The 70,612-nt window shown below is 49.8% G+C and overlaps 2 protein-coding genes across 2 annotated transcripts; one reads left to right on the forward strand and one right to left on the reverse strand.

Moving 5' to 3' along the window:
* Positions 1-4,013: 4,013 nt before the first annotated feature.
* Positions 4,014-7,802, forward strand: Btg2 (BTG anti-proliferation factor 2). Its single transcript, XM_028876604.2, has 2 exons — positions 4,014-4,244; positions 5,456-7,802. The coding sequence occupies exons 1-2, from the start codon at positions 4,103-4,105 to the stop codon at positions 5,788-5,790; spliced, it is 477 nt and encodes a 158-aa protein (XP_028732437.1). The 5' UTR covers positions 4,014-4,102; the 3' UTR covers positions 5,791-7,802.
* Positions 7,803-36,333: 28,531 nt separating this feature from the next.
* On the reverse strand, positions 36,334-47,015 carry Fmod (fibromodulin). Its single transcript, XM_028876603.2, has 3 exons — positions 46,714-47,015; positions 42,943-43,928; positions 36,334-36,979 (listed from the first exon to the last, which is right to left on the reverse strand). Exons 2-3 carry the CDS (start codon positions 43,919-43,921, stop codon positions 36,828-36,830), a joined length of 1,131 nt encoding a protein of 376 aa, XP_028732436.1. The 5' UTR covers positions 43,922-43,928; positions 46,714-47,015; the 3' UTR covers positions 36,334-36,827.
* Positions 47,016-70,612: the final 23,597 nt, after the last annotated feature.

The following is a 70,612-nucleotide window of genomic DNA, read 5'->3' on the forward strand; positions in this document are numbered from 1 at the left end:
AGTCCTTGGGTTGGACGAAGGAGGGCTGTTTTGGGATGTCATGTCACTCTCCAAGGGGCCACACAGGTAGGCCAGACAAACGGATGGAATGGCCAACCAAGACCAGAGGAAAAGCAGGTCTGGGGTCACAGGGCACTGGAGTTTCTGGTGCAGATGAAGCGCAGACTGACGCGACCCTCACCCCTGCTATCACCCAGGCACCGGTGACAGCGTCTGTGAGTCACAGTTAGCACAGTGTGTCAGCGCTTATGTTCACCATCCAAGCCAAGGATAAGGGAGAAGAAAAGGAAGAATGTCAGGAGAAAGAGGGGGTAAGGGGAAGGGGGAGCCATTCTCCTTAGGCTGATGGTCCAAACACCCCAAGGACAGGAGGCGAAGGGGGCCATGAAAAGGGGAGGTCTACACACGCCTGTCAACTTTGGTGGCTTTTCCCCTTTGCTTTGTTTTCGTTGATGTTGTTTGAGACCAGATCTCACTATGTAGCCCTAGGTGGCCTAGAACCTTCTATGTCTAACAGGCTGGCCTTGAACTCACAGAGATCTGCCTGCCTCTGCTTCCCCAGCGCTGGGGTTGAAGGTGTGTGCTATTTATTTAAACTTAAGGGCAGTTTAAATAAATTTAAAACAAAATCAGGACTGATGTCATGTGTCTGATGCTATCAGAAATCAATCCTAAGACTGGATGTGATAGCAAACACCTTTAATTCCAGTACTCAGAGAGGCAGAGGCCAGCCTGGTCTAGGTACGGAGTTCTAGGCCAGCCAGAGCTATATTGTGTTCAGTGTGGCTGTTTCAAAACAAACAACAGCCAATTCTAGAACCTAAATCCTTATTTGGAGATGCTGCTGCTGCTGCTGCGCAGCTGCAAAGTGACCTAGGGATGTTACTGTGAGATAAATTAAGTTCCTTTATAGACTCAGGAGTACAAAGAGAAGATGGGGAAGGAGGGGATCTTCCTGTTGGTTCTTACAGAGCACTGTGCGCTACAGCCAGGATACGATCCAGGATGCTGAGGTGTCTCTGAAGAAACACACCTAGGTAACACTATGCAGCAGTAGCATCCCCAAATCAGGATTTAGTTTCTAGAACTGTTTGCTTATTTTGAAACAGGGTCTCACTGTGTAGCTCTGGCTGGCCTGGAACTCCGTAGGTAGACCAGGCTGGCCTCTGCCTCTCTGAGTACTGTAATTAAAGGTGTTTGCCATCACACCTAGCCTTAGAATTGATTTTAGGGTTGGGGCTGCCTTACATTCCTGCTCCTAGCCTCACATTTGGGCTCCTTCTCTGGAATCATGGCATCACTGTCAAGAGTGATTGCTCTGTGGGCCCCGTGGCCAGAGCAGCAGCAGCCCAGGAACTGGGGGATCTACCAAAAAGAGCACCACGTGTGTAACCTGCAAACTATGCCCTGTCCTGGCTCTGCGGAGAGGTCGCTGCATAGCCTGCTGGGAGATGTGAACCTTTACAGAAGGGCAAGTTTGATTTCCTAAAGAAAACCAAAGCTGGCGCTTTGGTTTGCAGAGCACCTTTCTCATCAGTCTGCTTGTAGGATGTCAGAACAACAGACCCAAGCCAAAGACACTGGGAGATGATGGCAAGAGTGTCAGATTCAGCCGGGCAGTGGTGGTGCAGCCTTTAATCCCAGCACTTGGGAGGGAGAGGCAGGCGGACCTCTGTGAGTTCGAGGCCAGCCTGGTCTACAAAGTGAGTTCCAGGACAGGCTCCAAAGCGACACAGAGGAACCCTGTCTCGAGTGTTAGATTCAGGGCACTGAACAAGTCAGCACAGGCCCGTGTGCTCTGACCCATTCTGCTCACTTCCTTGGTGGCCAGCCTTGGTCGGTGACACCTGGCCTCTTTGGTTCAATGCATCTAGCTTATCTTTTTCCAAGGTCAGCCCGGTTTCCTGTTAAAAACTAATAATTCCCCTCAGTAAGCAGAAGTAATCATCTCATGTATCCAGCCCAGCCCCTGAGGAGGAGGAATGAAGAAGAAGCGCTCTCCGGGGGACACGAGGGACACGTTCAATGCCAAAGCACTAGACTCCCAGGCGCTTTGATTCATCCCCTGAAACAGAAGGGAAGAACATACGAAATGTGGGTCGTCCTGTAGACGGGAGGCATACAAACATAGTAGCCTGCTTCCAAGTAACTAGTACACGGATGTTGGGCCAGGGGAGGGGGATCTTGCTTGTGAGGCTGAGGCAGGAGGATTCCCAACTGGAGACGAGCTATGTGACTGTATGGGCAGCATCGACTTAGCATTGGGAGCATGGTCAGCCTGTATTTTCAGGACGCTTCAGGAATCTGGGAGAGTATGAATTGGTAGCTAAGCAGTAGTGGGTTAAAGACATGAGCCATGGTGCACCCAGGCCAGCGATGTGTGAGGTAAGGACCATGTCATAGAGCTATGAATAATGGGAAAAATTTGTAGGACCTAGGTGGCAGAGCTGTCATGTTATTTAGAGGACAGTGAAAGAAGGGACCCTACAGCACAAAGTGATAGAAACCTTCAAAGGTAGGTCATACAAAATGATGAAATGTCTTAACGGTCAGGCAAATGAGTCCAGACAGTCTAGCAAATGGAGGAGTTGTCTCATGTTCTGAGCAAAGGAAGAGCAAGCAGCCTGGATACTTTAGGAAAAGGACAGGGAAGGTCATTTGGGGTAGGACTGGAAAAACCCACTATGATTATGTAGATAAGAAGCCATCGGTCTCGGGACTAGGTCTGATGACGCTAAGAGAGGGTCGCGTGCCATAGGGGCAGTGATCAGTAGCTTTGAAAGAGGACTGGGAGGGAGGTAGCTTTAGAGGAGGCGCTGGACATCCCCAGGGAGGGACAGCATGAAGACGACATCCAGAAGTACGGACGCGGAAGTCCACTGGAGAAAAACAAATAGCAAAAGGAACAGCTCGGGATAGAAAGTGGAAATAAGAGGGAAGAGGGACACTGGGTGGGAATGGGCACGGAGGATCCAGGCAGGGACCCAGGTGGCTCAGGCAGCGGACAGGTAGAGAAGCCTGGGGGCACGGCTTCTTGAAGGTGGCGGAGAACTCAAAAAACAAAACAAAACAAACCAACCAAACAAACAAACACGGGCTTATTGCAGGCCAGATGCCGTGCTGGGCTCAGAGGTGTGGGTGACAAGTTGCCCACTCAGTAGTCTCTGCCTAGCTTCCTGGCACCAGTCCTTGAGCCCCAGAGTGTAGTCTAAGCCAGAGCCGAAGCCTTTCTTCTGGGGAGCTAGTGTTTACAAAAGCCTCCGTCCACAAAGAGGAAGGAAGACGGATCAGAGAAAAGGGAGGAGCAGGGAGCTGATGGGAAACTTTGTACAGTTCACATCAGACTACTTGGGGGGGGGGAGCCATTTAAAGGAAAGTGAGAACTGGAAAAATAACTCAACGCACAGAAAAGTTTCTCCTCGACATCCCTGCCACCGCGCGACACCAAACCGTGAGAGTTGATTGCTTTTAGGCAATTGCTGAAGGGGAACAGCAGAATTTGTTGGGGGAGGTGGAATTATTATGGAAGCAAACGGAATACATCCCCATTGCTGAAAACTTGAGGAGCCGGTTCGGACTAGCTAGGAGAAAGAGTAGCAGAGATGACCAGGCGCCAGGGTGAACGACTCTGTGGGTATCACGGGACGTGGGAGAAGTAGCATCCTGGCGAGGGCATCCTGGAGGAGGCGGCAGGCAACCGCCGCCTTGGCACTGTGCAGAGGCGACGTCCGGGCATGCCCGGTGTGGCGCGCTTCCTCTGCCCAGGTCCCGGGCCCTCTCCCGCCCGCCTCCCACCGCTCGGGAGTCCGGCGCTGGTTCCCAATACTGACGTCAGCGAGCGATGACCTCAGCGCCCGGGAGGCGCGGGCCAGCAGGCCAGCGGGAGGGCGGGGGCGGAGGCGGGCGCGGGCGGAGGCGGGAGGCGTGGCGGCGGGAGAACACGCCCCCATCCGCCAGCCTCAGCCAATGGGCGCCGTCTGCGGCTCCCCCGCCTCCGCGAGCGGTATGAAAGGCGCAGCCCGGGGAAAGTCCGGGCAGAACCCCGAGCGGCGGCCGGACCACCCTCGACCTAATAATACACCTACTTCCCCAGCCGCCCGGCATGAGCCACGGGAAGAGAACCGACATGCTCCCAGAGATCGCCGCCGCCGTGGGCTTCCTCTCCAGTCTCCTGAGGACGCGGGGCTGTGTGAGCGAGCAGAGACTCAAGGTGTTCAGCAGGGCGCTCCAGGACGCACTGACCGGTGAGCACACGTCGGGGTCCCGAAGCCACCGGGGCGCGGCCCCTCCTTGCCTGGGGTGTCTTTCCCCACTGTTTTTGGGACGGAGACCACCCCCCTCCCATACGCGAGCAACTCCGGGTCTCGGATGCCTCGCTCTAATCTCCGAGACTGCCTGTGGTCCTCTGTCCCTTCGGTGAGGTCTCTGCCTCCCTGCCCTCCAATCCCCGCCTCTCTCCCGGGGCGCTGACCCTCTTCCTTGGGTATATTCTGAGGCCCTAGCAACACCACGGGAATAGCCAGTGTCTGTGCGCAGAGTCCAAACTGAGATCTTTCTCTGAATCTTGGACCTCCAGGACCCCCCCCCTCCGGGGGATGCTGTGGGCCACGAAGCCAGGCCAAGCTATGCGACTTTTATGTGCCACTGAACTTTCTCGACAACTCGAGTCCCAGCCACAGTTGTAGCCCTGGGCCTACCATTGTACAGGACCATTCTGCCGCTTGTTTACCCGCTGGAAGTTGTAATCTGGGCCCCCTTTGTATTTTTTCTTTTGGTCCCTCTTCGCCATCTGCCACCTATTGTAGTACAGAAAAGAGCCCAGTAGTCTAGCCTGCTGGGGGTGCGGGGCCGTGTTACGGAGGCAGGGTGTGAGGCCAGGAGGCGGAGGAGTGATAAGCAGCCCTTTCGCCTCTGTCCCCAGCTGTTAAAGCTGGTTGGTTGCCTTGGGCAGCGATACCCATCTCTCAACATGTTGGCACAGATCTGAGGACCAACAGCTGTTTCATCAAAACAAAACCATTTTTATTCCTTTACCTTTGCAAAAGATCTTATAACTCTTCTGGTGGGGGGAGGGATGGGAGGCCTGGTGACTTGCTGGACACCCAACAATGTTGGCCTCTTACTGGGCTTTGAGATGTCAGTGTCTGGGTCCTCAGAGGCCCTGCCTTTTCATACCAGCCCTAATTTCCTTAAGATGGATTGTACCAAAAATATCCCTGACCACCGGGAGAGCACCTATCTGAAAGCTCTGGCGCTGCCTTGCGATGTCCACGCACTTGGAAAGGGCCCAGGGATCTTTCTAAGTGGCAGGGGAGTTTAAGGAGAGGCTCTGAAATACTGTCTGTCGCTGAATCCTTCCTTTTCTCTGGGCCCTCTGCTCTCAGCCTCCCCTTGTGGTAAACATCAGAGACAATGCTTTCTAAGCAGGCATCTCTCTCTTGTTCTTCCTCCACAGATCATTACAAACACCACTGGTTTCCAGAGAAACCATCCAAAGGCTCTGGCTACCGCTGCATCCGCATCAACCACAAGATGGACCCCATCATTAGCAAGGTGGCCAGCCAGATTGGACTCAGCCAGCCCCAGCTACACCGGCTGCTGCCCAGTGAGCTGACCCTGTGGGTTGATCCCTATGAGGTGTCCTACCGCATCGGAGAGGATGGTTCCATCTGTGTCCTGTACGAGGAGGCCCCGGTGGCTGCCTCCTATGGGCTCCTCACTTGCAAGAAGCAAATGATGCTGGGCAGGAGCAGCCCCTCGAAGAACTATGTGATGGCTGTCTCCAGCTAAAGAAGAGCCACCCTATCCCGGCACTCTACTGTACTCAAGCCGCCGTGACAACAGGCCACCGTATACCTCAACCTGGGGAACTGTATTTTTAAATGAAGAGCTATTTATACATGCTATTTTTTTTTTTTAAGAAAAGAGGAGGAAAAAAAACCAAAAGATTTTTTTTTAAAGAAAAAAAAATCCTTAAAGGGAGCTGCTTGGAAGTGGCCTCCCCAGGTGCCTTTGGAAAGAACTGTTATTGAGTCCATGAGCCAGTGTTTGCCTAGGGGAGTGGTTTGGGGATTGGCCTAGCCAAGGTAAAGGGGGGATTCAAGGCTGATCCCCCGGGAGGTGGGAAAAGGGAGCAAGCAAGGTTAGCAACTGTGAATGAGAGGGGTCAGGATCTGCCCTGGGTTACTGTCCCAGCCGGGATGCCTGTATGCCTGGTTCCTCTCTCACTCAGGGGCAGTCAAGCCTGGTCTGAAATAATACTACATTGCCTAATCTCCTTTTGTTTTTCTGCTGAGATCCTGGGTAGAGTGAAAGACGTCTCCTTGTTCCTTCTGTTCTAAGCAGGTTTTCTTGGAATCTTGTCTCACTTCTGATTCTACCCTCAGGGGCCTGGAAAGCTTGTTCCCCAGCCAGGAATCTATGTGGACGTTTTTGGAGGGTGGGATGTAAGGCAGATGTGCAAAGACTTTGGGTGTAGATGGAGGGGAACCGCACAAAACCTTTGCTCTGCGCTACGCTGCTTTGTATGGATGGATGGCGAATAATTTAGGGGTGATTTGCAATGGAATTTTGGGACCCAAAGAGGGGTGGTGTTTTCCCCCCCTTTTCCTAAACCCTCCTTTTGGGAACCACATGAAAGTCCGAATGCTGCTACCATTATTCCTTTCGAGGTGGCTCAAAGCTCCAGGGAACCCCAGGTCCTTTCTTAACTGCCTTCTCTTCAAGACTCCTCCTCCTTCCCCTCTTTCGTGTGGTTGGGTCCTGGAAGGCCCTATTTCCTAGGACAAGAGTTCTCAATCACTGTGCAATAGTCCCAGGAAACTCTGAGACTGGGCCTCCCAGCCCCTCTTGGTGCCCTGGTGGGTTTTAGAGACCTGCTTTTCCCGTTCTCCAAGGGGTTCTGGCTGGCCGGTGGGCCTTGCAGAGATCTTCCTGAGCTGCCGAGAGAGTGCCTGTGCACGGCGGGCCTACCTGACACTCTTGTAGGGCTGCCCCTAAGAGCCAAACTTTGGGCACAGCTTTATCTCCTTGGTGCTCAGAGCACCCGTGGAGGAGGTTGTCTCTCAGTAAAATCCAAATTTATCTGTAGATGTGTGCAATATTTACTGCTCTGGGTTGGAGAAAATGGGAGAACTCTGGGAAGAAATGGCTTTCCTTCAGGTTCAGTGACTCTGATGAGGGGTCCTCAGAAGGCCTCCAGTCTCTCAAACTGAAGGACAGAGCCAGAGTCAGCCGATCACCCTCTCCTTAATGAGGACCCCCCCCTTCCCCATTTCTCTCCACCGCCATGGCATCCCATTTCCTGGATTTCTTAACTCCTCAGTTTCTACTCAAAGGTGCTATTTACCAAACACTCTGCCCAGCCTGCTCTGGCACCCCCAGCTTCCAGCTTTGCATAGCCTTCCCAGGCGGCTTCATCTCTCTTGCTTTAAAGTTAACTCTGGGCCCACAGACGCGAGCTGTGGGTTCAGACAAAGCTGTGAATTGCAACCCATGGTTCCTGTGTCTTGTCCCCAAACAAGTCCCTGCCTCTGTAGAAGCAGCTGCCTGGTCTCGTGCTGAGATCTGTTCTTTCTTGTCGATGTTCACTTTAAAAATGACAAAACCCCCCAGAGCTGGACTGTTGAGCAGGCCTGTCTCTCTTATTAAGTAAAAATAAGTAATAGTGGTAAGTTTGTAAGCTATTCTGACAGAAAAAGACAAAGGTTACTAATTGTATAATAGTGTTTTTATATGGAAGACTGTACAGCTTTATGGACATATGTACACTTTTGTTTTTAATAAAAATGTAGCAGATCATGTATTGTGTAGAGAAGGTAACATTCCATACTGCCGACAGGCATCTCCCTCTCCAATGGAAACCCTTTCTTTGTGTTTTGTGGTGTTTTATTAGTTGCCCTGGGTCAGACTGTAGCCTGTGGATGTTACAAAAGATAACCTAGGTGTACAGTGACATCATTTCCCTGCCCCCCACGCCCCCACGCCAGGAGGTAGCTCCCTACTTCTGTCCTTTCGTGAATATTCTCACAGGTCTCTAAAAATATGCTGACTGAACATTCTGCCGCCTATTCCATCGTTTCATCCTTAGTCATTCAGAACATTTGTAAAGCTGGCCTTCTGTGTCCACATCTGTGGAAGCAACCAACCATGGCTGGAAATTATACAGGAAAAAAAAAAATCAGGAAGTTCCAGAAGACAAAAGTTTGATCTGTCACACACTGAGCACACCAGTCCATGTGATGTGACTGCAGTCATACACAAGCACACTCCGATGTCCCTTCTGGCTCTCCACAGGTCATCTGTGAGGCCCTCCTTTGAGCACATCCGGTTCCTATGCTGTGGCCTTAGGCCTCCAGCAGCAGCATGTTTACCTAACATGTACAGATTTTCCTTGCCATTCCAGAAAATAGTTTAATTATTTCCAGTGTATTAAGCATTCAAACAGCCTTATCATTTAAACAACATGGGAGGACCCTCAACTGAAAGCTGCCAAGTTATCTTACAGAGGAGACTTGGGTATCTCCAACAGTCTTGGAGCCAATCCCCTTGCAGGTACCCAGTGACCAGACTATATCGTCAACGAATACTAAAAATAATCCAAACACACCCTGATTTCCACAGACCTCCAGTGGTGAGCCGAGGATGACCCTCTTCACAGGTTGAGGCAAGACTGTCTACCATTCCTAGCAAGGGCTCCTGTCACCTAGTCTGCCATTTATGAACTACCATTCTTACCCTGTGAGACAGGAGAAGTAGAGGCCCAGGATCTGTGCACTGGGGCCACATGTGGCTGAAAGCCAGTGGTACAAGTGAGCAAGAGAGCAGTTATTTCTGAGAGCACACGGTGTGAGAACCCTTGGCTTGTTACTCATTTACAGCTACCTTTGACCTCACGGAGAGGATCTATGCAAGAGTAATAATTTGTCATGCTTGATTTGGGGGTTTTTTCCTAGGATTTTGATAAAAACTCGGCTCCCCACGAAGGCTCCAGAAACACTTTTGACCCACGTTGGATGGGTGAAAAGTGAGCTATTCTGAAAATTGTAAGCATTCTCATTTCATTTCATACCTCACAGCTTTGTACACAAACATGCAGTGTGTCCTGGGTGTTCTTGGTCCGAGTTAGGCCAGGGATGCTAGGTGCATATGTCTGGATTGTGTGAGGAGAGAAGGGAGCCATGGCTGGGCGGGGGACGTCAGTGCCTCTGTGTTGTGAATAGACTATTGGAACCCACAGAAATAGTCCTTTCATTTGTTCCTCTCTATTTCGATGCAAGGACAGGGTTAGAACCTAGGAGTGTTTGCTCATCCTTGGGGTTCTATTCTTTTGGGTTATTCAGCTCAAAATATGCATCTATCTTCTTGTTTCCTAAAAGATCCCAATCCTAAGGGACATTTCATCATTTAGTGGAAGACTGAATGACATCCAGAGAAGGTTGTCTGGAGGCCAAGGGGACAGACAGGTCAACCCCGTCTCTGTCAGGGGAACCCCCAGGATGGTAGATTCCTTTTGGAGGTGCTTTTGGTTCTTGGTAGGCTAATAACGGCCACTCCATTTATACAAGAGAGCTCTGTGACCCAGGAAGATGTTACTTCGTTTAGACCCGACCAGTAACAATAGGAGCAGACTACACCCACTGGCTGCTGGGTGTCTTGGGACTCTGAATGGAGTAACAAGTAATTGCTTTCCCAGGCTCCAAAGCTAGGCTTTCAGCTTCCCTGAAGCTTGGTAAACCATGGTGGCCTAGAGTTCTGTGCGTGGTCAGCTGTTTGGTGATGATAATGTCCCTCCCCAGAGAGTCTGGGCAAGGCGCTGGCAGCTGTAGATTACGAGCCCATCCTTGCTTCTGATAAGGTTTGGGTGGAGGAGGCCTTGATGCTGCCATAAACAAGCCCTAGGAGGAAGAAACCACTTCTGTGGCTCTGGCCCTGGCTCCTGTACCAGTCTTTGGTAAGAAAGGATACTGAGGACTCGAGCGCTCTGCTGCCCGGTCAGCACCAGCATTCCTGACCCCGTGAAAGTTTTGCAAGAGAGTTTGTGGTTGAGAGGGAAAATACATGGTTTATAGTTCTGGTTCTTTTCTGCAAGTAGCTGGGGAAGTTTGGAAAAATCATCCAGTTTTTCCTGTCTTAGAAACCAGCAAGGTGAGCTGAGCATGATGAATTATGCTTATCATCCAAGCTCTTGGAATGCTGAGGCAAAAAAGATAACCATGAGTTTGTGGCTAGCCTGGGCTACAGAGTAAGATTCTGTCTCAAAAAGGAAAAGAGATGGAGAGGGGAGAGGAGAGGGAGAGAGATAGAAAGGGAGGATTAAGCAGTGGATTAAATGTCTCCGAAACGCCCCTGTCCTTTTCCTCAGCCTAACCATCCTCACCACCCTGGCAGACACTGGAGGTCAAATGAGAACCATTACTATTATTCTTCTTAATTAGTTGAACTGAAAGGTCATTTAGGTGGGGATGGAGAAAGGAGTTCACCTCTAGCTTGCGTCAGACTCCTACTTGCTAAGGTTTCCATCCCTAAAGACAATGAGGTGGACATGCAGGAAGTCGAGGATGGAGACATAAGTGCCAGGTGCCCTGGGGAGGTCTATTTCCGGTCTACTTCCTGCCTACTGACTTGAACAACCTGGGGCAGGTGGCCAGCACAGCCTAGTCCCCCCAGGTTTGGAGTGGGATTTCAAATGCAACCCATTTCAACAAGATGAGATTTGACTGATCAGTCAGTTGCTTAGCCTAGTTCTAGTACTCAGTGAATAAGAATTGCCATTATAGTGGAAGTTAGCCTCATCTTTTCAAGGGCCCTGAATTGGTCTTGAGGGCAGTGCCAAATAAAGAAAGTAATAGAATCTGCTAGTAACTTCAGGAATTGTTGCAGTTCATACTATTCTGTAGTCTCTCCCTCGATCCTTTAAAAAAAAATCCACCTACTTCTAGAACCCTGGCAAGGGTCATATGAAGGTAGGCACACTGACTGAATGACCTCTGTCATTCCTGTGGAAAATACATGGCGTTCTTGCTATTTCCTAGGCCCCTGACTGTGCTGGCTCTATGGGCCTGCTTGTGGATTAATATCAAACCAGCTACGTGCTAATTCACACACAGAGTGGGTGGGGGAAGGGGTTCTCCAATAGCAGCCTTCCCTGTGGACTCACACCCACGTGCCCTCCCTTCCCAGAAGTGAAATAAACGGGGAAGCTAAGAAGGGCAAGCCTGCGCTCTCTGGCTTTGTTTTCATACTAGTTCTTTGCAGAGTTGGCAGAGACACCATTTCAATTCGGTGGAAGAGGCTGCCAGGCCCTGGGATAATGATCTCTAGCGCGACTGTGCCCTGGATGCACGGCCTTTCCCCTGCTTTCATAGCCCGGTTCCCCAGAAGCGCCAAGTTATTTTGTTCCCAGCAGAAACCTGGCCCTACCACTTGCCACCCTCGTTCCCACAAACAAGGGCAGGCCTTAGTTCAACCCTTGTCCAGTAAGCCGGACAGGCTGTCTGGAGTACATCAGATAAGAGGCAGTAACAGCTGGGCGGGTGGAATAAGCGCTGCTTTATTTACCAGCACTCGGGGAGAGGGCGTTTAAACGCTGATGGACATCAGGCAGTAAATGAGTGAGGACAGCTGGGGAGAGGCTGGAATGAGCCTGGAGAGTGAGCCCAAGCCTCGGAAAAGGGCCTCTAGTCCTTGGCTCTAGTCCACTGTCATCATGCCTAAGAGACCATGACACAAGATACCGTGGCTTTGTTTGTTTGTTTGTTCTTGAGACAGGGTCTCGGGTATCCCTGGCTGGCCTAGAATTCGCTGTGTACCCAAGAATGAACTTGAACTCCAGATGCTCCCATCTGTGTCTCTTAAGCACTGGGATTATAGACATCATGCTGGGAATTAATTGGCGGGGGGGGGGGGGGGCGCTTTGTTCATGCTGGCCAAGCACTCTGTCTTCTAAGCTACATCCCATCCAGTCCATGGTTGTTTTTTTGTTTGTTTTGTTTTGTGTTGGACAATACATACACTTAGAGCCCTGGGGTGTGGCCTCTGATGCATCCAGAAATGAAGAGGTGGGGGTTCCTTCTCCAGCCCTCACAGGAGGAGGAAGGTTGTGTATTTAGGACATTACTGGTAGACTGTCAGGCCCTGATCTCTAGGGAGGAGGCACATGCTGACTCCTTCCTAATGGAACTGGAGGTCCACAGGGGTCTGCCTCTGCTTCCCCCAGGAAGCAGGAAGCAGCTTCCTCCATGTTCGACTGGTGCCTATTCACCTGTGTAAGGGACTGTGGATCTCTGCCCAAGGAATGTCCCGCCCTCTCCTGTCCACCCCCTGTTTCCTGGTGAACTCACACCTTCAAGATTTCAGACCACCAGGCAACTTTGCTGTGCTATCTCCTTGGTAGGATGTGTGGCCTTCCTCTTGAGTTCTCATGGTGTTCACCTCTCACCACTGGTCCTTGTAATTTTAAATCTACACTAAGCTAGAACCTGGGGCAGGTCCTTGCCTGAAGGGTATCCATCTGGTCCTTAGTAGGTGTTGGTGAATACTGATCCAGTGAATGAAAGTTGTAGGCGACCAGAGTGGAAAATGGTAGATGAAAATCATTTAGATCAGAGATGATCTTTAAAAAAAAGAGAAAATTAAGTCCGTTCAGGATTGGTTATTAATAGTGCATTTCAGCTCAAAACAGCTGGGACTTACTGGGAGCCTGTGACCACATCTTATTAAGAAAATTTAGGGCTCTGAATCTTGCTGGCTCTCAGGACTTAAGAACCTGCTATTACTGACCCATCATCAAAAGCCTCAGTTACTCATTAACTCCCTAAGTGCATTTACACACTAATCACCAGGAGAAGGTAGGGCAGCTCCCGGGAGGGGCTCTGACTTTGGCTGCTGGAGGCTGAAGAGTGGCAGACCCCTGTTCCCGGCTGATCTGGACTAGCCGCTGGGCAGTGGGAATAGCATGGGGACGTGAGAGGCAGTAACTGGCAATACTGATGAGGTCTTTGACATCCTGATCCCATGCTTTCACTGCTGTGAGTATCAGTGTGCTCAGTTTTGAGACAAGCCCCTGCAGTAAATCATGTCTCACAATTCCTTTGCTGTTTCCAGATGGATGGGTGGAAAAAAAAAAATCTCCGAAACTCATTTCCCGATAGCACATGGTCCAGATCTTGCCCCCGTTGCCCCCAAGTACCCTGGCAGCCTCCTCTGTGGCTCCCCTGCCCCACTTCCTGCCTGGCCAGCATCTTGGGACAAGCACAGATTCTATTTCACTGTCCATTTTTTTTTTCCTGTTGCCCTTCTTTGCCCTTCCAAACCTGTAGGATGGAACTAAGTCCGAGGCCAGGTCCCGTCACCTGGTCACATTCTTTCCAGCTTACAGTTCCCTAAAGCAGTGATTCTCACGCTGCGACCTTTTAATACAGTTCCTCATGCTGTGGTGACCCCCAACATAACATTATTTTTGTCCCTACTCCATTTTGTTGCTGTTATGAATGGTAACGTAAATATTTCTGGAGATAGAAGTATGCCGGATGGGTTGCAATCCACAGGTTGAGAACCACTGCCCCAAAGCCCTGCCCATGTGTTCTTTTTTATTTTATTTTGATTTGTCAGGGTATGTGGGGCACAGGAGCGCTTTCTCATGGGGTCTGAGCACCCACCCTGTGTACTCAGGCACTCAGCCTGATGTCTTGCAATGCGATGGTCCCAAGCTCTCTGGGGCACAATGCCCTTGACCACAGAGGAAGAAAGCCACGCCCCCGTGACCAGAAGGGGAGGGTGAACATGATCTGAAAGCAGGGTGTGTGCTTGCTCCTTCCTCTACTGTCTCTTCTGTTGCCTGCCCTGAATAACTCCACGGTCTGCCGTATACGTGTTCTTACCTCAGGGCTTAGGGAAAATGCTTAGGTTTCGCTCCAGTCCTTGATGATGCACACACGTTTCATTATTGTTTAAACTTACAACAGATGCAATTAGTACATACATTTTTTTGGCAGGTGGCGGGGAGGGGGCGGTGACAATCTCATGTTGCCCTGCCTGGCCTTGAACTCACTATGTAGCTGGAGATGACTGTGGACTTAGTCTCTTGCCTCTACCTTCTGAGTGCTAGACTTCATGTGCGCACCGCCCCTCCCAGCTTATGTGCTGGGAATTCAACCCAGGGCTTCGTCCACGTTGCCAACTGAGCATTGACCAGTTGAGTGCTCTACCAACTGGTCTGCACCCCCAGCTTCCGGTAGCACTTCTTATAGTGTTGTGTGTGGCTGTCTGGCAGGTCTACAAGCATCTCCTAGTCTACCTTGTGCGTTCGCCTACCACTTTGTGCAGAGCAGGCCTAAGCACACCGGCAGTGGCGCGGCGGCGGCGGCGGCGGCGGCGGCGGCGGCGGCGGCGGCGGCGGTGGCTGAATGAAAAGACCCAAATACCTGATGTCAACAGGCACTTGCAGGGCTTGCTCCAGTTCCCCTGTCCTCCCATACCGGAGCTAAAAGGGACTTCCTCTTGGGGATTTTTCCAAGGAGGGTGAAGGAGCTCCATCAGCTAAGTCTGTGCGCATGTGCACATAGGGTGCACAGTCTCACGAGCTAATATCTTCTGGGTAGACAATGATGGTAGAGCGTCCTTTGATTTTCTCAGTTAAGACTGCTCCACCCTGAACCACAACTTGAGATAACAAGCAGTGAATAGGCGTATCTGGGTGGAAATCTAGATGAATAAGTGTACAAATAAATGGATATGTACTCCCGAAAGGAGCTTTCACATAACATGGGCTCAGACCTCCCTTACGGAATCTGTTTCATGCTGGGACCCCTGTTTCCCATTTCCTCGGTGTAAAGAGGCTCAAAATCAGAGGCTGGGGGTGAAGAGATGAAAAGCCCTCCAAGGAGTCTTTCTGTATGATTATTCTTGTCCTGGCACCATGAAAGCTGGTGCCCGAGAGGGACGTTCTGTGTGTGTGTGTGTGTGTGTGTGTGTGTGTGTGTCAGGGTGGGTGTGAGATGGGGGCACTTGAGCTGTTCAGCTGTCAGTTCTCAGCAGCTGGTGGATGCCAAGAGCACTGCCATTAAGCACTTGTCCCCTCCCCCAGCTCTCTGTCCCCAAACCCTTTCTTCTCTCAGCCGGGGCAGGCGGCACCAGCTGCCCTCTCCTCCAGGTGTTTCCTGTGCCCTCTCTATTTGCTGGCTGGAGTGAGGAGGGATTCTGGTCTGGTTTCTTGTTAGCCAATGACAGCCAGCATAGGAGGCCCGTGTGTTGCTGTATCTGGGGAGAAGAGACCACAAACAGCAGCTGCCTCTTGACACCTGACTTTCAGAGAGCATGTAAACAGTGATGGATAAGAAGGACGAACAGGGCAGGGTTGCCGGTGAGTCACCGGGAAGGGAGCATTCTGTAAGAAGCGTGCTCACAGCTCTGGTCCCCAGTTTCCTTCTCTAGAGGGAAAGGAGGGGTCAGGGCCTAAAGTGGGGGTTACCCCCAAGGACTTTGACATTTATTAAGTCAAATCCCTCCCTATGTAAGAAACTCAGGGATCTGACTAAATAAATACCAGGTCACCCTCCCCATCCTCCTGCCCTGAAATGGATGGAATTGCCTGCAGGAGATCCTGGCAAAGTCTCAAGAGCCTTAGCTCATGCCTTGAAATATCTAAATACTGCCTACCTCAATTCCCAAACTCATATCCCAGCCACAGGCAGCTTGGTGTAAAACTAGGATGTTTTGTGTCTCTGCCCAGCCATTCACCCAGGCAGGCAGCGTAGTGATTTCGGTGCCGTTTTCCTCGTTTGAGTTGAAATGATACACATATCCTCATGCAAGTTCCACTTCCGCCTCTGACCCTGCGGGACCGCTAACTACGAGCGATCAAGGCTGTGGGTCTGGATGCTCTGTTGCGTCGATAGTGTTTGCAAAGGGCCTGGCATTTAGTAAGTCCTCAGCAATGGGAATGTTGCTGCCTTTCTCCTTTTCTGCGGTCATGTTTGTAAACATACTTGTAAACATCACCACAGAAACCATAGGAACGAATGACATTAGTGAGATGCCAGCCATCTCATTAAACCCTCAGCGCGACTCTGACGTTATTCTGTGACCATCAGTGAGGGGACAGAGGCTCAGGCTGAGCGAACTGTCCACAGGCAGACTGCTGGTAAATGGCGGGGGACTCAAATGCAGGGCTTCCAAAATAAACAGAAGCGGCAAGCGAGGAAGAGGAAGAAAGGAGAGGAGGCAGAAAGCAGGAGGATACGGAGATGAAGATGAAGCATCGTTATCATTAGCAAAGCCATACCGAGTCCAGGCTTTCTCCCATTTCCCCCTGCTGCTCTTAGCCTTCAGGTCGGAGTGGCAGGGGCCTTTATCCACAGTGCAGTTTACTCTCTGCAGGCAGTACACAGAAGGCAAGCAGTCGGGAATCTAGATCCTACATATCTACTATGCCCAGGCTCAGACTGCTTCTTCTTGTAAAATGATTTACCTTTTTTTTTTTTTTTAAATTGATTTTTATCTTGATGCTGGGGATTGAACCCAGGGCTTCCTGAATGCTAGGCAAGCTCTCTACCACTGATCTATATCCTGGGCTCTTTAGTCGTTTTGCTTGTTTGTTTGTTTGTTTGGGGGAGTCTTTCGAGACAGGGTTTCCCCGTGTAGCCCTGGCTGTCCTGGGACTCACTTTGTAGACCAGGCTGTCCTCAAACTCAGAGATTTGCCTGCCTCTGCCTTTTGAGTGCTGGATTAAAGGTGTGAGCCACCACTGCCTGGCCCTTGTTTTTTATATTATGTTTTAAAATCTTGCCGTTTTTGTTGTCTTTCTTTGTTTCTCTCTTCTTTTGAATCAAGGCCCCTGTAGTCCAGGCTTGCCTCAGACTAGCAGTGGCTTGGCTCCTTGAGTGCTGGGATTGTAGGCATGTACCACCATGCCTGGCCTTGCCAGGTTCTTAGAGTCAGAAGCCATTGCTTCCTCCCTCAGCCAGGTCTTTGGTAGTGGCAGTGGATGCTTGTGTATGAGTGAGTGTGCCTGTGTGTGTGTAGTGTGTGTGTGTGTGTGTGTGTGTGTGTGTAGTGTGTGTGTGTGTGTGGTGTGTGTGTGTAGTGTGTGTGTAGTGTGTGTGTGTGCGTGTGTGTGTGTATGAGTGAGTGTGCGTGCATGCGTGTGCATGTGTGTGTGTGTGTGTAGTGTGCCTCTGTGTATGTGTGAGTGTGTGTGTGTAGTGTGTGTGTGTATGTATGAGTGAGTGTGTGTGTGTATGTGTGTGTAGTGTGCCTCTGCGTGTGTGTGTGTGTGTGTGTGTGTGTGTGTGTGTGTGGTGTGCACATGTGCACGTGTTCTCCATAGAGTTGTCTTTGTTTATCTGTTAGAACTCATCCTGAACAGAAGGTCCATGAGATCAGCTCTGACATTGCTCAACACCTTCCACAGTGTCTGTGCCGAACACAGGTCAGAGCATGGAGCTGAGGCAAGGACTGTGGGGAGCAGGCTGACTGTTCCAGGCCTGTGAATAGTCTCTCCTTTGCCCTTTGACTCATTCCAGTTGGAAAAATCCTAGTCCACTACAGACCAATCAGCCGGACGGACTGATTGCTTCACTGCAATCAGGAATTTCAGTTCCTGACTTCCTGGCCCTAATGCAAAACACAGAGGCTGCTGTGATCCTCGTGACCCACTTCCTTTCTTACCAATCTGCTCAGGGTGGAGGCTTAGGGCCCGGTGGCTTCTCTTGTTTTTACAAAAGGCAAATTACCTCCCTGTCATTACTACTGCTTGGCCAATGGGTTTTCCTGCTGGCATCACCCAGGGGGAGAATTGGAGCACTGCTTATGTCCTAAGACAAGAGTCAAAGATCCCCAGAAGGGTTCAACAGGATGTAAACGTACTTGTTAAGATCCCAGTGCTATGTACATTTGATGAGGGTTACTGTCAGCCTCGGAGTCCGGGATCTATACATGGCTGGGCACACATGACGACTTGAAAGACCATATATGTGGTTTTGAGTTTCCATCCTTTATCTGGCAACCACAGGATAAGAGATGGATCTTTGCACAATCTGGGGTTGGCAGGGAGAGAGAACCCAAGGCTTGGTCCTCAGGATATTGCCAGTCAGAAGGAGGTGGCAGGATAATTACACATAAGAGTTCTGTACCCAAGACACTGACTCTTCAGGGTTAAATGCAAACTAATGGAATAACACAGAATGATGTGCTCTAAGTGCTGCCTGCCCTCATGGCTGGACCAGAGGATGATCAGGGTCGGGTGAGGTTAGCTTGAGCAAGGGTTAGGAAAGAGATGTCTTGAAAAGTACCTTTGCAGGAAACATCTTTACCATCCTGATGCCGAAGACTAGAAACCCAAACCAACTTAAATACCTCCACCTTGGTCAAAGCAAACGATGGCTGGTCAGTGTGGGCAGAGAGAAGGACACGATGCTAGCTCAGAGGACAGCGATGGTGGAGCTTGCATTGAGGGAGCACCAGGCTGTGCCCTCAGCCGTCCTCCCCTGCCCCCCCCCTTCACTCAGTCTGCAGAAGGAGCAGCCAGGCTATTCCAGCCAGAGCTCCCGGGCATCCAGATGATAACTCTGGCACACCTTCGATCTGGAACAGTCTCATCTCATCATGGTCGTTTTTATTGATTTTCGGTTTGGGGGATGGAATCTTGCATGTGTTAGGCAAGCTCTCTACCACCAGTGACCATGCTAGACTAATGTCTGAAGGCAGATAGAGGTGGAGCTAAGGATCTGGGATTCAGGAGCCTGGTGCAAGGTGCTAGCTCTACCTGAGCTCTCTACAAGATGATTCCATCTCAGTCACTTGACGGCGTGGCCAGGGATTTCGAAAACTATTTCAAGTGCCATACCTATTCCAGGATAATGTGGATGTGTGGACACTGAGGGTAAAGACTTGTATTCCCACAGCCTCTCTGCTGTTTACAGGATATTGGATAGCATGTGTTTCCACCACACTGGGGGGTATCAGTGGTGGGTGTTGCTACCCCAATTTACAGAGGAATCTACAACAAGAACGGCCTCCTGAAGACTGGTCTAGAATTATGCGGCAAGCAAGCAGAGGGTGAGCTGGGAAGGAAGCCTTCCACTCCTGGCCTTCTAGACCATTCCCAACAGCTCACGCTATTAGTTAACCACAGAGTACAGCTCTCCATCTGCCCCTCAGGGCTTGGATTTTCCATTTAACCTATTTCTGAAGAGGCAAAACAATGCAGGTCAAGGGATTTTCTCTCAGTGACAGCCTGAGAGCACAAATCTCAACGATTGCGGCTTAGTGAGCTGCCCCAGACCGCGGCCTCTCTTCCCAGAGGCCCTGGCTCTGCTTAAGGCTGGCCAGAAGCCGAGGAGGAGCGTGGGGGCAGAGCTCCCCAGAGGCGCACAGATGGGCAAGCTGGGCCCGTCCCCGGCCCGGCCATTCAGCAACCTTTTTGTCTGGCAGCCAAACAGCCAGCGTCAGCTAGCCTGCCTCTCACCTCCGGGGCCTCGCCCTTCCCCCCCAACAGGGTGGGGAAAGCGAGGAGCTCCTGAGCCACCCGGCCTTCCTCCTTTATGGGGGGTGGGGAGGAGGATGAAAGCAGGCCTGCCACCGGTGCGGGACAACTGTTGCCATCTGCCTGGTGGGACGTCACCAGGGAGGGCCTTTGCCCATTCACTCTTCACGCACCGCTGCCCCCCCCCTCCCCGCCTTTTGTCGTTGGGCCGGGTGGCTGCGGGAGGGAGGGCGGGCAGCCGGAGGGAGGCGTACAGTTCTTTTGTGTCTAGACTAAACTTTGCGCTACTCACCAGGGTTATTTGCATGAATGAGGAGGCTGACCAAGCCCCACAACCGCTCAGGCGATTGACAACTCCTAGTCTCCCTGTGGCTTAACCGAGTGGAAGGCAGTGGTCGTAGCTCCTCCGCGGAGGCTGGGCATGCTGGTCTCACACCCTCCCTCGGTCTTTGGTCCCGTCCTTTTCCGAATGTGTAGTGGATCTGATGGCCTTCTCCCTACCTACGCATCACCCCCGGCCCGGGACTGTGCTTGCTACCCATCACCCCCAGCCCCGGACTGTGCTTGCTACCCATCACCCCCGGCCCCGGACTGTGCTTGGCAGACAAGGGGGTGAAAGCAGGAGAAAAGCCCTATTAGCCATAGGCCGGCAGCTGAGGGGTGGGGGGTGAGGGGAGGGAGCTGAATAGAGGCGATGGGGTTGGCAGCGCTCCAGTCTAGCTCCTGGGCTTTGAATAACACCCCAGGCCTGAGGCTGGGATCAATGCAGGGGAAGCTTTGGGGCATTTAATTATTTAAAGGTCTCAATAAAGGACCTAAGTCCCGAGGAACGGGGAGGGCAGACAGATGGTGTGCCCCATGAGCTGGGAAAGGGTGCAGGCTGGACGGGGTGGGGAGGGGCATGGGAGAGCAGGGAAGGGGGAGGAGAAGGAACAGCTTGAAAAATGGCACTGCCTGCCAAGTTCTCAGGCGCTCCTGGTACCTTTGCCTATCACGCCTCAACTTCCAAGTTGGTGTCTGCCCCTATTTTGGAAGCAGACCACAAAGCTGTGAAGTTTAGGGGAGGATTTCTGAGGCTTGGAGATGTTCTAAACTGGTTCAGTCGACCAGCACTGTACACGTGGGTGAGAAGATTGTCTTTGGGCCGTTTCTTCTTCTTTTATAAAAAATCATGGTAAAATTCACTAATGGAAAAAAATCCCCATTTCCTTTAGTCCTCCCCCATCTTTCTTCCCCCTGCTCCAAGTGGGGCTGGACCTAGTTCCTAGGGACTCCTACAGAGGTAGAGAATGAACTACATGTCTGTCTGTCTGTCTGTTTCTCTCTCTCTCTCTCTCTCTCTCTCTCTCTCTCTCTCTCTCTCTCTCTCTCTCTCTCTTTCTTGAGAAGGGTCTCTCTTTGCAGTTCTGGTTGACCTGGATCTCCCTATGTAGACCAGCCTGGTTTTCAATTCACTGAACTCCGCCTGCCCCTGCCTCCAGAGTGCTAGGATTAAAGGCTTGAGCCACTGCCTCTGGCTGAGCCACACCTTCCTGGGCAGAAAGGGCCCCCCCCTTTGTGGGGAGGCGGACAAGGTCTCTCTAAGTAACCCAGGCTGACCTCAAATTCATAGTCCTCCTGCCTCGGCCAACCAAGAGCTGATGTTACAAGACTGCACTACCACACCTGTCAGGAAAGTAACAAGTTGACAATCAAGATCAAGATTGAAAGGGGTCAACAGGAAAAGACATATTACCTACATTCACCTCCTGCTGTGCCACTTAGAGCTCGGTGACAGTAGATAACTTACACAGCTTCTCAATGGCTTTGATGTGATGATATAAGTTTCTCTACCTAGTTCTGTTGTGGGATTGGCTGATAGATATAAAGAACCCAGAACAGTGCTGGCTCATGCTAAACTCACGATAACGGCTATTAAATATTGATTTATTGATTAATTTATTTATTTTTGGTTTTTCAAGACAGGGTTTCTCTGTGTAGCTTTGCGCCTTTCCTGGAACTCACTTGGTAGCCCAGGCTGGCCTCGAACTCAGAGATCCACCTGGCTCTGCCTCCCGAGTGCTGGGATTAAAGGTGTGCACCACCACCGCCCGGCTAAATATTGATATTATTACCATCACTGGGACAGGGTGCATGTATATAAGGCTAGGCAATGGAGACTGAAACAAGGATTTAGGAACAGGGTGTGAGGCCAAAGGAGTATTTTGCAAAGGTATAGAGTTGCCTGTTAGGGATTGAACTATGGTTGGAAGCACACTCTTAGACTATCCTGTTCAGTAGCCCTCTTCTTACTTTGGTCCAGACTCTTGCTTTGTAGCATCCTGGGCATTGCTAGTCAAATTTTTAGATGGGATGGTCAGCTTAACTGGTTAGGCACCTTGCCATTTTAGTCTTCTATTTCCTGAGGGGTCGCTTGGTCGTTATGAGGCTCACCACCTCAAGACAGGATGGTCTTCATTTCATAGTAAGAGGGGACCCAAACATGTGAGTTGGTGGAGTCAACACCTCCCTGTGGAGTTCTGGCTTGCTCGACGTGAGGTGGCGTCGACGACGCTTGTCAGCTGGGACAGCTGGGCACCTGGCGATCCCACCACCGGTTGCTTTGAATCAGATCTGCCCAGCGAGGGAGGGCAGAGGGGAGGAGGGCGAGGGCTGGCTGGGGCGGCGAGAGCAGGCAGGTGTCTGTTCCCTGCCTCCAGGCTATGGAACTAGGGTGGAGCCCGCGGCCACCCACCCGCCCGCCCACCCTCCCTCCTCCGTCAGTCCCCACGCTAGCATCTGGCTAGGATTTAAACCACTGAACGAGCTTGCAAAGCTGCTTCCTGCTTGGCAACAGCACCCGGGCTTGAGCCTCCGCCCAGTCTGGGGAAGCTCCGCCTTGGTAACAAGCTTCTGACTCGCTGGCCCAGGGAAGAAGCGGACCAATCAAAGCTTGGGGGGGAGGTGGGTGGGGACCCTAGGTTTGAGAGCCGTGTGAGTCTCTCTCGGCCGGGCAGTGCACAACAGGACCTTTCAGGAAGGGCGGCGGCTGCGGTGCCTCCGGTGCGCACCCCCCCCCCCCCCCTGCCACCTGCTGCCCGAGTGGCTAAGTCCCTGAAGCTTTGTACGTTTCCACACTTTCTGACTCTCCCCAAGCTTGATAGACGGCCGGCCCCGCCCGTTGCGAGCAACCCGGAAGCTCTGGGATCTGGAACCTCGAACAGTTTCCACTCCCCCCAGTCCAGAGTGGCCCTGGACTTGGCATTGCTTTCCCAGGTTCCCTAATTGGGCTCTCTTCGCGGTCTTGTACATCGGTGGTGTTGGTGGTCACCTGAGCACCTCTCTTATTACTGTTAGTCACCCTCAAAGCCCACTTAAGGAACTCTGCATCTGTGGGCGCCCGCTGGGATCCTCTAACAGTGTAGGACATGGGTGGGCAACTTTGTAAAACAAAGTACCTCTCCCTCCTTCCTCTTTAACAAGGACCCACCAACACATGTGCCTTAGCTCCGAAACCAGGAGGAAGGTGGTCTAGGTCACCCGAGGAACACCAGACAGCTTGGACTTTCACACCTGGACATCCCCTTCGCTCACAGCATGAAACTCTGCAGCAGAGATGGGCCTTTGTGCCACATCTGATGAAGGTGGCCCAGAGACTCTCGTGAACCACATCTCCATCAGACTGCGGGAGAGGGAGAGAGGACGGAGAGGTCCTGATGTTCCTGAGATCCAAGCCTAGAGTCAGGCCGTCACCGAGGTAGAGCCTGACACCAAAAAGACACACAGAAGCTTTGGGATTTGGGCACATTGTTCTACCTACTGGTCACTCAGCCGGATGAATGTCAAAACACCACAGGGAGCCGTTTGAATCTTTCCAGGTGTGTTGTAATATTTTCAGTAAACCTGGGATAATGACAACAAGAACAGCTTGCGGATTCCCTAGCCCTATCCTACATAAATACATAACACCTATAGACTCAGTACTTAGCACCATAGCATCCAGATAAAGATTTGAGAAACAGGTGACCAGGATTTGCTTGCACCCTCCGTCACTTACTGGCTGCGTTATTACCCTAAGCAACATTTAACCTTTCTGAGCCTCGGTTTCCTTCTGGGTCAAACTCTAATAATGGCACCCATCCTCTAAGAGTATTGTGACGAAAGGCTTGTTACCCAGTGGCCACGTGCATAAAGATCTTACCTTAGCTGGTGATAATAAAGAAGACAATTTTCCTTTCTCACATGGAGTCAGCCTTTGAGGTTTAGGGTTTGGGGGTGAGACTAGATTCTAGGGACATTAAAAACTCCTATTAATGAAGTAATTAATATAAGATCCAGGACAAAGTGTAGTAAAATCTTGACACATCTACATTCTAGGACAGGTCCTGCTTTGAGCATATCTTGGCAAGATAGAGTTCCTTTTCCTCAAAGACTTTTGTTTTCTCCAATTCTTCCCTCTCAGATTTTTTAGAAGAGCATTACCTAACAACTTAACAATTCTTCTCCTCTAGTTGTCCATTTTCAGTATGCTTCATGGGCTGAGACCTCCTGAGATCCTCCTGGCTCAGCCTCCCCAAGTGCTGACTTCATTGGTATATCACATGCCTTGTTTATTATTAGTTATATTATTTTATATAGTTTAACTTATTATTTATTATATTATTTTAATAGAATTTAACATTGTCTTTTTATCATTGACCCCAGAGTGTCCTCCCTGAGCTGTGTGTGTGTGTGTGTGTGTGTGTGTGTGTGTGTGTTTACCCTGGCACCAACATATGCTGAGCACCTGTCCAGAGTCCTTTCTCACCTGGAGACTTACCCACTACGTTCTTTTGTCTGTTCTGAAACAGTACACAGACTGTCCTCTGTGAATGTAGAGACTGGCCAGACACAGCTCCCAAATCCCTGGCAGCTCTCCAATTCTGTTACCTGCCAGGCTTTGCTGATGTCAGAAGTGGGCCTCTGTTGAGGTTTTGTATTATCAGAACAAAAGCCAGGATGTGTTTGGGGTACCTGGTAAGCCTGGGTGACTGGGGACAGGAAGGAGAACAAGGAACACACAGCGGTGGGACAGAGTTCCCGGGGAGCCAGTGGACCTGGGTTTCAGGGTTCAGTCTGTCTTTGATGCAAGTCAATTAAACCTAGGAGATGTGGATTACCATTTCTGTAAAGTAGAGTGAATGTACTGGTTTCCTTAAACTACATTGACATTTTAGGAAAGACCTGGGCCACAAAATTGAAGGCAGTTTGTATATACTTGAAAACATATATATATTTCAAAATGTATGTGGAGAGAAGCTAATGGGCTAGTAAATCCATTTACTAGTCATTCTTTTCGTGAGACCCAAAAGAATATGATCCCATGGGAGTTATTAAAAACTCATGAACACAGCTCTGTGCTAACTGTTGGGAGAGCATTTGGAGGACTCATATGACATGATTCCTACCTTTAAAGAATTTACAATCCAAGTTGCTCAGCTAACACATGAAACATTGATGTGTGGTATTGGCTGCAGCACTACACAATGGCTCTCCAAGATAGCTTGTTCTATCCTCCAGGGAAAGGATCACCCAGGAATGTGACCATGGAGCCCTCAGGTGGACGCGCGCCACACTAATCATCACAGTCCTGACCCTTTGTCTCCTTCCTGTCCTTGGCTGAGCATGGACTTTCCCATACGCTTCTCAAGTTTTGGACTTGAGCAGTCTCGACACACTGGCCCTCGTCTCTGGCTCACCTGTGAGGCTGCCTTCCTCCTGGGATAATGTAGATACCTGTTTCTGGTGTTTGCTCACCTGCACCTGCCTGCCCCCGGTGTTCATGAATGCCATTGTATTGATTGTAGCTACAGCAGCTGCCCTCAGGTGGACCCTGGGTTGGACACTAGGGGGCTACTGCCCCCCCTCACTGGGGAAGAAGGGTCATCGCTCTTTCCTTCTACAAGAGGAAGCATGCTGTGGTGCTTTCTAATCTGTGCATCCCCCAAGGGCAGGTCCCCAGAAAAGGTGCAAACCATTTAGCATGGAGAAGGAGGCATGGGTCTTCTTGGTGGAGGGAGCTAGTCTGAGCTGGGGCAGGGGAGCTGTTTTGTTGCTCAGTGCTCTGCTGGGCACCTGCCGTGGCAGTCCCAGAAAGGGGTTTTTGTTCTGTTTTTGAAAGGGGGAGATGAAACATTCCAACTAAAAGTAAAATCAATACCAACTCCCGCCCCTCACAGTGACCGTGTCTGGAGCAGTGTTTGGCACTGGGCAGGTGTCCAGACACGGAGGCTCCCAGGTCCAGCTGGCGTGACGGTGTATTTGCACAGGGACTCCGGAGAGCCCCTTACTTTAAAGCACCTGGTGAGGGCAGTGCCTGGCTCCCAGCTACAGGTGTCAGAGAATCCTCGCTGGTGGTACTTTTGCCCTCCAGGGAGCATTTGGCAACTCAAGATACTTTGATGGTGTTCACTGGGGTGGAGGTAGGGGTGGGGTGGGGGGTGGGGGGGGGGATGGGGTTGGGCACTGCTGATCCCTAGTGGATAAGGCTTCCTTTGAAAAAACTGGTGAGATCCAAATGCAAGGACAAAGAGACGGATGCCGGCCCAGCTGCACCTAAGTCAACGTACGGAAAACAGCCGCCTTTCAACTAGAAAGTTGAGAAATAATTTTACCGTGGTTAGAAGGAAGGAACAGGAACTTCAAGAATCGATATGGATAAACCTTGAACACAATGTTCCGTGGGGGGAAAAGTTAGTGACAGATACTGTGTGAAGTCACTATGTAATTGAAAGACGTGACCAGGGTAGCTGGTTAGATCAGCCGGTTAGACCATGGTGCTAATCAGTACAAACAGCTCTAGCTAGCCTGTGAATCTATAAATATGTAATAAAAGGCCAGGCGCTCCTCGGCTGACGACGGCGAGCCAGCCTAATAAGCTAACCACAGGTTGAACGTGTGGTCAGTAGCCCTAACGCCTCCTAGCTCGGCAGCACAGCACCCTGTGGAGTCGTGGGTGCTGATCTTCTTGCTCACATGGCTGCCAGCAGCCTGAGCATGTAGCGTACCACATATCACGAGCCTGGGAAAGATCGAAAGCTCCCAGCTGAGGGATGCTGTCTACCACCTTCTCACTGCCGTACAGTCACACTAGAAGGCAAAGGAGGACGAGAGAGAACTCTGGAGAGGCCAAGCAGGGGACTAGGAGGAAGTGGCAGGAGGCTTCCGGCGGGGTTCCGTTTATAGGAGGCAAATTGGAAGCGTCTTGGCATGTATGAAATCTGAATGGTGGATTCATGGGGCTCGTCACGTTGATCTCGGTGCTTCACCATATGTTGGTGATAGTTCACAATTAATGAAAAGAGAAAGATGTAGGCTCAGGGACACATGGGTGTCCTCCCTGTAGACCAACCCAGAAGGGGACCTTTCCGTCATATAACGCCCAATTTGAACTACCACTTTTGCTTGTCATTCAGTAGAGGGTCACCTGAGTTTGTGGTATTTGGACTATAGGAACATCTGGATAACACACCCCACAAAGACCTTTCAGTCTGCTTTAGGAAAGTTCTTGTTGGATAGTGTCATGGGTTGAACAGTACCAGCCTTCTCATCCACGGCCACCCAGAGCATTAGACTGTGAGCTCATCTGGAGACAGTATCTTTGCAAATGTAATCATTGAGAGTCAAGGATGAGAGCATACTGAACCAGGGAGGTCATTCCAGCTGTGCCTGGTGTCTCAGAAGAGATTACCAGAGGGACAACTAGAAGACACCAGAGGAAGATGGGGACAGTAAGGTGGAAAGGATGCTGCTGGGGAATGCCAGGGCCTGGGAGGAGCATGAAGAGGCAAGCAAGACAGATTTCAAGGCCTCCAGAAAAAGCCTAGCTCTGAAAGCATGCTGTGCACTTCTGGCCTCCCGCATAAACAAGAGTATAAATTGATTTGAAAAATCGGTAGGCTACCTTATGTGTTGAGACTTTGCCAGCCCTGGGAGACTGATGAGTGTACAGATTTGGAATCAGCCTCAAGGAGTGCCAGCTCAAGGAAGTGTCTGTGCAAGGAGGGGACACTTGTAGGTGGCAGTCTCCGCTCCCATAAGGCTTCTCTATACCCTGTTGGTGTCCCTTACTCAGCGCTATAGCCATTGATTGGGGTGGCACCTCACAATCCCGGGGCCACAGACTTCCTGGAAAGACAAGCTGCCATTTGCTTGGCTGCTCCCCGTCTGAGCCCTTCATTTATTATGGAGACTCCCCACCACAGACTACAGGGCCAGCTCCTGCTAATTTGACATGAGATTCCGGCTGCTCACTGTGCAATCTCCATTGCTTCTAGAGTCATTGGTATGGGACTTGGCCTTGCCAGGCTGATCTAGACTTCAGAGTCAGCGATGCGTGAGAAAGCAAAGGCCTCGTGGAACCCATCCTGATGAGGGTGAAAAAGTAAAGGCAGCCGTGGCCAGACTCCACTCTGAATCAGGGCTCAGTTCTCAGCACTGCTGATCCAGTGTCTGTGCCTGGGCAGTTTTGGGGTCACCATGGTCTTCATGGACATGACCTTGGGGCTGCTTCTAGGTTGCCCAGGGTTCATTAAGAACAGGCCCCTCTGCGCTCACTTGCCTTTTACTAGTAGGCATGGAACGGGGACCCTGAAGTCTTGACATGTATGGTTCTGTTTTGAGACGTGCTTTCTGGCTCTTTCTACACAACAACTTTAGTCACACCTGCTTGAGCAAGCCTGCTTATTGTTGGCTCTTATCTGGCTCCCATCTCCCCCTAAAACTGCTGGCTAAGCCTAAAGCCAACGGCACCCTTCTGTTGTCTCAGACCATCTCCAGAGTCCAAGGCTCAGACTGGAGGCTCGGCTTGACACCCGGGAAGGAGAGGTGGGGCTTGCTGGGGGTCGCATGCAAATCCAAAAGCTGTGGCTGATTCTTCCGGGTTTATGGAGCTGTCAAGACTTGCCATTCAGTTTTCCTACTCACTCCACCAGGGACTCTGACCCATTTCCTAGGTCCAGGGTAATTGTGCCCTTTGTCCTTGCAGGCCAGGCTTGGGTGGAAACTGCTCATTTATCTTCAGCCTCTGCAGTGCCTGCTGGGGCCCGGTGTGGCGGGGTGTGGTGGCCGGGCCCTTTGTCCTTCCTAGCCATTTGGCTGTAGTTTTCTCCTTTCCTCTGCTCCCAGAACTGGTGCCGCACTGGCAAGGGCTTGGCTCAGTCTGGGAAGCAGGCCTTACTCCACATGTGGGCTTTGTCCTCGGGGCATGGACTAGTTTTCGGGGATGAAAACTCGTGCAGCTACAGGATTGAGCAATGTGTTTGCTCCATGTGAGCACAACGTGGGTTACCCAGGGTCTCAGCTGGTAGCTGAAGTCACATCCGTTAGTGCCTGTCTATAAGGCTGAGATGGAACCTTCTGGGAAAGTTTGAGGTCCACACAGGACCATGAGTCTCCTGATGATGTTTAACTGTGGCGTCTGCACAGCAGAGTCAGCAGATAAAGGAGAGGACTCAGGCCTTTCTGTTCCTTCCATGGTCTCCCTAGCCCTCATCATATGGAAGAGGAGGAGGAGGGGGAGGGAGAGGGGGAAGAAGCGGGGAGGGAAGGAGGAGGAGGAGGGATGAGAAAGAACCTTTCATCCACACACTTTGGTACTTTTATCAAACTGCCTTGTGAGTTTCTGAATGATCAGTATCTTTTAAATTGTTAAGACGAAACGAATCTTAGCCCCCTCCAAACTCCACAGCGAGTACCCCGAGAACTTTATGAGGATTCTTTCATAGACTTAACTCAACAGCTGCAGGCCTGTTATCTGGCTCCGGGGCTGTAGACACCAGTTTGTCGAGTGATTGAGTGTGCCCACAGAGAGGACAAGTCCATGCACGCCTTCTTCCTGCATTCCTCCTGTGATCCGAATCTCTGCCTGCCTTTTCCTGACTTTCCCTCAGATAAGGTCTGTGCACTCGAACCAGAAGGCAGATCTTCATCTGGCATATAGCTAATCAAAATACAGTGCTCTCTTCATTTGTGACAATAACAAACACAGGGACACCCAAGGTCCTTTCAGTTCACACTGAAATCCTAGATTTAGTTTGAGGCTGGACCTCCTGGAGCCTAGGCTGGGCTTGAACTCCTGTCGCCATGCCTCTGTCTCCTGGGTACTTGGATTAAGGGCGTGTGTTACCATATCTTGACATCAAAGATATGTTCATATTACATTGCAGTTATTGAAAATGCCTCAACATGCCTTTTGCACTCAGCAAAACTTCGAAGTAACTGTAGTCAATAGACCTCTGGGTGATTTTTTTTTTTTTTCGGGACAGGGTTTCTTTGTGTAGCTTTAGAGCCTGTCCTGGAACTCGCTCTGTAGACCAGGCTGGCCTCGAACTCACAGATATCCACCTGCCTCTGCCTCTCGAGTGCTGTGATTAAAGGCATGCACCACCACCGCCCGGCTGGATGAATTTTGTTAATTGTACTAATAAAGAAACATATACATTACGTCTAAATTTTATGTTTTATATTTTAGTAGCTGGCTATCGCAATAATGTGCTTAATCAGTGAACTAGCCTGGACTGTATAGTGAGATGCTGTTCCAAAGAGCCAGGCAGTCAAGCCAACACTCGGAGAAGCTGGGAAGTGACCCCTGTACTGCCATCTACTCAGGGCGGTGAGGCAAGAGGATCGTGTAAGCCAGGAGTTCAAGGTTGGTCTGCTTAGCACAGCAAGACTGTTTCAAAAACAAAGAAAAACACAAAGAGAAAAAGATTCTGAGACGAGGCCCACGGGCCTCACTTGCCCTCACCAGCACAAAAGGCCCCTGGTTGACACGGGACCTTCTATAAAGGTAAATAAATCTGCAGTCAGGGAAGCTTGGAAAGGCGCTGGAGTCTCTGACCATGTGAGATGAGATACTGCCCCCTTGTGGCCAGAGGCACAACAGTGGACAATACACAGCTGCCCTTGGTGTGGAGGTGGTGAAGTGTCTGGGTACTTGAGTCTGAAGGAGAGCTAAGGCAGGAGGTGATCTGACTCCTACCTAGCACCCTGCCCATTACTCTAAACGCTCTCCTTTGCTCTCTGTGGTCCCGCCATTTTTTGTTGCCTAGCATATCCGAAGCTTCCTTCCATGATTGGGTGTTACCCGTGTCCAGATCACCCCTCCCCCTCATCTAGATAACGGTGTCCCCCTTCCTCCCTCTTGGCATCTCAGGCAGACTCTTGACATCCTCTCACAGACCTGTGATCATCTGCCCAGCTCTGTCTCAGTTTGTAATGTCTGAGCCTCAGGCTGTGGTTTTTGTTGTTAGCCCATCAATGACATCGTAGGGAACGCTCCCCCGACCCCACTTACCGGTGAAGAGGGGATTTTAACTGAAAACCCACAAGGAACTATTAATGCTAGCATAATGGATTCAGACCCATCCTCTGAAGAGTAAGATAGTCTCTCTCCACCTGCATCAGACCTTTCTATCCTTAGCACCCCCCACCCCCACCCCTCCACTAAAGTACCCAGCTCTGCAGAAACAATGGCTCATCACTGTCAGGCTGAACAGAGGTGGTCAACATCGTGGTCTGGCCGACATGCTTCCCTGCTGGGCGGCCCAAGGTCTGTGTGTCTCAGTTTCCTTGTGTATAAAAACAATATATAGTCTATAGTAAAAACAATAACAGCTGTGGTATAGTTGACGAGAAGGAGCAAATGAGGTGAGGTAACAAAGTCAAGGCTTGTGGTGGTTTGGATGAGAATGCTCCACCCCCACCTCCCACCCCCACATAGGCTCATAGATTTAAACACTTGGTCCCCAGTTGGTGGAACTGTTTGGGAAGGATTAGGAGGTGTGGCCTTGTTGGAGGAGGTGTGTCACTGGAGGTGGGCTCTGTGGTTTCATAAAACCTGTGCCACTCTCAATGTGCCACTCTCTCTGCCTCCTGCTGGGGAATCAAGATGAGTACTCTCAGCTGCTCCTTGCTCCATCGTCCTGGACTCTCTCCTCTGGAACTTCAACCCCACTTAAATGCTCTTAATTACAAGCTGTCTTGGCCATGGTGTCCTGTCACAGCGATAGAAAAACAACTAAGACAGATCTCTAGGACAGAGTACGTCCTGACCGTCTAGTAACAGGAAGGAACATGGTACCTGAGCCGGAGGGACAACCCTTCTTGCGTCTCCTGTGAAGCAATAGATTTAGAAATGAGGGAAGGCTCGCCGCAGGACTGTGCGGGTTTCCATTTTCTCTTGTCTTGTCTTGGTTGGTGTTATAGTTTAAATCTGAAATGTCCCCATGGACTTTAATTACTCCTTCCCCACCTGAGGATGCTATTCTGGGAGGCACCATCCAGCTGGTGGAAGCAGGCCATTTAGGGCGGACCGTTGAAGGTTCCTACCCTGCACTCTGCTGCTTGGTCTGCTGTGTTGTGAATGGCTCCTGCCGTGCCCACCCACGGCCACGACACATCCTTTGTTTCCTTGACGACTCTGTCCGGTACTGCCGCAGCAAGGGAAGGTAATTAATCCTGAAAATGGTGTCATGAAAGTGGGGACACTGTGACGAGTAAGTCAGCCCACATGGTTCTTTCAAGCTGGTTTGCGGTCAGAGGTTGGAAGATCTGGAGATGCAGACTAGGGAAGCCGTAGAGGGCTGTAAGAACAGCTTGTGGGTGACTCTGTTGGGATTCAGAAGACCGGAGTCCAACAGAAATGCCAACAGTGAAGGCCTGGCTCATGAGGGGTTTTGCTCGCTTGCTTGTTTTGTTTTGTCTTTTTGAGACAGGCTCTCTCTACATAGCTCTGGTCATCCTGGAGCTCACTCTGTAGACCAGGCTGGCCTCAAACTCACAGACCAGGCTGGCCTCTTTTTCCCAAGTGCTGAGATCAAAGGCATGTGCCACCATGCTCAGCTCTCATGAGATTTTTTTTTTCCCCTCATGAGGTTTTAAATGTGAACAAGGACTCAAAGAATTGGATTAGAAGCCATTTGTGTTACATTACGGCAAAGAATTTATGTACATATTTCCCAAGTTCTGAAATTTTAAGTGAGGCTAAATGGAAATGTAAGAGATAATTTGGTGGAGGAAATGTCCAGATAGCATTCAGGCTGAGGCATGGCCATTGCTGGCTGCTTCAGGACAGGTTTACAGTGAGAATCGGGATTGAAAAAAAAAAAAAAAAAAAAATGATCAGGAGGATGCAGGAAGTGCAGTTTGGCCATAAAAGGGACTTGTTTAAAGTTACAGATGAAGAAACCGTAAGCGTTAAGGACAACAGAAGAAGCCACACGCTTTGTATTAAGACAATCAGAAGGTTCCTCAGGGCCCCGCAGGAATTAGGGAGACCCCAGTCATGAAGGTTTCAGGGTGTAAAACTGCAAGCTCATTTGAAAGACTTCTTTAAAGAGCATGCCTTGGGGTGCTGTACTCCCGAGGGGATGGCTAAGGGCAGGTTTTCCTGGTATGCACTCAGAGGCCTCTGTAGTCATAGTCCAAGGAAGCCCAGCTGCTTCTCAGGCTGGCAGCAGCACTTGGCATTGTTCACATAGTGTTAGTTTTGCAGGTATGGAGAATGTGAGAGAGATGGGGTCGTGGAGGTTTCCTGCAAGCTTCTAGAGTAATGTCTGTGAGGCCAGGCGCTGTGTCGTTATTCTGGATTCCCTGCAGAGGAGCTCGCAAAGGGCTAGTCACGAAGCAGTGGAGGTAAAGCCTAAGCTGCAATGGATACCCTATGATGCCAGGAACATGGGATGTCTAAGTTGCATGACGCGCGTCACAAATGTTATAAGGGCTTATGGCCAGGGCTATGGCTAAAGTCCACTGGAAGTCACATCATGCTGTCTTAAATGCTGGACACGGAGCTACAGGAGTTGACATCTGCCCTGCTGGGTTTTGTTTTTGCTTTAGTTCCAACTCCTCTCCCCCTCTTTCGCCCTATTCTTCCTTTAGGAATAGGAATACTTACCCCTCTGTTACAGACTAAGAACAGGTAGCATTCTTTTGACTTATAGGCCCTTATGACCAAAAGGTTGCCTTGAATCTCAGAGGAGTCTTTGAACTTCCATCTTCTGAAAGGTGTTGGGATTGTTAAGACTTTTAAAGTTGGAGTTGGGCGGTTGTGGTGAACGCCTTTAATCCCAGTACTCAGGAGGCAGAGGCAAGCAGATCTTTGAGTTCAAGACCAGCCTGGTCTTCAGAGCAATTGCCAGAGCAACCAGGGCTACATAAAGAGAAATGCTGTCTCAAAACAAACAAACAAACAAACAAACAAACAAAACCCCAAGCCTTTTGAAAGTTGGGTTAAAATACATTTTGCAGTATGAGATGCCCATATCCTTTGGAGGCTGGGGTGGTCCGCTATGGCTTGGATCTGGAATGTTCTCCACAGGCTCCCATTTCAATGTTTGTTCTGCAGCTGGTGGATCTACTTTGGGAGGCTATGGAACCTTTAGGCGGTAGAGCAGGAGGTCACCAGGAGCGGATTTTGAGTGTTCTATCCAGATCTTGGCTCCTGCTTTGCTCTCTGCTTCCTGCTCTGCTGTGAACAGCCCTTTGCCACACACTCCCTGCCATGAACTGAGTTTTCCCTCCTGTGGCAGAGCGAGCAAGACCCTGTGAAACCAAGAGTCACGATAAAGCCCTGACCCCCTTAAGCTGCTTATGTCTGGCGTCTGTTACAACAATCCGAAAGAACTAATACAGGTGAGGTAGCTGAGCTGCTAAGAGTCAAAACTGAAAGGCAGTTGTTTGGATAGACTCCTCCGTGTCTCATCTCCTCCCCCGCCCAGTACCTCTCTATGCCAGATCTCCAAGGCATTCACATCCCCACCCCCACCCCCGCCCCACTAAAGCATGCCCCAGGGCATCATCAGTTCACTTTCACAAAACACGGAGCTGGGGCAGTCAGAATTTGGCATGGATTCATCCTCAGACGATTCCCCTCTTCCCTGCCGCAAAGGCACAATGCAGCCACCCTCCTCACTTCAAGACAACGGTAAGTGCTTAGCCTGGCATCTGGCGCCTGAAGGGTTTCAGGAAACAGCCCCCACCCTCCAGGGCCGAGAGGACCGGAGAGTAGGTAGGTGTGTGCAGGCTTAGTTCTTCCAGGACCAAGTAAGCTTTGCTAGGTCTGGCGGCTCTCAGTTTTGGGCAGATGCCACTAGAGGGCAGCAGCCATTCAGGTAATCGTACCGCAGCTCAGCCAGGTCCAGAATGACTGTGTTGGCAAGAGAGGAGAGAGAAAAGCATTGAGAGAGAGAGAGAGAGAGAGAGAGAGAGAGAGACAGAGACAGAGAGACAGAGAGAGACAGACACACAGAGAGAGACAGAGAGAGACAGAGAGAGACACACACAGAGAAAGAGACAGACAGAGACACACAGAGAGACAGAGACACACAGAGACAGAGAGATAGAGAGAGACAGACACAGAGAAAGAGAGAGACAGAGACACAGAGAGAGACACACAGACAGAGAGAGACAGAGAGATAGACAGAGGGGGGGCAAACAATGGCAACAACAGAAACCAAACAAACAGACAAAAAACAACCCTCTAACCCGGTTTTTCTTTCTCTTGGAAGACAAATGGTGAGATTAAAGTTCATAACATAACACACTTGCTGAGTCGAGTTTTTGTGTAGGCTACTTTTAAAAAGCTCTCAGGTTACACTTGCCCACGCAGACTGTAAAAGAAAGAGCTAGCCGGTCAAAGCCGGTCTGACTAGGTGCCCCGAGGCGACGCTGAGGGCTGCTGCCAATGACTCCGTCCTTGCAGATGCACTTGTAAAATAACTTTATTGGTCAGGTTAGCCACCGCTCATGCTTGTCCCATGAGGACCCTTTATAGAGGCATGATGGTGTTCACATGCAGGCAGGCGCTTCCGCAGAGCCCTGGGCAGGGCAGCCTTGCCCCGCACGCTGCACTCCCCGGTTGAAACAAGCTGGTCTGGCTTTTGTGGATTTGAGATTCTGGAGCCCAGGACACAATCTAGGCGCCCCCCAGCCTCCCAACCCCCCCCCCCGCCCCTTTTCAGAGACGCTTGCTCCCAGGTGCCCACAGAGTCAGGGCTGTAAGGCGTCTGGACAGAGACCTGACTTAGGCTAACATCCCTCAACTGGTCCTTGCTGCTGGCTGCCCAGAGGGCTCTATCCCAGCAGGGTCTAGAAGAGCCTGTGGGTTGTGTCCAGGCAACATCAGAAAGGAGAAGATAGGGTCACTGTCAGCCAAGCTACAAATCATAGGCACCTGGGCCATGAGGAGTGGCCCCACCAAGTGAAAGCAGAGGGATCCAGGCCTAGTGAGGCAAGACTTGGCCTGGCCTCCGCACCCCAGCGAGCATCTCCGGCAGAGCTGGTGCCTTAAGCTCTGGCCTTAGGGACAAACCAGTTATTGCCATCACCCCCTAGTCTGGGTTAGCATGTGGAGTCAAGGCTGGTGGAGTCTGCCTCTGCCATCTGTGTACCAAACCTTCCTACTTGGATCCAAGGATGGGCAGAGAATCTCCCTCATGTTTTGAAAACACACTGCTGCACAGATCGTGTTGGGTCAGATGAAACCCGAGAAGGGGCCTGCCCCTTCAGGTCTGCGAGTCTGAGATGTGACCCTTCCCTACCCACATTACAGATAAGATGATAACCGTGGAACCCTCCCCCCTCTGAAATCTGATCCTCCATTATAGACCTGGTCATTCCCTTTGGTATCAAGCCATGACATCATGATTATGCTGATGACCTTCAGTTTGGTGGCTTTAAACAGGGGAGGTTAGGGAGGTGTAGTGGTGATTTTTAGGCATCCTTTTAACCTCAGACAATAGTGTGGCCTCTCTCCACAGGTTGCTGAACAGCTACCACTGGCCTTAGGGGGTGTGTCTCCTGACTGCCTAAGACATGGAAGAGGCCTCGGTGTGTCTCCTGACTGCCTAAGACATGGAAGAGGCCTCGGTGAAAGAGGGCAGAGTGGACGAGGTGGGCCGAGGAGGAGGTGCTTGGACAAGAGGTGTGTTTTGAGGAGCAATGTATAGGAGCCCAGAGTAACTGCAGAAGCAACACAGCCCCAGAAGTCAGATTGTCTGAAAATGGTTCTATGCTACTGTCTACGCACGGTTACGCTCTGCCGGACCAGGTCTTGGGGAAGGTCGGGTGATAGTAAGAATTGGGGGGCTGGACTCCATGGTTAGTCCTCCAGCACTTTTGTCCTCTCTGCAGGACCTGGCAGGGTCCCCGATCCCACCTCACTTTGCCCGTTGGAAGGAGACTGACTAAAAACCCGTGGACTTGTGTCACATGCTTGTCCCAGACCATCCAGCAAAAGCCAAACCAGACCATCAAGCCGAATGCAGCGGGGTGGCGGCGGGGCGTGCGCCCGGAGCCCGGAGCGCGGAGCCTGGAGCGCGGCCCCTCAGATCTCGATGAGGCTGGCGAGGCGCAGGCAGAGTGGCGCGTCCACGGGCATGGCGCTGCGCTTGATCTCGTTCCCATCCAGGCGCAGCACCTGCAGCTTGGAGAAGTTCATGACGTCCACCACCGTGCAGAAGCTGCTGATGGAGAACTCTGGCGGGACAAGAAGGGTGGGCGGGTGGGAGAGGCGCAGTTTAGGAGTCAGATACAAAATGGACTTAGAGGGGGCCCCCTTTGAATCCGCTGAAATAAAGGATAAAGACTGGGGTGGGGTGTGGGGAGGGAGAGAGGGGGGCTAGACCTGGAGTCAGGCGGATTGGCACTGTTGGGGACAGTGCTGGGAACAGAACCGGTCCTGTTTCCGCTTCTGCGGCTCTGTCCCCTTCTCCCCTACCCACACCTGTGTTTTGCTCCATTGACCTCCCATTATCCTTGGGCGTCCTTCCCACCAAGCCTTGTTTTTTGTTTTTTTTTTCCCGTGTGTGGGCAGCAGGGGGCGGCAGAGGGTAGTTGGACACCACCGACGCTGTGAAGGCTGGGCTGCGTCTGGGAGGAGGAGGGCTTTGCTGATGGCCCTCTACCAGGAGAAGGCTCCGGAAGCGGAGGGACACCGTTCTTGAGTATTTCCTGCCGTTTTGCAGATACATAAAGTGGTAGGAAGTGAAAGCGAGGAATCCTGGCTTTAGAGACGAGTGTCTGTATGCCTGAGCCTTCAGGAGGCTGGAAGGGGAAGGCAGGCTGGAAAATGCGGCATTGCCACAGGGCTCCAAAGTCAAATAACGGCCAAGCCCAAGCGCGGCGTCACAAGTCTTTTAGCCTAGGACTAGGGAGGCAGAGGCAAGCAGATCTCTGTGAGTTCAAGGCCAGCCTGAACTACGCAGTGAGTTCCAGCACAGCTAGGGCTACATAGAAAGAACCTGTCTCAAAAAACATATTAAATAAGACGAAATCAAATAAATGATTCCCCCGCCTCTTGCATATGATTACATAGGCTTTTTTTTTTTTTTTTTTTTTTTTTTTTACTTTGGGGGACAGGATCTCATATAGTCCAGATCAGCCTCAAACTTACTCTGTAGCTAAGCATAGCCTTGAACTCCAGATGCTCCTGTCTCCACATCCCGAGTGTGGGAATTACAGGCATGTAACACCTCACCTTGTGAGAGCTAACGACCGGTTAGTACATGGAAAAGGGGATCTATGTGCTCAGTCTACATTCCGAGATGTGGTTAGGTAAGAAGTTAGGGGTCTGTGAAGTTAGTAAGAAAGGAGGGTCTGAGCTAAATTGTGTAAAGCTGTTACTTAAGGTCCACCTGACCTAGGTGGTGTCTCCTTTGTGGAATTTACCTTAAATCAGGAGACTAGCATGTGGTGGTCTGGACTGTTATTTCTGTTAGTCCTTGAAAGTGGCTAAGGGAGATACCTGATTCCGGTGCTGAAAGGGGAGGAACGGATGGGCTGGGGGAAGGAAGCTTTCCTGAGGCTGCTCTCTAAATACCTTGCATGTATGTCCAGAGAGTGATCAGTCCACACTGTTAGCAATTCTTAGGGAAAAATCAACTGGGAAAACTATGAAGGCACACATGATTTTCATAACAGAATACAGCTGATATATAACAAGCCAAATAACACCAAAAACTCCTTGGGATTTGGCTTCCTCTGGAGGAATTCCCTGATCCTCCAGGTAGTGACTTTGCCATAACCAGCTGAGTTGTTATAATAGATATATATTCCCACGGCCCGTAGCAACCTTGTAGGCTGCCTCTTTTATTATTTTTCCTTTTTCAATTTCGTGTGTGTGTGTGTGTGTGTGTGTGTGTGCATGTGTGTGTATCATGTTTACATGTATGTGAAACACCTGTATGTGTGTGCACATCTGTGTGTAAGTATATGGAGGCCCCGGGCAACGGTCAGGAATTCTCATCAAGGACTGCCTATATATTTCACTGAGGTAAGGTCATTTAATCACACCCGAGCTCGCTGGTGTGTGTATTCTTGGTAGGTAGCTAGCTGTCTTGCCTTGAGGATCATCTGTCTTTTGAGGCTAGAATTACAGGTGGGCTGTTAGAGCTACCGGGGTGCTGTTCCCGCTCCTGGAGGCCAGCCCCCAGCTTTCCGCTTCCACCCGTGCTTTGTTCTATGTCCTTGGGTGTCCTTTCCACCAGACCTCGTAGGTTCTGGGGGTCTGAACTCTGGACTTGGGGTGGAGGCAGAGTCACACACACACACACACCCCAGGACCTTGCTGCTTTTTCCTCTCAGAAGTCTCTGAGGACTCTTGGGGAGGAACCCCTAAGCCATGAAACAGACATCACAGTTCTGCTCTGTCACAACATAAAACCTCCCACAGCTCTCTCTGTTGTCCTCTGGGATGAGTCAGCAGGGGTCAGCCACCTGTCTCCAGTCTACTGTCAGTAACTTGAAAGGAGAAACAAAACAAAAACAAACAAACAAACAAAGATCCCACTTAAAACTCCAAAAGAGACGGCAAAGTCCTCCCTGGAAGCCATGAAGCCTGTCAGGGCTGCCTTCCACTTGGGTCCCCACGAGGCCAGTCTTGTCCTGCTCTGTGAACTGGTTTGGAATGAGGTGCCAGTGGGGTCTGGAGCGAACATCATAGAATGCTGGCAGCTGCACCCTGGGTGCAGAGTGGGGCTGGCTTTGTCACACCAGAGACTTCCTGCATCTTGCAAAGGTGCCTGGAACTGTGGTCAGAAAGGAGGTGGGAGGAGCTAACCCACTTTTTAGAGACAACAGGGAGGAGGTTCCCCCGGGGAGGTAGTCAGTGTGAAAATGAAGGCTCCTGAGGAAGACGGAGCGGAAGGCTGAGGCCCAGGAGGAGTCTGGTCTTGAAGGAACACCATCAGTTTTTAATCTCCACAAAGAGCTGACCAAGACAGGCTGGGGGGCTTTGGCAAAACCACGTGGCCCTGCAGACAGCTACAAAATTCAGACCTGGAGAATAATTAGGTCCTGGGAAGAGTGGGGTGCTGGGAAATGGCCTTTGAGGAGGGGCGGAAGATCTGGAATGCTTCTTGGTGTTTTCCCTCTGGTCCTCGGGAATAGATTTCGTGGGTATAGTGCAGAGGGGGTTGGGTCGGTTATCTGTGTGGGGTGGGGGTAGGGGTGGGGGTGGGGGTAGGGAGGATGTGGTGGCTGAGCTTCTCTGTCACTCACTTCCAGTTCTATTTGGGACTGATTCAGAAGTCCCAACCTGGACCTGCAGACTGCTAAAAATCCAAGTTCCCAGCTGTGGGCACACAAATGTGGGTCATATCTGTGAGCAACTAGACATAGCATTTAGATCAGATAATCATGGGGTTCTGAGAACCCCCCCACACACACTACCTTCCTCAAGCCCACAGTAGGTCAGAGCTTCTGTGAGGAGGCCCTGGCAGACATTTTTCCAGCCCAGATTAAATCCTGACCTAAGTCTTTCCAAATTCCAGTCCTGCCCTGCTCCGCTGGACCCCACAGCTTCTGAGTAACATTCCATGGCTCTGTCTCCTCGCTCTCTCTCTGCCAGGTTGGAAAAACTGAGGGAGGCATTGGAGGGAAGCGTGGGGTAGGGGAGCTGCCTAGCTAGTTGCTCGCAGGCCTGGGGCTCCTGTTGTTAGCTCCCCCTCATTAATGCTCTGATCACACCTTAACCCCAGCATGGTCTTGGGCTCCCAGTGCAGGAAGATCTCTTTCCTGGGTTCCTCAGTGTGTGTGTGTCGAGCAAACTAGAGTGCCAGATGGGTTGCTCCTTGTTCTCGGTCAGAAATGCCTGCCCTTAGGACCTTTGACAAAGGGCAGGCGTCGAGGCCTCTACCTTCCCTAGGCTGGGTGACCTGGGGAGGTGGTTTTTTTTCTTTCATTATACCTCACGTCTCCATCCTGGAAATTCAAAAAACAAGTACCCGTCCTGTACCCGTCCACTCTAAAATGGCAACGAGAAGGCAAGCTGACAACGTGCTGCCCTGGATTCACTGTGAAGCCGTGTGCCAGCACCTCTGGATCATGCGCTTTGCACACACTGTTTACAACTCAGGAGTGATACGGCATGGGGGTTACTCTGTTTATTAAGAGACTAATAATGGGAGAGAGACCAAATAATAGCCAGGATAGGGAAGGAAGGAATTAGACCCAAACCGGGCGCATAGGGAGCTGGGGCAGATGCTGACATTTTCTAAGGGTTTGAACAGAGAGCTTCCTTGCAGGGCCTCGGGACAACTCACGGAATACTTTACTTCTGGGCTAGCCTTTGGGAGAGGGATCACCTTGTATCTGACTGGATATGTCTGAGTAAAGACAGAAGGTGACGAGAGCCTGTGACAGCCTCTCCTGGCCACCTCTCTCTGATTGGATAGCCAGGCATTAGCTCATGTGCTCTTTCCCAGAGCTCCTTCCTGCCACATGTTCAGAGTTACACTTGGATGAGGTGCAGTATGTAGTGTGACATTTCTTCTGTGACGGCTCTTCTGGATGCAGAGTAGGTGGGAGGTAGCTGACGGCAGGGTGGGACATAAAACTGTGAGAAAATGCCACGCTCCGGTGGTGTGTGATATCTTTAAGGGAGTGTAAATGACTCCCGCCGTCACCTTGGGACTCACAAGATTCCTCCCCAAAGACAGAGAGACTTGAGGTAAAAACCAAGCTAGGGTGTACATAACGGGGCCTTGAAGTACAAATGAAAGGACTAGGCAGACACCTTTCCCCTTCACAGCCCCACCGCAACCTCCCTGGTCCCTCTGAGAAAGGCTGTCTGGCTCTTAACATCTTGCTCAATGACTGATCTGCCCTCCTGAGGGGGAGGGGAGGGGGAGAGGCCAGGGCTGGGTCTCTCCTGTGCTTTGATGGCTCATTCCTTCTCAGCAGGCCAGAGGAACTTCAAAGTCCTCTGCATGGTCACTCACAGGCCTCCCTTCCCCAGAGCAGAACACTGGGCTGCAGGGAGAGGGAGGCTAAACGCTGACTCAGTCCCTTCCAGCTGAGATAAAGACATCAGAAGCCACCAGGGTAATGCAAGCGTGTTCTGAACACGAGGTCCTAACCAGAAGAGGCTGAAAGGCCACTAGGCACAGAAATTCATCTTTTAGCTCTCAGCCCCAGAGAGGTGGTCCTGCCTATGCAGGGGAATTCTTATAAAACACAGTCCTGTGCTCCACCCCAAAGGCTTCTGCATGGCCAGGCTCACGTTGTCTAAGGGAGGACATTTGCCCTGCCACCAGGGGCTCCTTGGACTCCAGCAAGAACCAGAGAACTGGCAAGTCCCACATTCAGTTCTGGGAAGCTGCTGTCTTTGTCCATCAACTGGTAGGTTTAGAAAACAAACACTCAAACCAGGAGACCAGGGTGTGCAGGCAGGATTACCAGGGGCGACAGAGAGGTTGCCTCCGCTGGTGATAATAAGGATTGGCTTTTTAGTTTAACCTCCTCCTAGGCAGACCCCAGGAGATAACAAAGTGTCTTTTCCTTTAATATCTCTCTAGAACAGTGGTTCTCAACCTTCCGAATGCTGCGACCCTTCCATACAATTCCTCATGTTGGGGTAACCCCCCACCATAAACTTATTTTCGCTGCTACTTCATTACTTCACTGTAATTTTGTAATTTTGCTACTGTTACGAATGTAATGTAAATATCTGTGTTTTCCAGTGGTCATAGGGGACCCCTGTGAAGGAGTCATTGGACCTCCAAAGGGGTTGCGACCCACAGGTTGAGAACCACTAGTCTAGGGCCTCTCTAAACTCACCTCTCACTGCTCCTAACATATGACCCATTCCTTTCAAGCCTGACTGTCCCTGGCTGTCCCCACAGGTGACTTGCTAAGTGACCGGTTCTTCCTGACAATCCCCCCCCCCCCCCCCCCCCGTGCTGATCTTTCCATCCTGCCTCCCCACAGCCCCTGCGCTCACCGGGAAAGCTTTAGACTGCAGCTTACTCCTCCTAGGAAGTGGCCTTTGGCGCCAACCAGCTTTCTAGCGGCTCTCTTTCCTCTGCTGGAGGACCAGTGTGAACCTGTCTGCCCTGCAGGGTTTTTGGTGGCGAGAGTTTTGATTGGAGTTTGGCTCCCTGTGGTTATTTTTGTTGGTGGTGGTGTATTCCCACTAGTCCCCTCCCTTCCCCAGACCTCACCATTGATCCTGTTGCCTTGGAGGTAGAGGTTCTCCAGGTTGGTGTTGACAGGGGGGATCTTCTGCAGCTGGTTGTAGGACAGGTCCAGCTCGAGAATGCTGCTGGAATTGAAGGTGTTGGTGGCCAGGCCGTTGTTGGTGAGGCTGTTGTGAGACAGCCGCACGTACAACAGCTTGGGGGACCCCCGGAAGTAGCTGTCAGGGACGGTGTAGACGTTGTTGTGTTCTAGGTACAGCTGCTCCAGGGCTGAGGGCAGACCATCGGGCACCCTTCGGAGGTGGTTATAACTCAGATCTAGAAGGATCAGGGACCGGAGCCCCCTCATGGAACTTCCCACTTCCTGGATCTCGTTGTGGTGGAGGTACAGTGCGGTGAGGTTCTCCAGGCCCTCGAGAGCGTTGTTGGGGACCCGTGAGATCTGGTTGTGGTCCAGGTGGAGCTCTCTCAGGGATCGAGGCAGCGGGCCGGGCATCCGGGTCAGGTTGTTGTGGTCTAGGTACAGCCTCTCCAGTTGCCTCAGCCTGGAGAAGACTTTCCTGCCTATCTTGTCACTGGTAATCTGGTTGCCATGGAGCGCAATCCAGAGCAGCCCAGTGGCGTTGTCAAAGACGCCTTCCTGGATGGCGGAGATCTGGTTGTTCTGGAAGTAGACATACTTCATACGGGAGGGCACAAAGGGCAGGTACTTGAGGTTGCGGTTGTCACAGTACATGGCTGTGGGGAAGTTGGGTGGGCAGTCGCACTCTTGGGGACAGTCACGGGGCTCTGGCGGAGGAGGTGCACCGTAGGCGTAGGAGGGGCCTTCCTCCACTCCGTAGGGGTAAGGCTCAGAGGGCTCGTAGGGGTAAGGGTCATAGGGGTCGTAGTAGGTGGACTGCTGGTTTCGGAGGTATTGGATCCACCAGTGATTGTCTTCGTCATACTGGCCCTGGGTAAGTGAGCAGAGCCCTGCCAGCAGTAAGATGGAGGCCCACTGCATTTTGAATCTGTAGAAAGGGAGAGAACAGAGCAAGTGCGGGCGTGAGCGAAGGTGCCGGAGGGGAGATGGGCGGCTCAGGGCCGCCCTAGGCTCTGAGCTGTGCAGGAGATTCCTCCGCCGCCGCCGGGACTGTGCAGTCAACCACGGCAGATGCGCTTTCCCTCCCAGATGCCTCCTCCGACCCGCTCTACACACCCAGGGAGCTGGGCCTGGGTGTCTGGGGAAGGTCAGCGCCCTCGCTTCTGCTCAGGCGGCAGTGAAAAAGAGTCTGAGGTTAGGAAGGAACGTGAGAGGCAGGCGTGGGACTAGTTTTGGGAAGGGGCGGGGCTACAGTTTAGGGAAGGGCAGGTCCTTCACGTCCTTGAGCATCCCAAGGTTCTGTTGTTGAAACTGAGAAGCCCACGACACCCCCTCCCCCAAGCTGTATACCTTCCTGTACCAGTAACAGTGGGGTGCTTTGGAGGTCTGAATTCCCGCCTGGTTTGGTCTCCCAGGGAAATCATTTCTGAGAGTCCAAGCACAGGAGTCTCCTGGTTCTTTCCGTACCCAGGATGCCTCCAGAACTGACTGAGGTATGGAAAGGGAATAGCTGAGCTACTTCTGGAAGATTTTTTGGTCTCTCGGGCAGCCTGGGGGTTTTTGGTCCTGAGTGTGTGGGAGGGTGTGGTTCCCCTGTGGCCACCACAAGGTCTGGGCTATTCTCCAAAGCGCCATCGTCTGTGAGTCGTCTGGGTGAGAAAACGCACGGGTTAGCAGCTTGCGGCTGCGTGTGTACTCAGGCTTGCAGACTTTCCAGACTGGGAACCCAGCATGGCTTTAGTGAGTGTCTTCTGGGCTGACTGTACTGTGTCTGCTTTTCTTTCCTGTGGTCCTCAAGACTGAAGGACTTAATACTTCCCTCACCCGCCATGGGGATTGCAATAGTTACACGAGAGGCAACTGAAATGGATTAGGGGCACTGAGATTTAGATCAAAATAGCCAGCGTTGGAAGTGGGATTTAGTATTCCCTCCCCCTTTGTTTCTTTCTTTTCTTTTCTTTCTTTTTTTGGGGGGGAGGGGTTGGGGGGCAGAGTCTCTCTGCCCTGGCTGTCCTGGAACTCACTCTGTAGAGCAGGCTGGCCTGGAACTTCCAGAACTCTGCCTGCCTCTGCCTCCCCAGGGCTGGGGTTAAAGGCGTGCCCCACTGTGCCTGGTGCATCCTCTCTCCTCTTCTGAGCTCCCTCCTGCAGTTGACATCACCTGTCTTTCCAGGCTCACTTACCACCCATGCTCTGAGGAGCCTGTCACCTTGGAGCTTGCTCTGTCAGCAAGACAAGAACAAGGCACATTGGGGCCTCCAGGAGAGAGCCTGGAGGTAGAGAAGATGGGAGACCGGGGTGTCATATCTGGCCTGGGGACCCTACCAGATTCCTCTGTTACGGGCACTGAGTAGTCCCTGTGAGCAGGGGAACCTCTCAGAACACAACTGTTGAGACAGAGATTGCTTGGAACCTCTCCTGGCCAAGAGTCTCCTGTGGTGCTCTCACTGCTGGGCCATGCTGGGGTTGGCAATGTGGACAGGACAGGAGAGGAACTCCAAGATTCTCTATGAACTGATGAGAGGACCCCGACTATGACACCCCAACTCCTCCATTTCTGGGCACCCTCCCTGCCAGGCCCCTCTGTTCCCTGAACACAGTTCCATTAAGTCTTTTCATCCCGCCATCCCCTGGATGACTGGAATGAGCATCCTGGCTCATCCCTGGGCAGCCACTGCCCTTGAACAAAGAGCCACAGTGTTTCTGAGGGCAGACTCAACTGCCCACTGCCTAGGATGCTGGCTGGTCCCCGACTCAGGCCAGGAGAGAAGACGGATGAAGCGGCCCACTGCCAAGACAGCATTTTTTCCATGCACAGCTCTGGGCTGCTGCGGACCGACCAAGGTGGCTGTTTAGAAAGGGCTGGCACACTATGCCTCTGTCTCCATCTATCCCTCTTCCAGACTTTGGCAGAAGGGAGCTACCTTCTTCTTCAAGACTCAGCTTTCCAGGGGGCTCCACGCCCAGCCACAGTGGCCTCTCTTCAGAGGCATGGCTGTGGGAAGGGCTTGGTAGCGGTGCAGGCCTGTCCTTGTCCCACCAGATCTAGAATGTTGCTTTGGGGTTGCATTCCCTTAAAGGGTTTCCTGTGCTAGAGACCTTCTGTCCAGGGTGAGGACCCCAGGAGTGCGTCTCTCAGACTTGGGGATCCTGACTCAAGAGCTACTGTACTATCTCATTTCTCCACTCTAGGGAAATTCTCTCCTATCAGAGCTGAGGTCAAACTAAAAACCTTCTCCTAGGCTGAGTGGGAGACTATCCCATCCATGACTCCCGGGACATGGTCAATTCTTTATTCTCCCCCATCATCCCAACAACACACATATTACACAAAACTAACCCCCTAATATTTGGGTACCATACCCCTCTCTAAGCGATGTCTGGAACATTCAAAGACGATCTTCCAAAGTGCCCTGAGCTCCAAGCACGTTGGGATTCATGGGTAGCAGGAGAGAGGCTCTTACAATGTCCATCATGTTTTCATATCTGTGAAATGGAGGTCCCTAACACCCACAGGGAGCTGTTAAGAGACAGGCAACATGCTGGAGCTCATGCCCCCTGCCGTTGCCTCTCTTCGGCATCCCTGGGTGTCATGAACCAGGTGGGAGGAATAACCTATCTTTGCCTACTCTCTCCCCAGCCCTTCCCATCTCCTTTATTTCTTCTCATAGAATTACAAGGAACAAAATGTAATGTAATATGACCACACTTACCTCGGGTTGAACCGTTCAGAGTGACCTGGTCCTTCTGTCTGGCCTCCTTGGGTTGGAGAATGTGAGAGAGAGGAAGAGGGAGAGAGAGAGGAGTGAGTGCCTACGGAGAGTGTGCGAGTCTGTGCCAGGCCAGGGCCCGCCCCCAAATTCCTAATCAAATATCTTGAAGAGGGGCTGGGGAGCCTAAGCGGGCTTTTTCAGTTCTGCTGTACGGGAGGAGCTCACACTCAGCTCCACAAAGTTCTGTCTGCCCAACTGTAAAAACCACCTCTTTCCACTTATCTTCCCCGAAGCACTGGCAGCCTCAGGTCTCTTGCTGCTGAATAAGTTAGCAAAGCCCCAGAAGTTATTTGTGCAGTCTCTTGCGAAGTGCCTGGGTTTCTCATTAAGCTCATAAAGTGGACACAGGAGAGGGAGGGCCGGGGTTTGGAGAAGAATCCCTTTAACTCCTTCAGCAACCCTGGTCCCCTCAGGGAGTCTGTGCTTGTCTTTCTTGGCTCAACCCCCACCCCCCCCATAGCCAGGTGTTGGACTAGTGTGTAAGAGCGCACGCCGGCTGGAGCACATGCTCTGTCTGCAGTGAATGGTGGCCACTTTCTGCCCCTGGAGCAAGTGGAAAGTCAGGGATTCTAACTATTGTTTTTATGCCCACTTTACAGATGTGGAATACCTAAGCCAGGGGAAGAGGAAGGTGGAGAGACAGGCAGGCTCTAGACAGTGAGGAGGGTTTTAGACCACAGAAAAAATTTTAGCCTAAATGTTTTATGAAGGAGACTCACTAAGATCTGATATGCATTAAAAAAGATTTTATTTCATGTGTATGAGGAGTATTTTTGCCTGCATGTATGTTTGTGTGCCACATGCATGCAATGCCCATGGAGGCCAGAAGAGGGCGTCAGAACACCCCCTACCCCACCCCTACCCGCCCCCCACTCCCCTACCCCCACCCCCACCCAGAGCTGGAGTTAGAGACAGTTGTGAGCTGCTATGGCGGTGCTGGGAATTGAACCTGTGTCCTCTGGAAAGCAGCCAGTGTGCTTAACTCCTGTGCTCTCTCTCCAGTTCTCTGATTTATCTTTTTTTCTTTCTTTTAATTAATAGGAGGCCTGTTGTGTGGAGAAACAGCTGCCCAGCTAGGAGGGATAAGGTAGGCTACTCTATAGAGAACGGAGAAGGCTTACGGACCAATCAGATTCACAAAGCTGGGGAAAGTCAAGCATGACTCCAGCATTTTAATTCAGCCCTTGGGTAGACAGCAGCACCACTGCCCAGTGCGGGAAGAGCAGAATTGGATGGAAAACTGAAGTTACACTTTGTGTATCCAAAGTTGGATTCCACTTGGGCATTCCAGGGAAGAGGCAGAGGGGCCGATGAGTCTGAACTTGGAATTGAGAGGCTAGGGGAAAGCCCTTGAGAACCACGAGGACTGTGGCTCACATTGAGTCTACTTAGCTTAGATGACCCGTAGGTCTAAATGCTCTTTTCTCAAATAGATGGCTCATGTCACACCCAAGAAATACCCTTTAATTTAAAGGAATACAAAGTGGGGAACTCTCAGAGGATTTGAATTTGGAAAGTTTGGAAGTGTCTGGGCAGATGGTACTTTCGTTAGTGCGAGGCTGCCAGGAAGGGGTGTGAACCCCACTCTGGAGCATCCGCTTTATGTTTGTGTCCCATTTAATGGCCATAGTGTTGTTTTGCCCTGGAAATAGGAACCCTGATGCAGAATGACTGGCTGGAAGAGGCACAAAGAACAAGGGTATCAAGTTCAGTCTACATGACTCCAAAGCGCACACACACACTGTCTTAGTCAGAGTTTCTATTGCTGTGAAGAGACACCATGACCACGGCAACTCTTATAAAGGAAAACATTTAATTGGCAAGGCTCGCTTACTGTTTCAGAGGTTCAGTCCATTTCCATCATGATGGGGAGCATGGTGGCATGCAGGCAGACATGATGCTGGAGAAGTAGCTAGGAGTCCTACATCTTGCAGGCAACAGGAAGTTGACTGAGACACTAGGCAGTATCCTGAGCATAGGAACCTCAAAGCCCGCCCCAACAGTGACACACTTCCTCCAACAAGAGCGTATCCACTCCAACAAAGTCACACCTCCTAATAGTGCCACTCCCTGTGAGATTGTGGGGGCCAATGACATTCAAACTGCCATGCCCACTTTTCTGTAACTCTAGACCAGAAGAGAGGCAGGGTAAAGGGGGTGATGACCACTGTGCTGTCAGGGCTGGGCTCAGATAGGGTGGCACTCAAGTAACAGTCTGCATGACTCCAAAGCGCACACACACAGTCACCAGCCAGCCTGCTGTGCTGGAAGCAGGGGTGTGTAGGGATAAGAGCAGGCTAAGTGACAGGGGTTCCAGTCCCTACATGTACTTCATCTACATCCAAAGAGGAGCATCCATCCTGTGGCAGACACCGTCCTAAGTGATGGGGACATGGAAGCTTATGTATAATGCACGCCCACAATGAAGCGTGTTTGATCTTGTCGGTAAGACACAATGGCATCAATGCGGGGAGGAAAATATATAGACCATCTTCTAATCAACATGAGAAAGCAGTTCCTTCTCAGCAGCAGACATTGGTCTTGCCAACTGGGCTTGATGGACACTTCTTAGTTGGTCCCAGATAGCTCTGGGAAATCTACCCACCAGGTACAGATGTTTATTTCATCCCGGCGTCCTACTAAAACTGCGTTTACTAACAATGAAGATCAGAAAGGGACCAAATATCAACAGGAATCCTTTCCAACAAAGCTCTACCAAAGAAGGGTCTGAGCAGTGAGCTTTGCCTGGCCTTTGCTCTTCCACCAGGGCTGAAGTGGCCCGGAGGAAGGTGGTCTGGAGATGAGTGAGGCAGAATTCCAGAGGACCATGCACTGACAAAAGTGCCATGTTCTGACCCCAAGAGGAGGCTCTAACCTCTTCTCCAACTGACACTCTGCTCCTCGGGTTCTCAGATCTAGGACCTCAGAACTTGTCCTCTGCACGGGAAGCCAAATACAGAGCACAGATGCCCCTGGCATGTAGAGGGACTCCGCATGTGAGGAGGGTCCAGGTTAGACAGAAATGTTTTCTGGAAGGTGTTGAGCCAACGCTGTCTAGTTTCTGCAAATTCAAGAGATGGCTGTAATAGTCACTCAGTGTCCCCTGTCATAGTTGGACATAGGGGCTTAGTAGGCATTTATCTAATCAGAACTGAATTTTGGACTCCCCACAGAGTGTCTTCAGTAATGAATCCTGGGTGGAGTAACCAGCCAGGCCAGGAAAACTCTTGTCTTTCAAGCCAATTAGATTTTCCAGGGGTGTAGACCACTGTCATATCCTTCCTCCCCACAAAAGGTCAGGTTAAGCCACAGTCACCAGGCGAGGCTCATTGCTTCTGATGTTGGACCAACCCGTCTGGGCGGGATGAAATTACTTTTGACTCAAATCCCACCAGTACAGAGGTGGGTGGCTTCAAGCCCTCATCTTTAACCCTAAGGGACCTGTATTTATGACCTAGCCTTTGATTCCAGACAGTCCAGAAATGGAGGAAAGACCAAAAGTCCACTCAAGTGAGATTTTTGACTTAAGGAGGTCAGTAAAAAGATGACCATGCTAATACAATCCAGGCCTTCTGGCCTATCCTGAAGTCTCCTGACGCCAGAGAGGGAATTTAACTAGTCTGATATTTCAATGGAAAGTCTTGGCTACATTGGTACCAAACAATAATGGTGGCCCAAAGTTTCCAAGAGAGACGTTTTCTCTAACCCCTTGGCACCGAGGGCTCATTAGGAACCTTCACTACAATCTGCTCTTTCCAGAAGGATGAGACCATTAAGATGTTGACACTGTGTAAAGACTTGCTTTCCTTCAACTGGAAGAGGAGCAAGACCTCAAGTCCTAAGTCCTAGGAGATGTACTGAGAGTAGAAATTGTTGCTGAGCTCTCTCCAGCTTCCCAAGCCCGCATCCCAATCCACTTATAAAATATACTCAGACCTATATCATTATAAACTTATGGCCGTGCAGCTTCTTCTATGTTTTATTTATTCCATTTTTAATCTGTACTTGCACACGAGGTGGCTTACCAGGTCTTAATCTGCTGTCTCGTGCTGCAGTGTCTCTTCTTCTTCTGTTTCCCAATTCTCTTCTTTGTCCTGTGTTGCCTGGTCACTGATCAGTGTTTTTTTTTAGTATATAAGCAAAGTTTTCTATCTGTATAAAGAAGAGGGGCCTCTGGCTGTGGCACAAGGGATCACTGAGGGGCCTTGAGCTTTCCTGTGCTTCCACCAGCTACTGCTGACATGGAGGAGTTGTAAGGTGTGGCAGTAGGCCCCAGGCGGCAAGAGGGCAATGGACTCCTGGCCAGTGCCCCATGATTCTCTTCCCTGGCCAAGTCACCAAGTGGTGGGCATGGGTTGTGAGAACACCTATGAGTTCCATCAGCTCAGCAAAGCCACCTACTGAGTGCTGGGCTAGCTAGGATCTCTTGGAGTGAGCCTGCCCTGGCTTCCAGAGGATCAGACCACACTACTGAGCAGACAGCCTACTATCTTTGTGGCTTTAATTTCGCCCTTGAGAAACTCTATTACCAACGGCCCACACCACCTTGTGAGGTCACTGAGAAGTGAGTCGCCGCTCATGGATTCAGTGTGGGAGGGTGTGCGGTCTTAGCGTTTGCAGAGTCTATATGTAGTAAGTATCCAAGTTAAGGCCACGCAAGAAGCCTCTGAAACTGTCCCCAGTGGGTGTTGTCTGTCCTTGGCTGGTGTCAGTCCAAGTTCCCCTGCTTGGAAACTCAAGAACATTGCAAGTCTTTGACATGGAGATCCTTGTGTTTGAGGAGCCCAACTATCCTCTTCCTGATTGTAGGGTGATTTCAGGACACCTCGGAGCTCTGGAGTTTTTCTGGGAGAATTTTCTCTAAGCATCACTTCAGATGCACCAGGATGCTGCCAGTGAGTGGTGCCATCCATATCCCCCTCATGGAGCTAACTGTAGAATCCCAAGTTTTAGAGATGACTGACACCCAAAAGCCTCTGGTTGCTGTTCAGTCCTGTCTTAGTTAGGGTTTTATTGCTGTGACAAAACACCATGACCAAAAGGCAAGTTGGGATAAAGGGGTTTATTCAACTTACACTTCCACAGCACTGTTCATTGTTGAAGGAAGTCAGGATAGAAAACCTGGCAGCAGGAGCTGATGCGGAGGCCATGGAGGGCTGCTGCTTATTGGCTTGCTTCTCCTGGGTTGCTCAGCCTGCTTTCTTATGGAACCCAGGACCACCGGCCCAGGGATGATACCACCCACAATGGGCTGGGTCCTCCCCATCAATCACTAATAAAAATATGCCTTATAGCTGTATCTTATAGAAGCATTTTCTCAATTGAGGTTTCCTCCTTTCAGATAATGCTAGTTTGTCAAGTTGACATAAGACTGGCCAGCAGAAGTCCACATCAGCAGGAGTAGCCACATGCACATCCAACACATGCTGAAGCTGTTGGGGCAGGAGGTGGTCTCCTGGATGAAGTGGGAGCAGTTGTTGCATACCATACATAAGAGACAAAAGGGTACCCAACTACATAGTACACTTGAATTGGACCCTGGGCAGCAGCTAAGAAGCATCCCACATTGCTATAACCTGTAGGCTTGGAAGTCCTACAGCTACAGGGAAGTGATGCAGGCCAGTGAGGACCCACACCTGTCCCCTGGAGTCTCTGCTGTAAGTGCCTTGTCCACCGAGGGGCTTCAGTAACATGTCCCCAGAAGAACCCAGAGGAAAGGCCGTGGATTGTGCCTGCCTCCCTCTCTCACAGACCCATCTTCCTGCAAAGGGGTGGGTGTCAGTGAAGAGCTCTGAGTACCACACGAAGCATGGAGAATGTCTCTGTCCACGACTCAGGCCGTTTCTTCCCCTTTGGCAAAATGTTGGCCCCTGGAGGAAAACAATCTTTCATGTTTGCCATCTGAAGAGCTGGCACCTCTTTGGGCAATGTATATTCCTCACCAAGATGACCCTGGCTTAGAGCAGCCTTGTGGATTCTGAGGTCATATTGCACAGCCTCAAGTCAGGCCTGTGCTAGAGGAACGCCTCTGTTGTCTTGCAGCCTATTGGTTGTCTTAGGCCAGAAACTTAATTCCTTTGTCTCCGAATCTGAAAGGCTTTAGGAACAAAAGGGACGTCACAACAACTCTTCCGCTTAACCAGTAGCTGGAAGTTCAAGTCCTGTATTCTTTGTATAACTGAAAAGCACACACTAAGTGATTGCTGTATACCCCAGAGAGCATAGACTCTGCCTTAGCAGAGAGGATCCTAGAGATAGGTGTAGGAGGGGTATGAACACCAGGGTAAGGAAGGTGAACCTCCTCATGGAGAGACTCCAAGTTATCGCTGGGACAGCAGTCATTGAGGTCTCTGTCTGAAGCCAGGTTCAGCCTAGTCCCTTCTTAGCCAGAGTGACCTCTGTGTCACAACAGGAGCTCAGCATAACTCTCCTCCTAGCATGTAGCCCCTTGCATGAGTATTAAATATGGACCATTCTAATGGAGGTAGAGTGGGAGTGGATGGAAGAGACGACGGAACAGCTGCGATGGTTGGTCCTCGGTTGTCAGTTTGACTGGATTGATAGATGTCTAGGACTCAAGAACCTGATGTGTCTGCAAGAGCATTTCCAAAGAACTGACATATGGAAGAGTGATGGAGCTGAGGGGAAGACCTTCTGCCAATGTGGGAGATACCTTTAGTCAGGAGACCCGGATGAGAAAGCAGTGTGCATTCATTTTTTTCTCAGTGAGTTGGTCTATTGCTGCTGTTGCTGAGGATGGTGATGAGGGTGATGATGTTGGTGGTGGTGATCATGGTGGTGGTGGTGGTGATTATGGTGGTGGTGGTGATCATGGTGGTAGTGATAATGATGATGGTGGTGGTGATTATGGTGGTGGTGATGATAATGGTGGTGGTGATCATGGTGGTGGTGGTGGTGATTATGGTGGTGGTGGTGGTGATTATGGTGGTGGTGGTGGTGATTATGATGATGGTGGTGGTGATGATGATGGTGGTGGTGATCATGGTGATAGTGATAATGATGATGGTGATGATTATGGTGGTGGTGATAATGATGATGGTGGTGGTGATGGTGATACCATGTGGTGATGGTGGTAGTAGTGTTGGTGATGCTGGTGACCCTGGTGGTGGTGGTGATGATGGTAATATAATAGTGATGGTGGTGAGATCATCAGGTGATATTTGGCTCCAGCCTCTTTGGATTTTCAGTATCAGCAACTCTCCAGGAAGCTTCCAGGCTTTCAGCAACAGGTTGGCACTGCTGAGCTTTCAGGGTAGGGAAGCTTCTTGGCTGTCTGTCTTTCCAGCATGCACACAGTAATGCTGTCTTTCTACAACTGCCTCTAGTCTCCCTGTGCCCATCCCCACCTTTATTTTATTTTATTTTATTTTGCAACAGAGTCCCACTATGTACCCTAGGTTTGCCTGAAACACACTGTGTAGCCTAGACCTCTACTGTGTAAACCAATTTAATAAATCTCCTGCAACCTTTAAAAACATTTTAGTGTGTGTGTGTGTGTGTGTGTGTGTGTGTGTGTGTGTGTGTGTGTGTGTGTGTGTATTCTGTCCCTCAAGCAAACCTCGCCCACTGCAATGGCCTTTTCTTTGATTGGACATCGCCTGATACTTTCACAGTGTGTTTACTGCATGTTAGGTGTGGTTAGCATGATGGTGACAAGATGAATTATAAGATAGCCTTCTAGAAAGTGTATTCAATTCAGGAAGGGAGGGGTTGTTAAGGGAAAGATGCCCGGATAGGAAGAAGGCAGAGGTAACCTTAGACCTGAAGCCTAGAAGGCCAGTCATTCAGTGATTCAGTGTATGACAGTCACGTTTACTCTGCACATAGCTAGGAACTAATGCTGGGGGGCAGCAGCACAGACAGAGTGGTTCATGGGATGCCCCCAAGTGCACAGGCTGCTGCAGGTGAGAGCAGGCACAGCTGTCAGTCCCCAACACCCAGATGCCCCTTCTGAGACCCTTACCACAACCCTAAGAGAAGGCACTACTAGATCTTACTTTTACAGAAGAGCGGGAACTCAAGGCAAGGCCTTGGAGAAAATGAAGCAGAGGCCATGGAAGAATGCTGTGTGGTGGTATATTGTGTACCCTAATAAAGCTTACCTGGGGATCAGAGGACAGAGCCAGCCACTAAATTAGACGTAGAGGTCAGGCAGTGGTGGCACACACTTTTAATCCCAGGAAGTAATGTGGCAGGACACATAAAGTTATATATGGCGTGAGTAAACAGGAAGTCTTGCTCTTGAGGCTGAGGATTTCGTAGAAGTAAGAACGAAGCTGGCTTGTTCTGTTTCTCTGATCTTTCAGCTTTCACCCCAATATCTGGCTCTGGGTTTTTTTTATTAATAAGACTGATTAGCAATTTGTGTTACAAATGCTGCCTATGACTTCCTCAGCTTCCTTCTTCATACAACTCAGAACCAGGGGTAACAATGCTTACAGAAGGCCGGACTCTCCCACATCAATCACTAATCAAAAAAAAAAAAAAAAAAAAAAAAAAAAAAAAAGCCCATAGACTTACTTATAGGCCAATCTGATGGAGGCTGTCTTTATTAAGGTTACTATTGCTGAGAGACACCATGACTAACCACAACGACTCTTATAAAGGAAAACATTGAATTGGCTGGCTTGCAGTTTCAGAAGTTTAGCTCATTATCATCATGGTGGGACATGGTGGTGTGCAGGTAGACATGGTGCTGGAGAAGGAGCTGAGAGTTCTATATCTTGCAAGCAAGAAGGAAGTGAACTGAACTAGGTGTAGCTTGAGCGTAGGAGACCTCAAAGCCCATCCCCATGGTGGCACACTTCCTCCAACAAGGCCACACCTACTTCAACAAGGCCATACCTCCAGTAATGCCACTCCTTATGAGCTTATGGGGGTCAACTACATTCAAAGTACCACAGAAGCATCTTCTAAGTTGTGGTTCTCTCTTCTCAGACGATCCTAGCTTGCGTCAAGTTGGCAAAGCCTCGGCAACACCAGGAGGGACAAGAACATTAACCTCATGAGCTATGGGGTGGTGCTGTGGTCTGGATATGAAGCATTCCTATAGGCTCATGTGGGAACACTTGGTCCTCAGGGAGTGGTGTCATATTTGGAGGCTGTGGAACCTTCGGGAGATAGGGACCTGCTGGTTGGTTACTGGAATGGGACTTTGAAGGTTAATTGTATCCATACCTGATTCTGACTCATCTCTTTCTCTTGTTATATCAAAACCAGTAACACTTACCCCAGGTCCATCTGAAGGTCTGAGGATGGGGATTTAGCTGCATTAGGGCCCAATGAAGACCAGAAATGACGACTCTCAGTGACTCTAAGTCCTTCTATTGCCTACTGTCTCTGTCGGAATCCATAATGAAGTGACAGTTAAGTGACTAAATAAATGAGGGAGAGGCCTTTAAAGTGAGAACCAGGAAGGCAGTGTCATCGTCTTGGAGAGAAATGGAGTTCTGAGTCAGACAGGAGAGTTTTGAATCCCGGAAATCTAGAACACATTCCTATTTCATTAATTATTTTATGTATTCAGGTTCCCTGTTTGCAGGGTGGAGATGGCTATCTTCATGGGTAGTGTTGAGCAATTCTAGGTCAGACATGGTGAGTGCCTGTAATCCCAGTAGCTGGGAAGCAAAAGCAGGAGAATCATGAATCCGAGGTCAGCTTGAGCTTCACAGGAAGTTCAAGTTCAGTCAGAACAACCCAGTGAGGCCTTGTTTAAAGAAATAAACTAACAAACAAGAGCTGAGAGTGTAGCTCAGTGGTAGAGGGCTTGCCTAGCATGCACAGGCTTGGGTTTCATTTTCCTATTGAAAGATAATGGTCAGCACAGCGTCTGCATATGATACATGCTTAGAAAATGTCCGCCTTGGGGGTTCAGACACTGAGTAGATGGAGGACTCTATGTCTTGATATATAGAGAGACTGGAGGGGAGCTGATTTCAGTCAGGATACCAGTGGTGGTTCTGGGAAAGAACACACATCATATATCTGTTATTTATGGGGAAAAAAACCAGAACTGGAGATTTAGTCAGACTAAAGGGTCTAGGCTCTGAATACGGCAGAGGGCAGTTCCCAGCCCTGGGGTACACTGGAGTCGCTGCTGGCTCTGGGAAAGGCCCACACCCAGGCCTACTTCAGTCAGTGAAACTGTGCAGATGGCCTCTTCCTACTCATCTCTAGATAAGGCCAGCCTGTGACCGGATGTAGAGTCTCATTTGGAATGGGCACAGTGACCTCCAAAAGTTAACACTGAGCTCAAAAAAGAGGCACTAAAACAGCCGGAAACAGAAGAAGAGTGGTCACACACTTGATCAGGGTGCAGACCAACGCAGCCGACTCAAGTTGGGATCTCACATTTAATGTCTAAAAAGTACGCCTCAAAAGCCTGGCAATGATGAAGCACACCTTTAATCCCAGCACTCGGAAGCAGAGGCAGGTGGTTCTCTATGAGTTCGAGGTCAGCCTGGTCTACAGAGCAAGTTCCAGGACATCCAGGGCTACAAAGAGAAAGCCTGTCTGCAAAAACCACACACACACACACACACACACACACACACACACACACACACACACACACACACACACACAAGGAAAGAAAGCATACCTCACAGAACGCTCATGTTTATTTCAGTAGGATTCCACACCTCCTTGACAAAAGTCTTCTTAAATGAGATTGGTGTTTCAGACATGCCATGCTTTTCTGAGGGTTTGTAAGCCCCCTGGGAACCCCAAATTTGAACAGCACAGGTTTTAGCTCACGTGCTGGGCAGAAGATGAGTGCCGCCCTATCCCACCTCAAGGTGACCTGGAGCTTCTGGGAAACCGTGGCGGGAGCAACCGGCCTGCTACTGTGGCGACCACGACCTGAGGACACCGTTACTTCTCCCACAGCCTTCCTGGGGGGCACTCTGCCAGGTGGCTCCGAGCCAGCTGCCTGGTAAGCTTCGAGAAGAAATGCATTCCATTCCCAGTCCCCAAGGGGCCGGTTTCGAAGGGAATTTGCAAGAATAGAAGTTGTTTTGATCTTCGATCATGATACAGATAGATTCGCTCCCTCGCCCGCCTCCCACCTCTTAGATCACCAACCACTGTGAGAAATGCATCCTTGTGGGAGAAGCTGCTTCTCTCCCACACACACACCCGACAGCGGCTAGTCTCAAACCTCACCACCCTGCGGCATTTCTGTCTGGCCTGCTATGTTTCCTGTGGACCTGCCCTCTCTCCTGATCCTTGCTTTCATTCTCCAGCTCCCCACTTCATCGACCTCTTCAAGGGGAGAAGTGGACACTGCTGCCTAGGGTCAGAGTGAGGCCGCTTCTCTCCGGAGATTGACAGCAGGGAAGAAGAAGGCCTTGAGAGAATTGTTATGTTATTTCTTCTTCTTTCTTTTTTTTTTTTTTTTTTTTTTTTTTTTTTTTTTTTGAGACAGGGTTTCTCTGTGTAGCTTTGCCCCTTTCCTGGATCTCGGTCTGTAGACCAGGCTGGCCTCGAAATCACAAAGATCCGCCTGCCTCTGCCTCCCGAGTGCTGGGATTAGAGGCTTGTGCCACCACCGCCTGGCTATTTATGTATTTACTGTGTGTGTGTGTGTGTGTGTGTGTGTGTGTGTGTGTGTGTGTGTGTAGTGTGCATGTGCTATGGTCCGTGTGTGGAGGTCAGAGGACAACTTGCAGAAGTTGGTTCTATTTTTCTACTCTGTGAGTCCTGGGGATGGAACTTAGGTCACTGGACTTGGTAGTAAGCACTCTTTCCCACTGAATCTTTTCTCCAGCCTGAATTCATGTGTTAAAGGTTCTAGGCCAGGTCCTCTACACATAATTTCATTTGGTCTTCATAAAGCCCTGAAACACAGCTATTACTTATTTTTATTTTTACTTTATGCGAGTGGGTGCTTTGTCTGTGTGTATGTCTGTATGTATGCCACATGAATGCAGTACCCCTGGAGGTCAGAAGAGAGTGTTGGATCCCCTGGAACTGCAGTTACAGATGATTGCAACCTGTAATGTGGGTGCTGGGAATCGAACCCTGAACCTCTGCAAGAGCAGCCTGTGCTCTTCACTGCTGAGCCAGCTCTCCGGCCCCGACACAGCTACTATTTTACCTGTGTAACACAGACAATAAACAAAAGCTCAAGAAATGAACTGGATTTAGACATAAGCCCAACACCCCGCGCGGAGTTTAAATTGACAATTGAGTTGATGAATGAATGAAGAAAGCTGGAGCCAAAGCCAGGGTCCTTTTGAGCACACTGCCCGCCAGGAGCCACTGCTGTCGGTGATTCCCTTCTGGGGGAGGCCGGAGATGTCCCTGGGTTGATTCCAGGCACTGCCAGTCCCTCTTCATCCCGTTTCTCTTGCTGATGGAGGTTCTGGTCTCACCAGTAGTTGAAAAGCCCCCCCCCCCCCCAGCATTTGCAGAGACCCACACAATAAACCACACATGTGCAGAAGGCTCAGCCCTGCCACTTGAGCCTGTTGGAGGAGGTACTTGACCTGCTGCTCCCCACACACCCCCAACCCCCCTCCCCCACCACTGCCAGCATCAACCAGACCTGGAGGATACAGGGAAAGGGATAGATCTTTCTTTCTTTCTTCTTTCTTCTTTCTTTCTTTCTTTCTTTCTTTCTTTCCTTCTCTTCCTTTCTTCTCTTTCTTTCTTTCTTTCTTTTTTTTTTTTTTTTTTTTTTTTTTTTTTTTTCTTTTTTCTTTCTTCCTTCCTTCCTTCCTTCCTTCCTTTCTCTCTCTTCCTTCCTTCCTTCCTTTCTTCCTTTCTTTCACTGCACTAATTTGCCTAATTTCTAATTTCTCCTTTCAATCTGGGCCAGGCTTGTACTGGCATTTCCGAGGAACAACCCCCTGCCCATCCTCTGCTCCAGACCCAGGACACGGCAGACATTCTGGAAAGTTCCCATGCCTTGCAATGAGTTGGCAGCTGCCCGATACACCATTCTTCCTCAGCAGAAGAGCCTAGTGGCCACAAAGGAAGCAGATGAGCAGGCTGAAGACAGGAGGGGCCCTCGAAGTCAGAAAGGCCTGGGTGTCCCTGGCTATGTGGGTTTGTTGGAGGAGGAGAGCTAACACCATTAATTAGTGGGGTTTGTTGTGAACAAGGGCGTCATTTAGGGGGGGAAAAAGAGAAGAAGCATCATCAAAGGCCAGTGCTGGGAGATAGCCCTGCCTGGTCATGTTATTGTTCTCAGTGTTCTGCGTCTGAGGGAGGGCTGGGGACCTGTGGAGGCCCAGAGAGGGGTGGGGATGCCATCAGGAACATTTTAAGAAAGTGGAAGAAGTGCCTGGAGGTCACACATGTCCTTGAAGCTGCAGTGTCCTGTGCTCTGCAAAGGCTGGTTCTAATTTAACTGAGCAGGAGGGACCGGGGCAGCACCCGGCCATTGTAGGACAATGTCAGAGTTCTGTCAACTTCCTGCCTTCCCTGCTTCCCTCCTCCTTCCTTCCCTCCCTTCCCATTCGGTTCTTGTGTCAACTTGACACAAGCTATGGTCATCAGAGAAGAAGGAGCCTCAACTGGAAAACGTCTCCGTCACATTGACCTCTTGGCATGTCTGTGGGGCATTTTCCTGATTAATGACTGATGCGGGAGAGTCCAGCCCCCTGTGGGAGGTGCCACTCCTGAGGAAGTGGGGCTGGGTTGTATAAGAAAGCAGGCTGAGCAAACCGGAAGGGAAAAAAGCTAGTAGGCAGCGTTCTTCCATGCCCTCTGCTGCTGTTCCTGCCTCTAGGTTCCTGTTTGAGTTCTTCCCCCGATTTCCCTTAGTGATGGATTATAAACTGTAAGATGAAATAAACCCTTTCCTCCCCAAGTTGCTTTTGGTCATGGCGTTTATCACAGCCACCAAAAAGCCACTGCAACTCCACAGCACCCCCCGGCACTCCAGTCCTCCCGGCTGCCATTCTCCCCTTTCATTTGTCAAAGCTTCTGACATTTGTTCCTTGTGGAGGTGTGAGCCTGTATGTGTGTCTTTAGGCGTGTGGAGGAGTGTGATGGGTGTGATCAGTTTGAGGGGTTTGTTTGCCTCCCACCCCTCAGGGACTCTTGTCTGGGCACTGACAGAGGCCAACTGCAAGGCAGTGTTTCTACCAAAGTTGCTAGGTTCAGACAGAGCCGGTCCCTGGCAACTGGAGCAAGGTATGCTTGGCACCCATCAGTAAGAAGACAATTAAAGAAACAAGTAATATGGGAGAGAAGGCTCAGCGGTTAGGCGTACTGACTGTGCTTCCAGACACAGGTTCAATTCCCAGAACCTAATGACAGTTCACAACAGTCTATAATTCCAGTCTCGGGGATCTCATATCCTCTTTTGACTTCACTGCATTCATATTCATGCAGACATACCTGCAGGCAAAACATCCATGCACATAAAGTAAAGGTTAAAAAGAAACAAGAAATAGTGAGAAGCAGAGTACGGGGATTTAGTCAGCGTGTCCACATTTGTAAGAGGAACAAGAAAATTTAAGGTGCCATGGCCCCCAGATCTACTGAAGTTCTGATATGAGGTTTAGGTCTAAGCAGAGGGAAGGAAGTATGCATAGCTAAGTAGCACTGGTCAGTGCACCTTCCTGCTCAGAATTGACCTCAGATCATTGTCTCTCTGCAGTCTCTCCTACAAGGTGGTCTGACGAGTTGTCAGAACTGTGTGAAGTCTCCTTTTGGGAGACAAGCTCCTTCTCCAGTTGGTACCAAGCTTCAGCTTGTTCTGCCAGCTTGAAGCAGCTGTGAATGCTTCCTGAGAACATAGACTTTGCTGAAACCAGCTGAGTAAATATGACATGCCCCCCACTCCGAATAACAAAGTTAAAAGTGGAAGTGAGTCCGTGCCATGGGCTCCTGTGCCCTGGGTTGGCACTGCCACAGGTTGTCAGAGTCCTGCTATTCCCATTTCTTGTGGTCCACTGTTTCAATAATCTGCTAGCCAAAGGGAGGGACATGACGTTTCTTTAAATTACATTAACATTTTAATTTAATTAATCTGTGAAGTGTGTGTGTGCGTGCGTGCGTGCGTGCGTGCGTGCGTGCGTGTGTGTGTGTGTGTGTGTGTGTGTGTGTGCCTGCACATGTACTTGCAAAGGCCAGAAGAGGAGGCTGTGCCCTGCTCAGTCATTTTCTATCTTATTCCAAGTCTCTTACTGAATCTAAGGCTCATCTTTTTCTGCTAGGCATGCTGGCCAGTGAGCTCCTGGGATCTGCCTGTCTCTGCCCACTAGTGCTGGAGTTACAGCTGTAAGAGCCAAAGTCAACCTGTGAGCCCCACTTGGCCAAGGACAAGATAACTTCCTAGAATGCTGGGAGTTGTAGTTCTTGGGAAATAATGAACTACATGTTTTAACTCCCCTAAACAAGTTTGTTTGACCCATCTGCACTAGATATATGTAGCAGGAATTGTTAGAAGGTCTTATTAATAAAAACAAACCCAGAGCCAGGTATTGGGGTGAACGCTGATTGATCAGAGAAACAGAACAAGCCACAGCCACCTCACCTTGCCAGTTCCTCAGCAGATCCTGTTTCCTCAGACTGGAAGCCTCTGAGTTGTCACCCAAATGGATCTCAGCTGAACTGCTGCTAAAAGCCTAAAAGCTTATATACAGATGTGCGTGACCATATGTGGGCAGGAGGTCATAGGCAGAGAATACATCAGGATGTATGCTTGCCCCTCACTGGACCTGATGGGAAATGCAGTGAATTACAGGTTTTGCCATTTTAAGCCCCAGCAAAACATGACTCATAGCCATCCCCTGGGACCCCAGGAATGGACCTGGCCAGAGTCATTCTTCCTGGCCAGGATTTAATTAAAGCTTGCTTTAAATTTGGCTCAAAATTGTGTAACTAGTTCATCTCGCATGAATCTCAGAATTCACATTTGGGGCCCCAGCGAAATGAGAGGAAAAAAAAAAAACCATTCCTTCCAAATTCATTTGTTAAGAGAATTTCTCTTGGTCAGACTGGTGGATCTCTACTACCACCTCTAAACTACTTCAATTATTGGTGTTTTCTTTGTCGTTCGGGCTTGTGCTTTCTGTTGTTTTGGCTGTATCTTATGTCTGTAACTGTCTTTCTTCTCCAGGACAACCAGATGGACAAACAGCAAAATTAACAAGCTGGAGCGCTGCTCCAAAGGTCACTCCATAAATGGCAGAGCTTTGGGGGCGTAGGGTTCAGTGGGCCAATCTTGGAGCTCAAGACTCCAAGCTGTTAAGAAAAGCCCAGGGCCCCATGCAGAAGCCAGCAGGTGGGCCCTGCTTCATCACCACCCTCCCCCACCCGCCACAGCACCACTGTACAGTTGGAGCTCCAACTCCAGAACCATGCCCTGCAGCCACTTACCGTCATGGCTCATGAGGTTGCCCAGTCACTGCGCTTACAACCTTGAGCTGTATCAAAAGGTTCCATCGCCACCCCCCACCTCCAGGAAGAACAACGCTGGAGGAGATAGGGGAAGTTTTGTTTCCTGTGTATGCATGTGGCCACCACATGTTTGTTTCTGACTAGTCTCTCTTGAATGTGTGAGCTTACTGTGTTCTGCGTTTCTTGGTTATAGCTTAGCTGTTTCTGTTGCAGCCAATGATGGCCTGGGGCTCAGAATTTATCTCCAAGCTCTCTGGCCACTGGATCTAATGTAATAGAGATTCAAATGTCATTTGGGTATGGATAATATTGAAGTTGTTTTGTGCTGTTCTACTTTATTGAAAAGCTGGCTCTGGAATTAGATTATGCCTCTCCCTTACTCAGACCCAGGCACACTTTTAAAGTCTTTATGTCCAGGGTCAAGAGCAGGGAGAGAAGAGCAAAGCAGAATAGCTAAAGGGATTATTGATCTAATTTAATTGCCTAAAACTATTATATGAACTTTCTATTCCTCAAGATATGTACATTTATTGAGTATTGTTCACAAAAAGTTAATTCAAAACTTAGAACATGGGGCTGATAGTTAAAAATCTATGCATAGGTAATCTTAAAGGAACCATGTGGCATTTGGGGATATAACCAACATGTGGCCTGCTGCCATCCTTAGGCAGCCACATGGCTGGCAGCCATCTTTGATAGGGTTGGAGAGGAAAGATGTCATATGGTTTCACTGACATCTTGGTTAAGGGTAACCATGTGATGTGGGCCCACCAAGGAGACAGCAACAGGTCTCCAAGGTACTTTGGGATTGGGATGGACTTTTGTATAACTTCTGTCCTTTCTTGAAAACAAGGCTTATGAAAGATGGGATTTAAAAACAATGAGTTATTAAAAGGGTACCTCCATGCATTTATATAAAAGAACGTACCTTGCTGGCAGTCAAACTTTGTAACATAAGAGTCACCCAGGAGGTATTTGTTTTAAAGACATGAAGAAGTCACAGAGAACTTCTGAGGCTTACCAATGTACAGCATGGGACCCTAGCAGTTTTGGAGATACAGGTGTCATGTGACAGTCACCCAAAAGACCAGCTGCAATGAAATATAGCCAGCTTGGACCTAGAAACCAGGCTGTGTGTGATGCAGAGGGTAAGGCCAGAGGGTGACCCAAACCCCTTGGAAAGGCCCCAGAGGAATCCCAGATATTGAGCTTGAATTGTCTGTACTGTTTGAGCTCAGTTTTGCCTTGTGCAGATTATGGTTGTGCCCTGTGTCTTCACTCTTGAAATTAAAAAGGTGCTTTACTTTGATATTGCAAGAACACACAGTTGAGAGATTTTAAACTTCTTTAAGAGGAAATTTTGGAATTTCACAGAAAATTTAAATAAAAAAAACTGGATATTTTTAAAGAAGCAGCCTTTAAAATATTTAAATTGATAAATTTTAAATTTATAAGATATTTTATTATGATGTTTTTATATAATCTTGATAAATAGATAAACAAAGGCTAAAAATTAAGGCCACAGCTATGAGCACCAAACACTAAACACCAGAGACTGAGGTATTTCTATCTTATGATGCAGAAAGACAATGACCTAGGCAGTATGGCAAAGGGTCTCTCCTTACCTTAGGTCTATTCAGGCTAGCAGAGACTGACTTAAGGATGACTGTCAGACCTCCTTGTCTTTGCTAACTTTGTTAAGCTTTAGTTATTTTGAAACTGAGTCATATAGGAAACTATGATATTCTGTAATGGTGCATTAGTAAGTACCAGGAAATTTCGTAAAGTTGCCAATCTCCCTATGGACTGTATTCATGATTTAAAGTTTCATTTTGATACTAAAAAGTGCTTCAATTAAGAAGTTTTTTTTATTATAAAGTATTAAAGATGATCAAGCCTTAATAAGTTCAGAACTATACTTGTAGTCATGCTAAGTACTAATGTAATTAATTACAGGAAAAAGATTTATTTAGCCTCCTGTATATGTTTTCAAGGTATAGACTAAAGCAAGTAACTGAAAACAAGCAAGGGTTGTTTAGCTCATACACTTAATAGATAATGGTCCTCAAACTTATCAGAGATCTGCTGAATATGACTTTTAAGATGTTTAATGGAAAAGCTTACTATGACAGACAGAGACCCCCCAGTTTCTAGCAGTGACCCCCAAGGTCTCCAGGAAGATGATGGGCATGATGACTCCACCTGGATTGTGGTAATGCTAACCACTAGGCAAGACTGCCCCAATGCCTCACCCACCACCAGGACCTGGCCCAAACTGTGGACAAGCAGGACACTGGAGAGGTGATTGCCCCACTTTGCCTAGACAAAGTAAGGTCAGTTACCCCCATGCTCCTCCTCCACAGGGAGCATCTCATCTGGGCCTGGCTGCCTAATACTGATGCTGGATCCTGCCCTGGTACTTCTGTCCCACAAAACAAAGCTTTGGAGACCACAGGAACCTGGGATGACTATCTAGGCAATGGACTAGTCAATTTTAATTGATACATAGGCCATTTGGATGATACTTCCTGCGGTAATTTATCCTTCTCAGATCTCCGATGACGTTGGCACCTAGGCTAACTGTAGCTTTGTCAGCAAGGTGGCTGCAGGCAACTAGCTCCTTCCCCTGAGGCTCCAGCCACCTTGTTAGTTAATCTAGAGCTACTAGGTCTCTTGTTAAGAAAAGTAGATGGGTTTGCTTTGCTAACAGGCTTTGTATGAAAGGATAAACAACTTTCAGATGTAAATTTTCACTAAAAAAACACACCTTGTGCCAGGCAGTGTGGCGCACGCCTTTAATCCCAGCACTCAGGAGGCAGAGGCAGGCAGATCTCTGTGAGTTCGAGGCCAGCCTGGTCTACAGAGTGAGATCCAGGACAGGCACCAAAACTACACAGAGAAACCCTGTCTCGACGCCCCCCCCCCAAAAAAAAGAAACACACCTTGCAATGATTGTTCTTGGTAATAACTACTCATGTCTCTGGTAAATGATTAGCTAGAAAGAAAAAGGTTTAAAGTCTACATAAATTCTAGAGGTCTAAAAATGATTTGAGATATATAGAAAAATGGAAAATGTTTCAAACTTCTCCCCACTCTATGTTAGTGTTAGACTGAGACTTCTAATGGACATCTGGTGGCCACTTTTTCTACAATGTGGATTTCAGCACAGATTACAAACAGTGGTAATGCTAATGTATCTAAACCTTTCATCTCTTGCTGTAAACTAAAAAAATTAATGTAAGCTTCAGGGAGTCATAAGACTTGAATCCATCACTCACAGGTTGAAGGGACGACAGATGAATACAGCCTAAGTCTCCCCATCTGCCTATTCCTGAGGGTGGGATCTCTCCCCTGGTCTTGGGACTCCTCTCCTTCATCAATTACTAGGACTATGGGCCTGAAAGCTCCAAATGTAAGATTTTCCTTTAAGTTCCTGAACTTTAACTTCTGTCCTAGTCTATATTTGTCTCAGCAGATTTCCACTGGGCTGGCGCCCACCATCCAAGGATCAGCTTCGGACTGTAAACTGCTGAGCTCTGGACCTTGCTGAAAGCTGATGTGGACCAGTCAGCCAATGCGATTGCTCCCTGTCTCTTCAGCTGGGGCAGATAACCAGATGCTTCTGATAAACATCCCATTGCCTAATCCCTTCCCAGCCTTTGGCGAGTCTTTCAGCCTTCCTGGGCCCTGACAACCATGCCTTAATTTCGTCTGGAAATAGTTGCAGGAGCATACATCATCCCCTATCCCCCAACAGGCTGAAATGCTAAGTCAAATGAATCTCCCTGGCACCAGAGACAAAATGGTTACCCATAACACCAATTGGCACCAGGAAAATGGGCCCAGATTTATCAGCAGGTTGATTCATTAACTAAAATAGTTTTGCAATTATGATAGGACATTTGGCTTGATTTATGCAGCACACGGAGATATTATCTGACTTTAAGAGAAAATAATTGTTTCTGCACAAACCATTTGGGATTGTAATCTGGCTGTATTCAGAGAAATGTTGCAAAAGGGGGACCAGAAATGAACAAAATGACTGGTGCCCTGTCCATTTCCAGACTGTCTAGACAGTAACTCTGGCGTCAGCTATGACAGGGCTTTGACCCTTCTGTTTCCCACCTGGGTACCATTGAGCTGATGGTTATTGGATCCCAATATAAATAGGTACCCATCACAGAGTCAAGGATTTAACTCAGGATACACCTCAACCAGAGAATGTAAGAGCCAAAGTTAACCTGTGAGCCCCACTTGCTCAAGGACCAGATAACTTCCTGGAATGCTGGGAGTTGTAGTTCTTGGGACATAACAAGCCACACGTTTTCAGTCCCCTAAACAAGTTTGCTTGACCCATCTGCACCAGATGTGCTTGATCACATGTGGTTGGGAGGTACATTGGCAGGGAATGCATCAAGATATATCCTTGCCCCTGATTGGACCTGTTGGGAAAGGCAGTGAATTATGGGTTTTTGCCTTTTTGTTTTTATTTATTTATTTATTTATTTATTTATTTATTTATTTATTTATTTATTTTTGAGACAGGGTTTCTCTGTGTAGTTTTGCTGCCTGTCCTGGAACTCGCTCTCTAGAACTCACAAAGTTCCTCCTGGCTCTGCCTCCCAAGTGCTGGGATTAAAGGCGTGCGCCACTGCCGCCTGGTGGGTTTTGCCTTTTTAAGCCCCTGCAAAATGTGACTCATAGTCATTCCCTGGGAACCTGGATCCAGGGTGGACCTGGCTGGAGTCTTTCTTCCTGGCCAGTATTTAATTAAAGCTTGCTTCAAATTTGACTCAAAATTGTGAAACTAGTTTTTCTCTCATGAATCTCAGGATTAACACAGGCACATGCAGCCATGTTTGGCTTTTTTTTTTTTTTTTTTTTTTTTTTTTTAGCTGTCTCTCTCTCTCTTTTTTTTCCTTTTATTTTATTTTACAATACCATTCAGTTCTACATATCAGCACGGTTCCCCTGTTCTCCCCCTCCCACCCCCTCCCTTTCCCCAGCCCACCCCCATTCCCACCTCCCAGGCAAAGCCTCCCGAGGACTGAGATCAACCTGTAGACTCAGTCCAGGCAGTCCAGTCCCCTCCTCCCAGACTGAGCCAAGCATATGTTCAGCTTTTTGATGCGTTGCTAGGATTTAAACTCAGGTCTTCATTTGAGCGCAGCAAGTGCTCTTGCCCTCTGAACCATTCTGTAGTTTCCTTTGGAGAATCTTCATCCCTGTCAGAAGGCTACAGTAGTAGTGAGCAGTGGCTGTGTGTTAGGTACAGGTCATGGCTGACAGCAGCTTCTCTTCAGGCCTGGGAAATGCAAGGAAACATGAAGGAACCATTACATTCCGTCAACCTGTGGCATTCAGGAATGGAGTGGCCTTGGTCACCAGGTAGAAGGAAACCTGAGGGCTGCCCACAGGGCTCCGACAGCCTGTGTGGTAGTGCCAACCCAGGGCACAGGATTCCACAGCATGGACTCACTTCCATTTCCAGCTTTGGAATCTGGGGAGGTCATATTGAAACTGGTCTGGCAGAAGATATGCTAAAGAGATATTTGTGTTTCTCAGTCTGACCATCAGATTATTGAGACAACGGACCCCAAAGAAATGGGAATTTCCCCAGGCATCTCATGCTGGGAGAAGGAAAGGCCACTAGCCAGAGGGGAAACTTGTCTCCAGGAGAAGAGATTTCACACAGCTCTAACAGTTTGTCAGACAATTTTACAGAATGAGACGGAAGCCCAAACAGTGATGGATCAATGGCGGGCTTGACTGTACCATGACCAGGACAGCTTTGATGTGCATATCTTCGGCCCTCTACTTAAACTTGGATCTCAGTTCATGACCTTTGTGAGGGCTGATGGATCTCTTCGTCCCTCTTCTCAATATGGCCATGGTGAGTAACTCCCCTTTTTCTGCTTTCCACTGTTCATTTGTGTATTTATTGGCTTCCTGAGGATGGATGGAAGCCCTGACTTGGAGCACAGGCTGTGGCCCCCGAGTTTGATAACAACCTGATTTTGTTCAGCTATGTTCAGGAAAGCCTGTGGCCTCAGATGGAGCGAGGCAAGGCAGTCCAGAGGTCAGTGGCCAGGAACCTATCACATTTTTGCATCTAGAGGTCAGGCATGGATGAGGAGGGTTGGTGGCTTCTGCTCCTTGGCCATCAGAGAAGATTAACTGCCTTTTCCTGGTGCACCCAGGAGCAGCATCAGACTGTTTTGTTTGCTCAGGATGCCTGGGATCTTTAAAGTAAGAACCTCGAGGCATTTAGTGGAGGAGGCCTGGATACCGGTCCCTAAATGCTAGAGCAACAACAATCTGGTGTCCCCCTTCTCTATGGCACATCTATATCCCTCCCTCCCTGGTTCTGACCACCCTCCTGGCCTTTCCTTCTCTTGAGACCACCTGAAGGACAGCAGGACCCTTTAAGTGTGGGAGGAGGTGCCAGGGGAACATGATAGGCTATTTAGCTAAACACGTATCTTGCCTACATATTACATTAAAGAATATGTCCCTGAAGTCTCCTACCCCTGTTGGCTGCTTTTGAAATTCTCTCTATTGTTTCTGAAGCCTGGTCCAATTTCTCTGTTTGAACCTGAAGAAGTGATTATGGAGAAGGGTGTATGAGAGAGGCTCGGCATGAATAGGAACTTACTGTGTTTGCTGATCATTCCAGACTACCTGACACTGACAAATTTGGATCTCTCAGACTTATTTTCTCACTGCAGAGGGCTGTTCCATGTGGAAACTGTGCTCCTGAGCCCCACAGCCTGTGGGCACATCAGTGTATGCATGGCTAACATATGCCTGGGCGGGCTGGCAACAACACTGGCCCAGGAGGCTGAATTCAACCATATGTGGTAGAACATGGCTGCAATATGCTTTCCCAGAGACGTCAAGGAAGCTGCCTCGCCCCTTCTCATTTTAGAGCTAGCTGGCAGATCTTCACACCGATGGCTATGCTTTGCAAAGATATGCCTGTGTGCTTATTGAGGTGAAGTTCACACTTATGCAATTAGCCTTTTAAAGTGCACAATTCGGTGGCGTCGGGAGCATTTATGACGTTGTACGGCTACCATCTTTCTCTGATTCTAAGATTTTTGTCACCTCAGAGAACATACTGTACCCAGCTAACAGTCTCTCCCATTTCTCTCCCTCTCTCACTTCTTAGCAACTACTAATCTGTTTTGCTTCTCTGAATTTGCCTATTCTGAATATTTTACATGTAAGAAACGCACAGTGTCTGGCTTCTTTCATTTAGCATGTTGTCTTCAAGGTTTAGCCAAGTTATGAGGTCTGTCTTTCCGTCTTTCCATTTGTTTATTGAGACAAGGTCTCACTCTGTAGCTCAGGCTGGCCTTAAACACACAGTGATCCTTCTGCCTCAGCCTCAAGTGTTGGGATTACAGATGTGAGCCATCTTGATTGGCTACCTCTTTTCTTTTTAATTTTTTAAAAAATC

The sequence above is a fragment of the Peromyscus leucopus genome, chromosome 15, assembly GCF_004664715.2.
Source record: "Peromyscus leucopus breed LL Stock chromosome 15, UCI_PerLeu_2.1, whole genome shotgun sequence".
NCBI lineage: Eukaryota > Metazoa > Chordata > Mammalia > Rodentia > Cricetidae > Peromyscus > Peromyscus leucopus.

Coding starts and splice junctions, on each gene's coding strand:
- Btg2 (XM_028876604.2), top strand. CDS start 4,103: ATGAGCCACGGGAAGAGAACCGACATGCTCCCAGAGATCGCCGCCGCC. Junction 4,245..5,455: donor GCTCCAGGACGCACTGACCG/GTGAGCACACGT, acceptor CTTCCTCCACAG/ATCATTACAAACACCACTGG.
- Fmod (XM_028876603.2), bottom strand. CDS start 43,921: ATGCAGTGGGCCTCCATCTTACTGCTGGCAGGGCTCTGCTCACTTACC. Junction 36,980..42,942: donor CCAAGGCAACAGGATCAATG/GTGAGGTCTGGG, acceptor TTGTCCCGCCAG/AGTTCTCCATCAGCAGCTTC.